Source organism: Triticum aestivum, chromosome 6A (genome assembly GCF_018294505.1).
Source record: "Triticum aestivum cultivar Chinese Spring chromosome 6A, IWGSC CS RefSeq v2.1, whole genome shotgun sequence".
NCBI lineage: Eukaryota > Viridiplantae > Streptophyta > Magnoliopsida > Poales > Poaceae > Triticum > Triticum aestivum.
In genome coordinates, this window is record NC_057809.1 from 557,750,628 (window position 1) to 557,821,160 (window position 70,533).

The 70,533-nt window shown below is 49.5% G+C and overlaps 4 protein-coding genes, 1 long non-coding RNA gene and 1 pseudogene across 6 annotated transcripts; 3 read left to right on the forward strand and 3 right to left on the reverse strand.

The window, feature by feature from the left end:
• Positions 1–3,726: 3,726 nt before the first annotated feature.
• On the reverse strand, positions 3,727–15,767 carry LOC123131021 (galactoside 2-alpha-L-fucosyltransferase-like; annotated as a pseudogene).
• An 18,699-nt stretch (positions 15,768–34,466) lies between these two features.
• LOC123128483 (probable fucosyltransferase 8) lies at positions 34,467–37,932 on the reverse strand. The gene is made up of 2 exons (XM_044548495.1): positions 37,409–37,932; positions 34,467–36,164 (listed from the first exon to the last, which is right to left on the reverse strand). The coding sequence occupies exons 1-2, from the start codon at positions 37,674–37,676 to the stop codon at positions 34,687–34,689; spliced, it is 1,746 nt and encodes a 581-aa protein (XP_044404430.1). The 5' UTR covers positions 37,677–37,932; the 3' UTR covers positions 34,467–34,686.
• A 2,160-nt stretch (positions 37,933–40,092) lies between these two features.
• LOC123131022 (uncharacterized) lies at positions 40,093–43,102 on the reverse strand. Of its 2 annotated transcripts, none has more exons than XR_006464050.1 (2): positions 41,164–43,102; positions 40,093–41,094 (listed from the first exon to the last, which is right to left on the reverse strand). XR_006464050.1 is itself a non-coding variant. In XM_044550796.1 (2 exons), exon 2 carries the CDS (start codon positions 40,986–40,988, stop codon positions 40,479–40,481), a length of 510 nt encoding a protein of 169 aa, XP_044406731.1. In that variant the 5' UTR covers positions 40,989–41,094; positions 41,164–43,030; the 3' UTR covers positions 40,093–40,478. The 2 variants fall into 2 exon arrangements, 1 of the variants encoding a protein (XP_044406731.1); XM_044550796.1 differs by having other exon boundaries at positions 41,164–43,030.
• A 3,160-nt stretch (positions 43,103–46,262) lies between these two features.
• Positions 46,263–47,963, forward strand: LOC123131023 (2-oxoglutarate-dependent dioxygenase 11). Its single transcript, XM_044550797.1, has 4 exons — positions 46,263–46,575; positions 46,633–46,898; positions 47,173–47,500; positions 47,599–47,963. Exons 1-4 carry the CDS (start codon positions 46,372–46,374, stop codon positions 47,794–47,796), a joined length of 996 nt encoding a protein of 331 aa, XP_044406732.1. The 5' UTR covers positions 46,263–46,371; the 3' UTR covers positions 47,797–47,963.
• Positions 47,964–55,068: 7,105 nt separating this feature from the next.
• LOC123131024 (uncharacterized) lies at positions 55,069–59,489 on the forward strand. The gene is made up of 7 exons (XR_006464051.1): positions 55,069–55,585; positions 55,799–55,962; positions 56,101–56,223; positions 56,351–56,444; positions 57,048–57,288; positions 57,384–57,477; positions 58,521–59,489. It is a non-coding gene; the product is annotated as an uncharacterized lncRNA (long non-coding RNA).
• A 719-nt stretch (positions 59,490–60,208) lies between these two features.
• LOC123129689 (tyrosine N-monooxygenase-like) lies at positions 60,209–63,202 on the forward strand. The gene is made up of 2 exons (XM_044549755.1): positions 60,209–62,178; positions 62,567–63,202. Exons 1-2 carry the CDS (start codon positions 61,204–61,206, stop codon positions 63,200–63,202), a joined length of 1,611 nt encoding a protein of 536 aa, XP_044405690.1. The 5' UTR covers positions 60,209–61,203.
• Positions 63,203–70,533: the final 7,331 nt, after the last annotated feature.

The window sequence follows — 70,533 nt, forward strand, 5'->3', positions numbered from 1 at the left end:
ATTTCAAACAAAGTTCATGGATTGGAAAGGAACACGGATTTGAAAAAAATACACGAACTTTAAAAAGTATGCGGATTTGAAACAAGTACGCGAATTTAAAAAACAGATGGATTTGAAAAAAAATACTTGGATTCGATAAAATTACACGGAGTTGAAAAAATACACTGATTTGAGAAAATTACGCAAATTAAAAAAATTATGGATTTGAAAAAGTACACAAAATTTAAAATAGTTCACAGATTTGAAAAAGGTATGTTTATTTTTGAAAAAATTGCACGACCTTGAAAAACTATGTGGACTTGAAAAGCGTATGTGAATTTTAAAAAGTTCACGGATATGAAAAAATTACGCGAATTTTAGTCGGCACCGGTCAAAACCGGGGTCAGTCAGCACCAAAACCGGTCAAAATCGAGACCAGGGACAAACCTTGTTCGGTTTCGTTAGTTGAGGGTGCAAGTTGTCTGGTTTCGGAGTTGAGAGACTAAATCTAGACTTTACCAAAAGCTGAGAGACGAAAAGCATACTTTTCTCTTAAATTTATCGTCAGCAGGCCAGCAAGACGAGAGTATTTTATCGTTAGCAGGCGATGCGACCAACGTCCAACGTCAGATTATAGGATTTAGACCCGGCCGCCCCGAGTAAAATAAGCAACGCTAAGACAACGGGAATCTGCTTTGCAACCATGCTATCGTCTGGTATCTTGCGCCCCCCTACGATTCCCTCCGTGAACTTCCTCCATCATTTCCTGGACCTCTTTTTTCTAAAGAAAAAACATTCGTCCATTCCCTGCGTCGACTACTAGCTGAGAACCTTTGTCTCTCTGGCGAAAGCCATCGTAGCTAATAAGTGCAAGTTCTACGATGATCCATCCGAACAACATCGATCAGCTTCAGCTTCTAGAGTCGCACAGTACTTGCGTATGCGTATGCGCATATGTGTGAATGGTCGAGTATGTGTGTATGCGTATGCGTATGTGGCAGTACCTTGGTAGCCGTCGTCGTACTCTGGGAGGTCGTCGACGTCGAAGAGCATCTCTGAGGAGGACTCGGCCCGCAGGTTCCCGACGACGAGGACGCAGGCCGGGAGCGTGAGCAGGCAGACCACCAGCGCGGCGCGCACGCAGTTGCGCCGGTGCCTGCCCCGCCCCGCCTCCTGCTGATCCGCGGCGTGGGGGTGCGGCGCCCTTGCCTCCGTCTCCAGGCCGCCGCCGCCGCGCAGGGGCAGCCTCTCCTCGTGGCCGCCGTTGCTCCCCCGCCAGCTGATCGGCTGTTTCTCCATGATCGAGCTGCCTCCACGCTAGCTCTAGGCTCTACCTCTAGCTCGCTCGTTTGCTCCGCTCCGTGCTCGTATAGAGCAGGCAGGCAGGCTACAAGATGCGTCTTGTTTGCGGTTTGGTTTGGGGTATCCGCCGTGTCGGGGACGGAGCGGTCGAAGCTGGAAGGCCGCGGCCGCGTGGGCGCTGCACCTTGCGAGAGGAGGGAGCTTGGAATGTAGTGGTGGGTTTGGCAACTTATTACGAACTTTCTTTCGCTGTCATGAGTGGATTTGCGCTGTAATCCATGAGGCCGTTCATGTGAGGTCCGAAGGAATTGCAGAATATAACTGAAGAGGTACATGCCGTGTCATTTTTCATATGATCGAGCAGCTGGTTTGTAAGGTCCGTCGTCCTGATCAAGTCAGTCCATCGGCCTCGACGTACGTAACAAATCTCAATGTGCACTCCAGCTGACCGAGGTTGATCTAGTCAACGGGGACAACGGCCTATATCTCTGTCTTTTCTTTTTCTTCTTGATTGAGAGAGAGGCCTATATCTGTCATGGTAGAAGAAATTTGTTGCAGTGTTATAGAAGGAAGAAAAAAAAATACTAAATACAGTAAACTTTCTATTGGCGCAGTGCTCGAAGTCTTAGTGCTGACCTTTGCACACATATTTTTTTATCTTATTTTATACTTTCTCTTGGTGCTCTCCATCGACCTTGATTGTACACTAGCTGAAGTTTGGGCTTACTAGATTTTCTCTTTGACAAGGTGGGGTCTGATTCGATGCAAAAAAAAGAACGAGTGGGGTCTGATTTGCAACCAAAAAGACCATGGTTAAAAAATAGGTGTTCGTTTAATAAATCATTGTACAGATTACTTACTTACTGTAGAGGGTTTTGGCATGAATTGGTTAGAAACAAGTACTTCCACTCAAAACCCACTGATCCGAGCCGACTTGAATGGAGTACTTTCACCAAATGTCTTCCAATGGGAGCTTCATAGATTCATACCTGTGAAGTGTTTCCAGTTAAATATATTTGGAAACTAACAGTTAGCTATGTATGCATTCTTCTAATAGCAATTTGTTGAGCATTGTATAAGCATGATGGTTATCTTCAAATTTGGGGTACCTGGACAACATCTCTACTTCATTGGTTGCTTGTATGAAATATAATCTTGAAAGATTCGCGAGATACTTTATAGTCTCTACTTCATTTGCGTTTTTTCACACACGGTAAATTCATTACACAAAACACGGCAATTCTTGATACGAATTTGCCATGGCAAGTTTCTTGTTCATACTTGATTTCCAACTGTATGTATTTTTTGGCACACGGTAAATTCATCATACAATGAATGTGCCATGGCAAATGTTTTGTTCATACTTGATTTTCAACTTTTTGCGTTTTTTCTCACACATGGAAAATTTCTCATTCAAAACACGACAATTTCAATTAAATTTTCATTGCAATTTAATTAAAAATGCCATGGTATTTTTATCTTTTAGTGTCCTCGCAATTTTTTGTGTTTTTTTCACATGAATTTTCTACCTTTTGTGTTTTTTTCACATGGCAATATAGAAATTTTTTTGTCATGTCAGATTTGCCATGCTTCATTGTGGAATAAAATATGTGTTTATAAACCTTGCCATTCTAAAGAAAACAATATATTGGCAAGTAGTTGGGTCAAACTCGAATGTCAATTTTTCTGGTAATTTCATTTTTTCTGCCATTTAAAGCTGATGGCATTTTTAGTAGCTGAGCAAAAACTAGGCCCTGATTTGTCATAGGAAAAAAAATCTCGGCCTATTCATATAATTCGTTGTCAGTGGGCCTTTTATTCCTTTTTTTGATTTTCACGAGGAAAAGGGCCTGGAGTGATGGAGACTTTCGGGCTGTCGGTTCCTCCTACCGAACGAATTCGTTTGGCGGATCGGTCCTCTCATACCAAATGACTCGTTCGGTACGGTGCTACTCCTGCCACATGTGTGGTGAATATCAGTGTTCTTTTACTGGGCTTTTTTTTGTTTTTACAAGAATATGTGGTAGTTTTATTCATTAGAGGATAGCAACCTTTTGTCTTTAATATGTTTTTTCTAGGTTATTTTCAGGAATGCTTTGTTGGTCCTGGAGCGGTTTTTGGGCCGACAACATTTTAATTCTTGTGTTTTCTTAGTTTTTGAAGGCAATTAGTGTTTCTGGGCTGGTCCGCTTGAGGCCATTGGGCTGAAAGATTAGAGGTTGAATGGGAGCATGTTGTTAAACGTTCGGTTCGATCGATCGTTCCCACTGCACAACTTACCGCCGGTTCTTCTTTAGCCTGCACATGTGGGTAGAATTGCTTCGTGTCACACGTATGACGTCTTAATAATATAATAATTTGTGTACATTATTGATATATGAAACCCAAAGGCTTTTTCGTGAGGACAAAACTTCCAAGGTTTTTTTGGTAAAATAACAGGCCACACCTCTTCCAATGGCTGACAGCGGGACCCGCGCCACGCATGCGAGCCTAGTCAGCACCGCTTTTGGTATCCAAACGCAATTTGCATCCTTTTTACACCAGTTCAATGTATGCCGCAAGTTTTAGCATCGAAGTGACCGTTCACGCCAATTTCTAACATCACCGGTGCAATTCACTATTATGTACACAGACAAAGAAATGGGCGCGCTAGCTAAATAACTTGACGCCTCCATGCACATCCTCGCAGTGCCGGACATATGGCGCGAGAGCTCCAACGTCGCTCCCTTTGGCCGCACCGCACATCTGTCTCGGCGCGGCCTGCATGCAGGGCTCCACGGTCAACGACCGGACGCAAGCAGGCTCAGCAGGCGTCTCCGGTGACGGCGATCGCAGCAGCACCCACGGCCGTACCCCGGCCAGCCCGTGCGCCACGTACCCGAACGTCGACACGGCCGTCGTCACGATGTGGTCGCAGAAGCTCAGCAGGTATATCTCCGCCAGCGCCCTCTGGTTGTGGCCGCGCGCCTCCGTCTGCTGCACGCCGTCGTGGCTCGGCTGGTGCACCGCCACGTAATCCCCGGTCTCCGTCCGGTTGGCGTGGTACACGCCGCGGATGCGCTCGTAGTACTCCGGGGACAGCGACGTCACCAGTATCGGTGTCCGCTTCGTCTTGTAAAAACCGAGGCTGGAAGCGCATACCAGGGGCAGGGGCGCGGTGCGTGTTATATAGCCGAGAACGTCCGGCAGGATTTACAAAGAGGTTAGGTTAGGCTAGGTGTAGATTGATCTCCAAGTTATCTACAAGATCTTTATCTAAACCACCTAGCCTAACTAACTACAACACGCACACATTATCTAACTACGGTTTATATCATACCGTAGCGTACAAGGATGTTTAACACTCCCCCTCAATCACAACTATCTAAGTTGAGATTGCGTCGAAAGACCTCCAGCTGCCGCAGCGATAGTGGTTTAGTAAAGCCATCCGCTACTTGATCACCAGTAGGAATAAACTGAATGTTTAGCAGCTTATTAGCAACCCTTTCACGAACGAAGTGATAATCAATCTCAATGTGCTTTGTCCTGGCATGAAAGATAGGATTGGCTGAAAGATACGTGGCTCCAAGATTGTCGCACCAAAGTGAGGCTGCAGGCGAATGACGAATACCCAGTTCTGTCAACATATTTTGCACCCAAATGATTTCAGCAGTTGCATTTGCTAAGGCTTTGTACTCAGCTTCTGTGCTTGACCTGGACACAGTGGCTTGTTTACGTGCACTCCAAGAAACCAGATTTCCACCAAAGAACACTGCAAAGCCTCCAGTGGACCGCCGATCATCAGGACAACCTGCCCAATCTGCATCTGAAAAGGCACTAACCAGTGTAGAATCTGATTTGGCAAGTGTAAGACCATGACTCTTGGTTGCCTGAAGATACCGAAGGATGCGTTTCACTGCTGTCCAATGAGTACTGGTAGGTGCATGAAGAAATTGGCAAACTTTGTTGACTGAAAAACATATATCAGGCCGGGTTAAAGTCAAATACTGTAAAGCTCCAACCACACTTCTGTACCTAGTGGAGTCTTCTGCTCCAAGGGTCTCTCCATCATGAAGAGACAACTTCTCTGAGGTAGACAGAGGAGTTGGAGAAGGTTTGCAACCTTTCATGCCCACCCGCTCAAGGATATCTTGGACATATTTTTCTTGAGAGAGAACAATGCCACGAGCCACCTGCTTCACCTCGATCCCAAGAAAAAAATGAAGGCTGCCCAAATCCTTGAGTGCAAAGTCCATGCGCAGATCCTGAAGAAGGGCATCAATGCTCTAGAGGAGGAGCTGGTGACAATAATATCATCGACATAAATCAGCATGAAGATGGTTACTCCATGTCGATGATAAAAGAACAATGAGGTATCTCCCTTAGAAGCAGAAAAACCAAGAGACTGTAATTTGGAGTACAAACGGTAATACCAAGCTCTGGGTGCTTGTTTCAAACCATAAATTGCCTTGTCAAGCTTGCAAACATGTCGTGGTAAAGCTGAATCCTCATACCCAGGAGGCTGCCTCATAAACACTTCTTCTTCCAGAACACCATGCAAAAACGCGTTCTTCACATCTAGTTGTCGCATACACCAACTTCTAGATATTGCAACTGAAAGAATCAATCTAATAGTAGCAGCTTTTACCACAGGGCTGAAGGTATCTTCGTAGTCAATTCCATACCTTTGCTTGAAGCCTTTCGCCACAAGACGTGCCTTGTACCTGTCAATCGTGCCATCAGACTTGCGTTTTACCTTGTACACCCATTTGCAGTCAATCACATTTTGCCCTCTGACCGGAGGGACCAAGTGCCATGTCCTGTTGGCAATGAGGGCTGAAAACTCTTCATCCATGGCCTTCTTCCATTTTGGATGAGCAAGAGCATCGTGCAGACTCTTGGGTTCACCTGTGGCACAAAAAGAACCCCAACGAACACAGCCGTCTTTATATACCTTGGGCTTGGTAATCCCACTTTGTGACCGAGTGTGTGATCGGGCAGGAGGAGGTGGAGCTGGTCGATCATGCTGAAGTTGTAGACGATCTTGTGCAGACGAGACCGCGGAGCCATCCGCAGAGAATCCCAAATCTGCATCCTGCAGCGACCCAGGCGGATCCGGTGCGGCAGCCTGTGGCGAACCGCCACTTGGCAGTTCCGAAGCGGCTGCGGGCCTCGAAGAAGATTGCGCCGCGCTAGGTTCTGAGTGCCTCGCTTCGTGGGGGCCAGGTGGGCCGCGCCCGGACGCACCAGCCGTCCCACCAGGAGACCGCACACCCACCGAGGCTGGGGATGGCGCGGGAGTGCGCCTGGCTGGCCCACCAGGAGACCGCGGGATAGGGCTCCCGCCCGACCGCCCGCCAGTTGGCGCGGATCCCGGCGAGGATTCGCCTGACGCTGCTGCGGACGCGGATCCCGCTGCGGATTCGCCTGGCGTGGTGGCAGCGACCGATCCCGAGGCCGCTGGATCCTCTGTGGCTGCATGATCACCCTCAGTTTGCTGCATAAAATCATATGAATTTTCACCAAAATTTTCAGGGTATGACTGCCCTGTTTCCTGCACACTTTCAGCTGGGGTATTAGCATTAGACAAGGACATATTATCAACAGTAAAATCAGCTCCCCCTTGCGCGAAGATGGGAGATGGCAAAAGATGAGATGGTAGAAGAAGCAATTCTTTTTGAAGTTGAGCGCCGGCATTAGAATGAAGGCTTGCGAAAGGAAAGATTTGCTCATCAAAAATAACATCCCGAGACACATAGACACGACCAGAGGAGATATCAAGACACTTGTAGCCTTTATGATGGGTACTGTACCCTAGGAAGGCGCATTGTTTGGACCTGAACTCGAGCTTGTGCTTGTTAAAAGGACGCAAGTTTGGCCAAACGGCACACCCAAAGATGCGGAGAAAAGAGTAGTTGGGCTTGGTGCCAAAAAGTCGTTCTAGAGGCGTTTGGTTCTTGATAACTCTGCTAGGAATACGATTAATAAGATAGACTGCAGTGAGAAAAGCCTCGTCCCAAAATTTAAGCGGCATGAATGCATGAGCGAGTAGGGAGAGACCAACCTCCACGATGTGCCTATGTTTTCGTTCCGCGGAGCCGTTCTGTTGATGTGCATGGGGGCAAGAAACATGGTGTGTGATGCCAATGTGTTCAAAGAAAGAGCTTAACCGTTGGTACTCCCCACCCCAATCGATTTGCATAGCAATAATCTTGCGATCAAAGAGACGTTCAACATGAGCTTGGAACAGACGAAATTTCTCAAAGACATCAGATTTATTTTTGAGCAAATATATCCAGCTAAATTTGCTGAAATCATCAATAAAACTAACATAGTATTTTTGTCTTCCTACAGAGACGGGTCCAGGACCCCAAACATCTGAAAAAATCAGCTCTAAAGGAGCTGTAGATTCACTAGTTGAACGAGAATAAGGTAGCTGATGACTCTTGGCCATTTGACATGCATCACACACAAGAAGATGGTCTTGTTTATTTGAAACAGGAAGATTGAAATCACGTAGAATTTTTGTAACTACCGGAAGAGCAGGGTGCCCTAGGCGCTTGTGCCATCGAGACGTGGAGGGCTTGATGGCAGCAAGAACTTGACATGAGGGGGCACTTTGCCGTCCAGTCACGGGGAACAGACCCCATCTACTCTTGTTTTGCAGAATTGTTCTCCGGGTAGCCTGATCCTTAAGAAGAAAGAATTCAGGGTGAAGTTCAATAAAAACATCGTTATCTCGCATGAGATTATAAGCAGAGAGAAGGCTTTGGTCAGCACTAGGAGCATGGAGGATGTTGTTTAGGTGCAAGGAGCCAGAGGGAGTAGATAATACTGAATGACCAATATGTGCTATGTCCATACCTTGCCCACTTGCCGTATGGATTTGGTCCGTGCCGGTGTAGCGATCACGCACAGCTAGCTTCTCCAACTCGCCGGTAACATGATCTGTGGCGCCAGTGTCGAGATACCAGTTGGTATCCACGCCGTAGGAGTGAGCAGAGTTGGCGGAGCGCTGGTTTCCATTACCGCCGCCGCCGCCGCGCCCACCACTGCCGCGTCCACCACCGCCACCGCCTGCAGGATTGCGTACGTTGTTGTTGAAGCCCTTGTCGTACCGCTTTCTGCAGCGCCACGCACCATGGCCCTCCTCCTTGCAGATTTGGCACCACTCACGGTCACCACGGTCGCCGCGGTCACCATTGTTCTGGCGCGATGTACCGCCGCCACCGCCGTTGTTTGAGTTGTCGTGGTAGTTACCGCCGCCGTAGCCGCCGCGTCCACCACCCTGACCACCGCGTCCGCCGCCGTAGCCACCGCGCCCACCTTTTGCAGCAAGGTTGGCGGAGTGGTGAGCGGTGTAGGCGGCCTGCTGGGCGGTGATCCGGGCCTCAGCAGAGAGCAGCCGCGAGAAAAGTTCATTGAGACCGATCGGCCGATCGGTGGCAGCACGCGTGGAGATGGAGGTAACGAACCCGTTGTAGTCGGGCTCATGCATAAGACCCTCGAGGATGTGCGAGACGATATCATCCTCCTCGAGGGGCTTCCCTGCAGCAGCAAGCTCGTCTGCAAGTCCCTTCATCTTCGTGAAGTAAGCAGAAGCGGAGAGATCGCCCTTGCGGGCGTTGCCGATCGCCGAACGGAGTTGGATCTGTCGTGCTCTGGACTGCGCGGAGAAACTCTCGACCAGAGCCTGCCAGACGCCCGCGGCCGTGGTGTGATTGGACACCTGCATCAAGACTTCACGAGACAGGGACGCAAGCAAAAACGTGAGCACCTGTTGATCTTGGGTGACCCAGATCGCATGCTCCGGATTGGGCGTCTCGACGATCTCCTTCTTGCCGTTGGTCTCCTTCTCGGTGACGATGACAGCAGCAGGCTCCTTGATCGTGCCATCAAGGTAGCCTGTCATCGCCGCGGCCCTGACGTGCGGAAGGACTTGAACCTTCCATATCAGGAAGTTGTCACGGGTAAGCTTCTCCGTGATGGTGTGGCCGAGGGAGGCAAGCGAGGGCATGGCCATGGCGTGAGGAGAGGAGGAAGATGACATGATCTAGATGTGTGGAAGTAGTAGGCTCTGTATACCATGTAAAAACCGAGGCTGGAAGCGCATACCAGGGGCAGGGGCACGGTGCGTGTTATATAGCCGAGAACGTCCGGCAGGATTTACAAAGAGGTTAGGTTAGGCTAGGTGTAGATTGATCTCCAAGTTATCTACAAGATCTTTATCTAAACCACCTAGCCTAACTAACTACAACACGCACACATTATCTAACTACGGTTTATATCATACCGTAGCGTACAAGGATGTTTAACACGTCTTCCTGCCGTCCGGCGGCGGCACGTCGGAGGTGTTTCTCGGCGCGGCGGCATTCCGCTGTGCGGCCTTGGGCAGCAAACCCTCCTGCTCCGAGCAGCGCATGATCTGTGTTTGTGTGAGGATTAGGGGGAAAACACACCACACCTTGATTAGCCTCACGGGCAGGGAATATATACAGTTTACAGCCCCGCCTAGAGATCATGGGGGAGTTCCACGACCTGGGATCGTGCGCCACTACGACAGAGGGCAAGCAGCACGATCCAACCTCAACTACCTAGCGTATGTGCTACGTACAGGAGTGGATATGAGCACATGCGATAATGGGTGCAAGTATAGTCTAACACCCCCCCGCAGTCGTGACGTCGTCACCGGCGACGCAAAGGCTGGACCTGAACTCAGAGAAAACGTCCGAGCGCAAGCCTTTGGTCATGATGTCGGCGAGCTGCTGCCGAGTGGGGATGTGAAGGACGCGGAATTGGCCCAATGCCACGCGTTCGCGAACGAAGTGGATGTCAAGCTCCACGTGCTTCGTCCGGCGGTGGTGCACTGGGTTGGCGGAGAGGTAGACCGCGGACACGTTGTCGCAGAACACCAGCGTGGCCTTATGCACTGGAGCCAGGAGCTCGCCGAGTAGTTGACGGAGCCAGACGCACTCGGCGACGGCGTTGGCGACGCCGCGGTATTCGGCCTCCGCACTGGAGCGGGACACCGTCGCCTGGCGCTTGGAGGACCAGGAGACGAGCGCGTCGCCGAGGTAGACGACGAAGCCGGACGTGGAACGGCGTGTGTCGGGGCAGCCCGCCCAGTCAGCATCGGTGAAGGCACGTACATCGAGTGTGGCCGAGGCGCGGAGATGGAGACCGAGGGATGTCGTGCCGCGCACGTACCGCAGCACCCGCTTGACCAACGCGAGATGGCACTCGCGTGGGTCATGCATGTGTAGGCAGGCCTGTTGGACGGCGTAGGCGAGCTCGGGGCGGGTGATGGTGAGGTACTGCAGGCCTCCAGCAATGCTTCGGTAGGCGGACGGGTCGTCCACACGAGGGCCATCAGCCGCGGGCAGCTTGGCCTTGGTGTCAATGGGCGTTGGGGAAGGGCGGCAGGCTTCCATGCCGGCGCGATCGACAAGCTCTTCCGCGTACTGTTTTTTGCACAGGAAAAAGCCGGCTGCCGTGCGTGTCACGCGAATGCCGAGGAAGAAGTGGAGATCGCCGAGGTCCTTCATCGCAAATTCACCAGTGAGCTGGGCGACGATGCGCGCGAGAACAGCCGCAGACGAGGCGGTGAGCACGATGTCATCCACGTAGAGGAGGAGGAACGCCGTGTCCACGCCGCGATGGTAGACGAACAGCGACGAGTCGGAGCGGGTGGCCACGAAGCCCACAGTGGCGAGGAAGCCGGCAAAGCGGAGGAACCAGGCACGCGGGGCCTGTTTCAGCCCGTACAGCGACTTGGAGAGTCTGCAGACATGGTGAGGGCGCTCGGGGTTGACGAAGCCGGCAGGTTGAAGGCAGTAGACCTCCTCGGCGAGTGTGCCATGGAGGAAGGCGTTGGAGACGTCAAGTTGGTGCACCGGCCAACCGCGAGATGCAGCGAGGGTGAGCACCGTGCGAATCGTTGCTGGCTTGACGACCGGAGAGAACGTCTCGCCGTAGTCGATGCCGGCGCGCTGGCGAAAGCCGCGCACGACCCACCTGGCCTTGTACCGCTCCAGCGTGCCGTCGGCGTTCATCTTGTGCTTGAAGAGCCACTTGCCGGTGATGAGGTTGGCACCAGGAGGCCGAGGCACCAGCGTCCATGTTCGGTTGCGAACAAGTGCATCGTGCTCAGCCCGCATGGCGGCGAGCCAGTTGGGGTCACGCACCGCCACACGAACCGAGCTGGGCACCGGCGAGATCTCCGTGGTGGTGGCAGCAGCGGCGTCGTAGTACTTCGGGTTAGGCCGAAATATCCCACGCTGGGCGCGGGTGACCGCGCGCGTCGGTGGTGGCGGTGGGGGCGCGACGGCCGGCGGACAGGAGGCGTCCGTGCTCGAAGAAGATGTGCCTGACGAAGAGGTTCCCGTGGTGGAGTCGTCGTTGGCCGACCCAGGGCCCGTATGGGAAGCTGAGGACGGCGCGCTGGGCGGGGAGCCACTGGAGTGGATCGCCGAGCCCCCGGCAGGCGAGCCTGAATGCTGCACGGGCATGTCAGCCGTGTCCGAAGCAACGGGCAGCGCACGAACGTAGGGGGGAGTGGGCACCTGCACAACAGTGGGTGAAATACGAGCCGCAGGAGAAGGTGTTGACGCGGCGTCCGGCGGCGAGGCGAAAGGGAACACGTCCTCGTGGAAAACCACATGCCGGGAAGTGAAAACGCGGCGAGAGACGGGATCGAAACACCGGTAGCCGCGGTGGTCTGGGGGGTACCCAAGGAAGATGCACGCGGTGGATCGGCGATCAAGTTTGTGGTGCGATTGCGAGGTGAGGTTGGGGAAGCAAAGGCAACCAAAGACACGAAGGAGGGAGTAGTCGGGTGGCACGCCTAAAAGCATCTCGTGTGGTGACCGCGGCGCAGTGGAGTGACATGGCCGGCGGTTGAGCAGGTATGTGGATGTGCTGAGAGCTTCGGCCCAGAAGCGCGGCGGCATGGAAGCGTGAAAGAGGAGTGCGCGGACGCCGTCGTTGAGAGTTCGGAGGGTACGCTCAGCCTTGCCATTTTGCTGGCTAGTGTAGGGGCACGAGAGGCGGAAGTGGGTGCCGTGACGAGCAAGTAGAGCACGGACGGTGTGGTTATCGAACTCGCGCCCATTGTCTGTTTGGAGCGCAAGGATGGGGAGCTGAAACTGGGTTTGAACGTACGCGAAGAACTCTGTCAGGATGGAGGAAATTTCAGATTTGTGTTTCAGAGGAAAAGTCCATGCATAGTGTGTATAGTCATCGAGCACAACTAAGTAAAACTGATATCCGGAAATGCTTACAACTGGCGACGTCCATACATCAAGGTGCAAAGTTTGAAAGGGAAACAAACTGAAACTAGAAGATGACTGAAATGGTAGACGTGTGTGTTTGCCTAAACGACAGGCGGAGCACACATGCGGGTGTGACTTGCTGAATTCAGGTGACGGGTGCAGTGGGATCTGACGTAGCGAAGACGCGCCGGCGTGACCAAGTCTCTGGTGCCACAGGTCGGTGGCGGCGACACCGGCGAACGGAGACGACGGGAGTGGTGACGGGCGGCCCACGGGGTACAGATCACCGCCGGAATCACATCGGAGGATCGCCACCCTGGTTCGAAGGTCCTTGACAGAGAAACCGCGCGCGTCAAATTCAACAGTTACTGGGTTATCTCGACAGAGTTGACGAACAGAAAGGAGATTCTTAATGATGGAAGGACAGACGATGACATTGCGGAGCTGGATCGGCGAGGTGCCGCCGATCAGGGAGCCGGTGCCCATGTGTGTAATGGGTAGGCATTCACCGCTACCAACAACGACGTGAGAAGCGGATCGAGAGGGGTGGACAGAGAGGAGGTTACCAGGGGACGAAGACATGTGCGCGGCTGCCCCGGAGTCGAGATACCACTCCTGGGAGGTGCCAGAAGAGGATGGCCCGGCGGTGGCGCTGTGGAGAGCAGCCTGAAGGGACGCCATATCCCACGCTGGTGACGGAGAGGACGACGGCCCGGCCCCTGGGGTGTTGTAGTGTGACGGGGGCGCGTAGCCAGGTGGGTAGGCACCAGGCAAGCCGTAGACGGGTGGTGGGAGCGCCGTTGGCGCCGGCGCGGCGTAGCCTGTTGGGGCGGAGTACCAGGCCGTGGGCCGAGAACGCCGGCACCAGGCGCGCGCCAGACCATGGGCCACGCCTGGACGAGGCCTGTCCAGGAATTGGCGCCTGGTGCAGGGGCGGGAACGGCCGGAGGGCGAGGTAAGGGCGACGGCGAGGGAGCGATGTGGGCGCCCTGACCGCCATTGCCACGGCCGCGGCGGCGCCCGCGCCCGCGCCCTTGCTGGTTGGTGTTGCTGGGCGCAGGAGTGGGAGGTGTTGATGGAGAACCGCGGCCAGCGACCAGGGCATGAGTGGACTGCAGCCGAGCAGACTGTTCGGCGCGGTGTTCCTCCAGAAGGAGGAAGGAGCGCACCTGAAGGAAGGAGGGGAGGGGCACCTGCGAGGTCACATGGGGAATGATGGAGTGGTACTGACGGTTGAGGCCGCGTAGGAGGTGGAAAACCTGGCGCGTATCAGTGACCGGCTGGCCCAGGTCCCGGAGTTGGTCGGTGAAGTTCTTGAGTTTGGTGCAGTACTGCATGACCGACATGTCTCCCTGGACGGCGGCGTGGTACTCGGCGTCGACGTAGACGGCGCGGGCGAGGTGGTTGTCGCGGAACAGGCCGTCGATGGCGGTCCACACGGCGATCGCCGTGTCCTCGGGGTGCATGACGGCATCGAGGAGCTCCGGCGCGATGGTGGTGTAGAGCCAGTGCACGACGACATGGTCGGCCATGAGCCACTCGGGGTGGTCGAGGCGGGGGAGCACCTCGGGATCGACATGGTCCCGGAGCCCAAACATCCCGATGACGGTGTCGAAGTGGCGGCGCCATTGGGTGTAGTTTCCGGCGAGGAGGTCCAGCGTGACTGGAACATGGCGGCGGATGTCGACGGTTTGCAGCACCGACGAGGGGATGGAGGGAGGTGGGGGCGCCACGGCCACCATGGCCGACGCAGGCAGAGTAGCAGGCGGGACTGCAGGTGGAGCAGGTGGCGCAGGAGCAGGAGGGACTGCAGGTGGAGCGGCGCCGTCGTCGTGCTCCATGGGAGCGGAAGCGGGATCGGAAATATCTGATACCATGTTTGTGTGAGGATTAGGGGGAAAACACACCACACCTTGATTAGCCTCACGGGCAGAGAATATATACAGTTTACAGCCCCGCCTGGAGATCATGGGGGAGTTCCACGACCTGGGATCGTGCGCCACTACGACAGAGGGCAAGCAGCACGATCCAACCTCAACTACCTAGCGTATGTGCTACGTACAGGAGTGGATATGAGCACATGCGATAATGGGTGCAAGTATAGTCTAACAATCTGGCCGTACATGGTCTCGAACGGCACCGGCAGCTCCGGGAACACGCGCACCTGCAGGCCGATGCGCTCGTCTGCCCCGGCGAGGTAGGCCTCGTGGAATTCACGGACGATGCCCCACACGTCGTTGGACGGGTGGAAGAGGTACCGCGCGAGGTGGTGGAACGCGGCCTCCTTCTCCGGGAACAGCCGCGCGAGCTCGCGTCGGTACATCGGCATGAGGAAGAACGCGGTGGCGAAGTAGACGTCCGACTTGACCACAGTCCAGTTGAACTTGGCGAGCACGCGCTGGTCGGCCTCGCAGAATGCGGCGCCGGTGTAGGACTGGATGAGGTCGAGGAATACGTAGGACGGCAGAGACTCGGCAGTGACGTTGAGATGGTCACCGCCGTTTATCGTGCGGGCCTTCTTCATGTTCTTGTAGCTCGTGGGCGACAACATGGTGAAGGTGCCGTCGAAGTCGGCGATCGGAAAGCCGGCGGGCAGCGTCCAGGAGCTGCCGGGGAAGGGCTCGCAGAAGAGGCCGTCGAACTCGTGCGACGCGTGCACGAGCAGGACGCGGTCGGTGAGCAGCGCGTACAGGAACGTGGAGGCGAGCGCGAGCATGCGGTTGCCGAGGCCGTTGAAGGGCGTCCACACCGCGTACTGGCACTCGGAGCGCGCGGCGTTGCGGCCGGAGCGCAGGCGCTCGACGGCTTGCTCGTAGAGCGGGGAGCCTGGGCCGCACCGCCTGTGTTGGGCCTCGTACCGCCTGAGCCGCGCCACGAGGTAGGACGACGGGCGGAACGGTGACGGACGGCGGTAGAGACTAGAGAGACGGCAACGCGTACCGGGAACGGCACGATTGGTCGTCGAAGGCCGGGGAGAGCAGCCCGCCGAGGAGGCGCACGTCTTGGTCGCCGGCTTGCCACGGTCGGGTGCCGCATGCACGGGTGATGGCGCCGCGTCGACTGCACGGTACAAGGCTTCAAGATTACGACCGCACCGCATTTGCACCGAGTAAGTGCAAGCTCAACCATCGTCTCGTAAGTGAATGAATACGACCGTTGCTGCTTACCTGGTTTCTGCACGAACCGCACCCCTTGCAACGCGGACGGCAGCAGGCCGCCGCCGGCGCCGAAAGCCATCACGAGCAACGCCACGGTAGCAAACAGCCCGAGCACGACCACCTCGGCCGCGGGCGCACGCCATCCCCGCCGCACCGTCTTCCCGCTGCCGCCACCCCACGTCCCGACGCAGGCGAACTCCCGGCCGATCGCCGCGGCCTTGTGCGCGCTCTCTCCGCCTCCATCCGTTGGCCCGACGTTCCGCTGGGACAACAGCCAGTTACATCGCGCGCCACGTACGGCACAACAGAATGATCTGGATTCGCAAGCAGTCCACGGTGCCGACGGCCAACGCCTTGCTAGGGGATCGCCCGGTTAATTTGCCTCTGCGACTGCGCTTTGTGTCCCCTAGCTTAGCTTACTTGAGGCCATTCCCGCTGGGACGACGCGTGTGGGCAACGTCCACGGCACGGAGGTGTCAACGTAACGCTAGCGAGATTTGTTTATGTTCATCGTACGCTAATTAATTAATGGCGGTGTTGCCATCTTACACAGCCCAGGTAAATGCAGATGGCTAGGTCGGTGTATAATCAGGGCGTATATTAACCCTTCTCCTTTCAAGTCGTTTCTAAGAGGAGTTGTGTGTGCTCTTTTTGTCTAGGAAGCTTAATTAACACGCAAAACGTTAAGTGTTTGTTCTTGCTGCTTTTTTCTTTTTTGCGGGAAGTATATATCTCTGATCGCCATATTAAATGTCAAATGAATCAAGATAGTAATTTAGCACCGTTGTCATATGGCTTTCGGTCGTCATACTTTGTGGAGGTTGCTCCATATCGAGGTTGCGGGCCTCCATATATGGAGGTTGTGGGCGTTGGTATAGAGTGTGTGCCATCCGTCAATCGTTTGTGTTGTGTGGGTGGAAAGTTTCATCTCTCTCTTCAACCGCCTGCACGGTCCATCTTCTTTCTCTATCAATGGGCAGACGGACAGACGCCCATGGCACCAAGAAACATACCAATTAACAATGGTCGCCACATGCCAACTATCCGTAGTTCGCCATATTTTCCCTTCGCCGCCCACGGCTATAAAATGGTCGTCGCCATGTCCCAATAGTTCACCTCCCTCGCCTTGCCACATTTTGCCACCATACACCTCACATCCACCCTTCCACCTTACTCCACGCCCCCAAGTCGCTTCCTCATGTGAACAGACTGGGTGCCGCTCTCAAGGAAGGAGGAGCAGATGGTGGGCATGGAGCAGGATCATCATTATGCGTTGGAGACCGTGGAGGAGGATCTTGCCCTCAATGAGTGGCTGGATTGAAGATTTTTTTTCAAAACTATGATATATTATATAGCATTTTCGAGAACTATAGCACGTAATGCAAAAAAAACCAAAACTAGTAGCCCGTCGGCCAGGTGTTGGCCGAAGTGGCACTTTTCGGTCGCAGCTTGGCCGAAATGGGCTTTTCGGCCCGCGGTTGACCGAAGACACGCCTAGCTGGGCCGTCGGTGGAAGTATGGCCGAAAATAGTAGCTTCGGCCTGGGGCCGACCGAAGTGGGCCTTTTCGGCCAGGCAACAGTCGAAGTACTTTCGGCCACGCATCGGCCGAAAAGTGCCGGATAAGGCACCACGCGGCGTCTCCTTCCTCTCGCCTGTGCGCCTCTGTTCTTCTTTCTCTCTCTCGTTTCTTCTCTGTACCTCACCACCCCTAGCTGATCTCCTCCGTTTGCCACCCATTTTCACATCTAAGCCACTGAATCGGTAGATTGTAGCAATCTCAAACGGCCTACGGTGTTTTTTTTGCTATGGGATAGTTTTCTGTGCGTTTGGGGAGGAGTAGCCATGGTGGGGAGGAGGAGCCATGGTGGGGAGGAGGAGATGCGGTTGGGCAGGAGGTGTTGATGAGGAGGAGCAGGAGTTGTGGGGGAGCAGCAGCTGTGGAGGAGGAGGTGCGGCTTGGCGGTGAGTGGAGTTGAACCTCCGGTCGTCAAGGGGCGGCGGTGGTGCTGTCGTTGTTCGGTGGTGCAAGCACCTCCGCTAAGGTATAATCATCTCCTCACAAATTTTCTCTGAGTTGCATAGTTTAGTTAGCGTAGATAAATTATATTGCGAATTGTAGTGTTAATTTGTATGTGGTGGCATTTTAGCGGAGTAATAATTGTGTTAGTGTAGCAGAATAATAATGATTGTGTTAGTTTAGGGGATAATAAAAATTGTGTTAGTGTTAATTTGTATGTGGTGGCATTTTAGCGGATTTTAGTTAGTGTAGCGGATAATATTAGTGTTCGTTGTGATTAATGAGAAGATGGCAATGTCTGACAGGTGAAAATGTCCGAATCAGTAAATCTGAATGTTTACTACGGCGCTGGTAATGTTCGATATAATGAGTTGAGGGTTGATCTTAGCGAGTTTAAAAATGGCGTCATGACACTAGCAGACCCGGACAAACTGGACATTAGACAATTGAAGTACTGGTTGACAACTAGTTTCGGGCTGGATCCTGAAGTATGTTCCGTCAGTATTCATGCATTGTGGACCAAATCTTGTAAAAATGTCAAGTGGGAGTTGATGCCGGTAGATAGGAGCCAACATTGGTTGTCCTTGTTAAGACGGTGCCGAGACCGAAGAATCCACCCATATGCACTTGTGCAACCTGTGCCGAAGGAGGAGAATATCGTACAACTCCACAGGGGGTACGAACCCGGCCAAGGCAGTGAAGTGGCTAACGAGATTGTTTTATCCGGGTCACAGCCACAAGATGTGGATGCTAGCCAACCCGAGAAAGAGTCAGACTACGTGCCACACAATGTTTGTGGTCCTGATACTGGGCAGAGTAGCCAGTCGATAATATTAGCTGGTTCTGGTATTGCTGATGGGGATGAGGAAGGGGATGAAATGCAGAGGGTGATGGAGGAAGAGGACGAGGATGGATTGGTGGAGGAACTGGATTCTGAAAATTCTGAGGATGAAGTGGAGGTACTGATTCCTTCTGCATGGGAGCACGACATATCCACCGGCCTTACGGTCAACGATGGTCATGAGACTCCATGGCAGTATAATCTGAACCAAGTACAGATAGGGGCTATGTTTGATACAAAGAAAAAGATGAAGTATGCGGTGATAAAGTGGGCTATGTCTACGCAGAGGGTTTTCCGGACACACATATCAAGTCCAATAAACTATACCGTGAAATGTGTTGTAACAGGTTGTCCTGGGAACGTGCACGGGCACATGCCAAAGTATGACATCCACTGGGTTGTCACCATTGTCGTCCCACATAATTGTGTGAGGAAGAACCTGCTGGTCAAGCATCCGAACCTGACTTCAAGTCTCATTGCGCAACTCATGTATACTGAGATAGTAGAGAAGAAAGATATGGAAGCAAAACACATCCAGACAGCAGTGAAGGTCAGATGGAATTATGTCATTCCTTATGGGAAGGCTTGGAGGGCTAAGCAGAAGGCTATGAGGAAAGGTTTGGGACGTTCTTCAACTCATATGATAATGTTGTCCGTCTCCTGGGCATACTAAAGGAGAGGAATCCCGGCACTTATGTGAACATACAACACATGAGGTTGCTGAGTATACCAGATTTCAAGGTGTTGAAACGAGTGTTCTTCTCTTTTGCTATGTGCATCGAAGCTTTCCGGCATTGTCCTCCTGTTATGTTTGTGGATGGTACATTCCTGACCGGTCAGTATAAAGGGCAAATCCTGACTGCTATTGGTGTGGACGGGAACAATCAAACCATCCCACTTGCCATGGCATTTGTGGAGGGTGAGAACTTTCTCAGCTGGGTATGGTTCTTCCGCCAAGTGAAAATTGCCATCATGAATGACCGACCAAACGTGTGTGTCATTCATGACAGACATGCTGGTATATTGAAGGCCGTGAAGACACTTCGTAATCCAACAGATGACGAACCAACACCTTGGAGGGACTTGCAGAGCCAGTGGTGCATGCGCCATCTTGGGGCTAATTTTTTCTCACAGTTCAAGAACAAGCGGTTGATGAACTTGTTCAAAAAATTATGCAAGCAGAGCCAGCAGCGCAAATACGAATTTATTTGGTCAAAACTAGATGAGTTTACTAAGAAGCAGGTCCGTGCGAGGAAGAAAATGGAAGAAGATCAGGTTAAATTAGCAGCACTCATCGCGGAGCTAGAGGAGCCAGTAGGTCTTTGTGACTTGCCAGCAATTGACCCTCCTAATACTAAGAGAAAGAAGGGAAGGGCAATAAAGAATTTTTCTGAGTGGATAGAGAAAGAGCCTCCAATGAATTGGTCTTTGCTGCATGACACACATGGAGCTAGGTATGGCCACATGACAACCAATCTTGCAGAGGTGTATAACTTTGTGCTGAGAGGGAATAGAGCATTGCCACTCACAGCTATTGTGGAGGCTGTATTCCATGGCACTTTGAGATATTTCAGAGAAAGGCACGAGTTAGCAAAGAAGCATATTGAAGATAATCAGAACACACCTTATTGTAGCCCTGTCATGGAATACATGGCAAAGAAGATAGAGAAAGCAAAGAAGCACACTGTCAGACTCATAGGGAATCAAGAAAGGAAGTATGAGGTTCAGCTTCCTACCGATGGTTTTGGTTCTGAAAATAAGGTGAAGACACACGAGGTAAAAATTGGAACGGAATTTTATCCAACGTGTGAGTGTACATGCAACAAACTGAAGTTGTTGCACCTACCTTGCTCTCATGTGTTGGCTGCCTGTGGCTAGATTGAGTTGGATGCTATATCCTTCATGTCCCCATACTATTTAAAAGAGGCAGTGCTCAACACCTGGACATGCGAGATGACAGGGTTTAGAGTCGTCGGCAATTTCAACAAGGTAAACGATGGTGAGAGAGTATACATCCCGCATCCAGACCTTCGGCGAACAAGTAGGGGCAGACGAAAGGCCCGTTGCATCCGGAATGATATGGACCAGTCTGAAGCTGGTGGAGCAACCAGACAATGTTTGTTATGCGCGGCTTATGGGCATAGGATGAAATATTGTCCCGACCTGAACAAAGATGGTGCTTCCGCATCGACGAGTGCTTCCACATCGATGGCTGCGACAACAGGAGCAAAAGGCGGACGTGGTCGTGGCAGTCGAGGCCGAAGGGGCGGACAAGGAAGAAATAACTCACAAGCTATATAATGTGTCGTAGTGGGTTTTAATATGTAATATGTCAGGACTACGTTTTAATATGTAATATGGCAGGACTATGTTTTAATTTGTAATATGTCAGGACTATGTTTTAATTTGTAATATGTCAGGACTATGTTTTAATATGTAATATGTCAGGACTATGTTTTAATTCGTAATATGTCAGGACTATGTTATAATTTGTAATATGCCATACTATGTTTTATTTGCACCTGATATTTGTTGTTTGAATTGCAGATATGTCTTCGTATCCGTTGCTTAATGGTAACATCGATAGAAAGCACTGGGACGCCCTTACGGAAGCGGGCAACAACTTAGACGTGTTGGTCACTCGTATCCCAAAGACTAACTGGCTGATACACGATTAATGGATTGATAGGTATGTGTGCATATAATGGAGTCCATATAATGACTTACTATGTTTGACATACTTTTCATAACCGCTAACAATCTCTTTATTTTGTAGGTTAAGTTGGGTTGGACTTCTACCCTTGGCACGGCTGGTTGAGGGTACATTGGATGAGTGGATTGATGGTCCGGACTTAGATGAGGCAGGTGAACCATTGCAGTTACACAAGAGGCAAGTGAAACATTTCTCTTACGACAAGTCACTCCTTACCTGCTTAGTAGATAGATGGAGACCAGAGACACATACGTTTCACTTTCCCTGGGGAGAGATGGCGCCTACTTTACAGGATGTGTCTTACTTGTTGGGATTACCTCTGGCCGGTGCTGCCATAGGTCCCTTAGAGGCAGAATCTGGGTGGCAAGCAGCGATGCAGACCCATTTTTTGGCTGCGGTCCCGACTGCTAGGGCCATAGACAACGATCCTCATGGACCTCTTTTTAGATGGTTGAGCCAGTTTCAGGTAACCATCACGGCCACTTAAACAAATGTTGTTTTTTAGTTGTCCGATGTTCATACAATTATTACATTTCTATGTAGATTGTCTCGTTAGGACATCCCGGCGTTCAGTAGTCGGAGGCACAGATTGACCGGTCCCTAGAGGCATATATTCTTTGGCTGTTCGGCAAGACAATGTTTACGGAGAACCACGTGACCACTGTCGATGCACGACTCATCGGTATTGCACGAGATATAGTTGACGCACGTTGCCTTGCGGATATTCTACAGAGGAGTTTTGGTTCTGCTGTGTTAGCGGCTACATACAGAGGCCTGTGCAAAGCTTGCTTGTTGAAGTCTAGAAAATCTAGTCTTGTTGGATGTCCATTATTGTTGCAGCTCTGGTCATACGAGAGATTCCCTATTGGACGACCCTATGTCTATGTTGACAAACCTTTTGGTTTGGAGGACTTAGCTGGGACTTATGTGCCTGCTATCGGCGGCTTACCTAATATGGGATCTGTTTGGACACGGGGAGAGGTACTTTTATATTAAGTAACAATTAATTCAATTATTTCTTGCCATTCAATAGTATTACTAATGCTTATTTGTTCTCATGCACAGAGACAGTTTGCGCATACTCAGGTTAGGGGATGCTACCCGTCCTTCATGGCGCAGTTTGATAGTTTGCACGAGGATCAAGTTATTTGGGAGCCATACTCGCCTCAGGCTATATCATCGAGGTAACCAGTTGGGATTTCTGGATTGTGCACTAGAGATCGGCACTTTTGGATGAACAAGGCCAAGTTGGTGTTCGACGTGACGATTGAGGAGATGTCTCTTCATAGGGTGATGAGACAGTTCGGTCTATATCAAGAGCCTGAGATTCCAGATATTCCACACTTGCCAGAACACGTGCACAAGTAAGTACTAATACTATTTGAGTTGTCAGCTCTGCATTCATAATATACCTAATCATGTATCGCGCATGTCAATCTCAGGGACAGTCTCCTAGGAGGAAACAAGTCCATGGCTTATTGGCTTCAGAGCATTACCCCTTACGTTGACGAATGGACTACCGCTGCGAAAAATATCTAGGGTGAGGTTTGGCCCTTTAACTGGGAAATATTCGGGTTGTATCTGCAGCATTACCGGCATACAACGAGGATCTACTTGGTTCCATCAGCTGCTCCTGATCAGACCGAAGCCCCTCTCACCAGCGATATGTACCCAACTGCCTCTGTTGTGGGAACCAGACACCACGCGGTAAATGCCTTGGTTCTCATATGTTAAGTCTTTTGTTAATCTGGACATATTCGCTTGGTTGTCTATTCGTGGTGTATATCATACAACGAGGATATAATTGGTTAACTCTTTGTGTACAGGGTGACTTGACAGTACAGGCGCGAGAGGAGGTTTCCGCTTTAATGCGGCGCTTTCAGAGGGGAGAAACTATCCCACCGCGAGAGGGCGTCTCATGGTTGAGGCGTCTTGATGATAAGCTACGCGGGATTTACGCAGCTGTTACGTGTAGACGGACTTCGGATGTTGCACTTTGTCGGTGTCAAAACCGGCGGATCTCGGGTAGGGGTCCCGAACTATGCGTCTAGGCGGATGGTAACAGGAGACAAGGGACACAATGTTTTACCCAGGTTCGGGCCCTCTTGATGGAGGTAAAACCCTACGTCCTGCTTGATTAATATTGATGATATGGGTAGTACAAGAGTAGATCTACCACGAGATCAAGGAGGCTAAACCCTAGAAGCTATCCTATGGTATGATTGTTGTATCATCGAGTCGTCCTACGGACTAAAACCCTCCGGTTTATATAGACACCGGAGAGGGTTAGGGTTACACAAAGTCGGTTACAATGGTAGGAGATCTTGAATATGCGCATCGCCAAGCTTGCCTTCCACGCCAAGGAAAGTCCCATCCGGACACGGGACGAAGTCTTCAATCTTGTATCTTCATAGTCCTGGAGTCCGGCTGAAGGTATAGTTCGGCTACCCGGACACCCCCTAATCCAGGACTCCCTCAGTAGCCCCTGAACCAGGCTTCAATGACGACGAGTCCGGCACGCAGATTGTCTTCGGCATTGCAAGGCGGGTTCCTCCTCCAAATTCTTCGTAAAAGTTTGTAAACACCAAGAGTAGTGTCCGGCTCTGCAAAATAAGTTTCCACGTATTGCCATAGAGAGAATAATATTAACACAAATCTAATCTGCTGACGTATTCCGCAGCGTCCATCACACTACGACCAAGCCTTTATTCGAATCGTTTTCACCTCTCCACCTCAGCGTGTTTTGCGAGGCGGTTTCCTTGGCACGTCTTGCCAAAGCAGAGATCGTGTCCCCCTTATTTATGGGATTCTCATTAATACGGACGTGGGTAACCCAATCATGCCCGTTAGCATGTCTTCTCGATTAAAGGCGAGTCCCAAACGGTTACGGGGAAGGCTCCTGGTATTCAACCTCTAATAAAGAGACCAAGGCCTTACTCCTTTTCTCCAATCTCAAACAAGTTCGCCCGTCGCCTCGAGTTCCAACACCCTAGGCTCCAGATTCCAGGCGCTTTGGACCTTCGACAATGTCCGGTTCCGACCTTCAAGGTCGATGGATGCCCTCCTCCGTCACGGAGGAGGACGTGCTAAAGTTGAGAGAGGCCAAGTTCTTGACCGGCGAAATTTCGCATAGGTTGCCTGCTCAAAGGCAGGCTATTCCCAGTCCCCAGCCCGGTGAGAGCGTGGTGTTCATGTCTCACTTCCTTCGGGGGTTAGGCTTCCCGATGGATCCCTTCGTGAGGGGGCTGATGTACTATTATGGGCTGGAATTTCATGACTTAGCTCCGGAGTCCATCCTCCACATTTCCTCATTCATCGTTGTGTGCGAAGCGTTCCTCCGTGTTACTCCTCACTTCGGATTATGGCTCAAGACTTTTGGAGTGGAGCCGAAGATGATCGAGGGACGACACGCAGAGTGCGGAGGCGCTGTCATAAGTAAGAATGCTGATGCTCCATGGCCCGAGGGCTCCTTTCAAGAGGAGCTCGGCTTGTGGCAACGAGAGTGGTTCTACATCACCGCTCCCAGGAGCACCAAGTGGGTGGCGCCTCCCGCCTTTCGCTCGGGTCCCCCACCACGGCTAGCGTCATGGGTCAACAAAGGATTAGATTGGGGGTTATCCAAAGACGTGCCCTTGTTGCAGGGCCGCATTAGGGATCTCTTAGAAAGAGACCTCAACCTGGTCAAGGTGACGCAGGTCATGCTGATTCGCCGAACACTGCCCGACAAACCTCGCTCCCTTCGTCTATGGGAGTTTAATCCGGAGGGACCACGATCTCTCCAGCATTTTATGGGCGCAACGCCCGTGGAGATGTATAAAATGTTCTTCGGATCACAAGCAATGTGCCCGGATTTGACCGAGGACGCAGGTTTAAGCTGCAATCGCCCGGATACTCAAGTAAGTAACCTTGTGCCCGGACTCGCTATCCGTAAAATTTTCATAAACTCGCCCCTAAAAGAGTTGTCCTTTTAAACAGGAGTGGATAGCAAAGGCAAAGCTGATCAGGTGTCCGGCTCCCCTTCCTAAGACCAGGGCGGATCCCGTGCTAGTCAGGATGTTGAAGATCGTGCCTTTGGAGGGAAGTGAGGGGGAGGACAAGGAAACTATGGCCTCCTCGAAGGAGGCTGCTCCGAAGGGAGGAACCGACAATTCCTCTCCTAAGGGGAAGAAGAGGGTCGCCTCTGACGACCCGGAGACCATGGCCTCAAAGCGGGGGGAAAATTCCTCATCAGAGGGTCCGACGCCGGGGAGATCCTCGGCCGAACTACGCCCTCAAAGGGATCAGCCCTCCAGCGAGCCGTAAGTAGAGAAAGATTTTCCTTTAGAGGAATGACAGAAATCCTTGCTTTTTATCTGAGAAGATTAACCGAAATTTTACTTTGTAGCTCGGACCTCAGCCCTTCTCAGCAGAGCTCGTCTTCGGGGGATCTTCTTCTGGAGATGATGGAGAGTGGAACGCCTCCCCCTACCGTACCGCCTGGCAAGGCGGGCGACCCTGAGGTGTCGCCGCGGAGGGTTTCTCCGAATCCGGCAGGGGTGGAAGGTAGCCATATGGCCCCCCAAGGTTCTCCGCGTCCGGCCTTCGATGGAGGTCATAGGACGAGTCCGGCACCGTCCGATGCACGGTCGGAGGAGCTGATGATTCTGCTGGGGCGAGCTTCTATCTCAGAGGACCACCATGCATTGATGGGTACGGTGATTGGAAGGATTTCGTCCGCGGAAAGCGGATTGCATGAGGCCGTCAGAAGTTTGCTGACGGGTTTTGAGGTATGTTTGACAATGTACTTCTTTGTCAGTTGCGCATAGACAAGATGCGCCCTGTGTAGATAGTAGCCCCTGAGACTCTCTGCGTTGTCAAAATTGACGGCGCGCAGAGGATCATAATCCCAGGTCTAAAATGTCGCCTTTGTATACAGGGGGCAAAGTGTCCAGAATCGAGCCGAACTGAAGATTTTGCCGAACTAAAGCGGCAACTTGACGTGGCAGATGCCGACATCGCGCTCGTCAACGAGCAGCTTGATGAGGCTCAAGGTATGCAATTCCTCGGGCGGCATCTGGTAAGAGGAGCTTTATGCCAGTATCTTACAATGTGTGTGCTTGACGCAGATGGTGCGGCCGCCGTGGAGAGTCTTCGGGCGGAACTTGCCCGAGCTAAGGAACAAGCCAGGAAAAGTGATGCGGCTGCTGAGAAGGCCCTTGAAGAGCTGAGAGCCGAATAGGCTGCTCATTGTCGAAGCAAGAAGGAGATGGCTGAGATGGCCATGAAGTTAAAAAGCGATGTTGACCATTGTAAGCTTCTTGAGAAAGAAGACCGGGCGAGACAGACGGACTTAGAGAAGGCCGTTGCTGATGCCAAGGACGCTCGCTCTGCGATGAGAGCTGCGAAGGAGGAGCTGCGTCAGGCCGGACAGATTGCGGCTGGAAAGCCCTTTATGCTGCGGAGGAAGTTTTGCGATCCAAAGTTTGCTCCGTTGGACCAGATGTGGAGTGTGGAGGACACCTATCTGGATTTGGCAGTGAGTGCTGCTGATGCAAGCGAACACTTTCGAGATCAAGAAGGTCGCGAAGTGGAAAGGCTTTTTTGGTCGCAGTTCTACAATCCAGAGCGTCCACTGGCAGTGGACGATCGTCTGGCTCAATGGGCCGAACTGAATAGATTGTCGGGACTCGCCATGAAGTACGTCATGGGTCATCTGTGGCCGCGGAGATCGGAGCCGGAGAGTTATTTCAGCTTGGTGCAGCAATTCCTTGGCGCGATGCCACATATCAATGCGATGAAGAGATCAGCATGCATAGAGGGTGCACGGATGGCTCTTGCCCGTGTCAAGACATACTGGGCAGAGATGGAGACCATCGTTGTTGCTTCCCGAGATTCGGACAAAAACCGAGTATCCTCCGAGCACTATTTTCAGGAAGTCCTTGAAGGCGCTCGTGTAATAGAGACGCAGTGCTCGAAGGATGCTATGTTCTGATAGCATATGTAATTATAAAGCAATATTTTGATGAATTGTAGTAGCCTTTTATACTTGTGCCTTCAAGTTTTTGGAACACCTCCTGTGCGGCCGTTTTAAGATATACATACAAAATCTGAAAGATGGCAGTCGTTGGCTTCAGCCCCCACGCACATAGTGCGGGGGTGCTCGCAGAAGGCGCATTTTCACACTTAATCCAACGTCTTGGTCCTACAAAGGAGGTGATAGCGCAGCGAGTTAGGCAACCAGACTATAATGCTTTAACACTTTCACTTAGCCATAGGAGCTTGACAATGGGACTATTTAGGTAGCTCCTGGTGGCGACTGCGCTCGCCCGAATTCGGGGCGCGTATGTGCCTGGCCGGGAAACGGCCCTTCGTTAATGCGGAGGAATCCTACAGATTCTGGAGAGTCATCGAGTGGTTGACCAGTCTCACGTCATATCATGAAAGTCGGTTTTTGGCTTTCTCTACTAAGGTGCTCGCCTGGCCAAACCAGGGCACAATCGCAGTAGTTCTCCTGGTGCCGCCTTAGCTGATAGAGCGGAACGTAAGGCGGCCGAACACAGGAGCCGGGCAACCCAACATTTGACCAAAATCATGACTCAGAGCTGATGCGTATAGGGCCAAACTCGCGACGCCGAACACTCCCTAAGGTATTCGGTCTTTATGAGAGCGGGCGAGGTAACACTCTGAGGTATAAGCCCCTAGTGTCCAGGTACGCGCAAGAATTCTGACGTGGCCACATGCCAAGACGCCAACCTCCTCCTTGGTCATAGAACCAGGGGATGTGTATCAACAAGAGACAGTAAAAAAGGTTTACGCAGGGTCTAAATCTGAAAAGAATCCTTGGAACGGGTCTCTACTGCACGTCTGCGCCTGTGTCTCCGTTGTGCCGTATCCTGGACGGGCGCAACACGACGTTCATCTGTAAAAAGAGCAACTAAGTTGAAAAAGGGGCGTGCCGAACAAAAGTTATATGAAATAAACAAAGTGTAAAGTAAAATATGGAAAATTGAGCTTTATTGTCTCTTATTTTATACGTGTGAAGCCCCTAGTGCAGGGGTATATGGCCACTAAGCCTTTATCAACGATACTTTTGTGCCGGACTCGTCTATCCGTGTTCGTGGTCTTAATGACCTGTTCCGATGTTCTGGCTGGTGAAGCCATTTGTATTGTGGGGCTGTTAAAGCGGCCACACAATCCTCCGCTTGGGGGAGGCGCCCTCACTACTTCCCCTTTAAGGAGATGATGCCGCGTGGACCGGGCGTTTTAAGCATAAGAGATGCATAATGCGGTATTGCATTAAAGCGGGCGAAAGCTTCGCGTCCCAGTAGTGCTCGACTTGAGAATGGGACGATGTGGAAAGTCAGCTTTTTGTGACGGAAGTTATCGGCAGAGCCGAAAATAACCTCGAGCCAGAGAAAACCCATGCAATGGGTGTCCGGACCTGGTGTTACTCCTTGAAAGGAGGTTTTGCTGTGGCGAATTCTTTTTGGGTCGATCCCCATGTGGTGGATTGAGTCCTGATATATCAGGTTGAGTCCGCTGCCACCGTCCATAAGGACATTTGAAAACTGGAGTCCGCAAATTATTGGATCGAGTACTAGGACAGTCCAGCCTGGGTTCCTGATACTTCTAGAATAATCCAGATGATCGAAGATGATTGGTTTTGATAACCAGTGGCGGGTTTCCTTTGGGATAGGCCGTGGGGCGCGTACCTTCATGGGCGCCGCACGTTTTTTTATGTGGAGTGAGTTTACTGTTTTTACTTCTTGTGGGAAATTCTTTTGTTTCCTGGTACTCTGCTTTTGGGGTTCGTCCTCGTCTTCGCTTCGTGTGTCGAGCCCCTTGTGTTCAGAGTTGAGTCTGCCGGATTGTTTGAAAACCCAACAATCTCTGTGGATATGGTTAGCAGGCTTTCCGGGAGTACTGTGTATTTCACATATCCTATCCAAGATTTTGTTTAGGTTGGATAGGTCGTCCCTGTTATCTTGTAGGGGCGGCTTTTTCTGATTCTGTTGTGAGCTTTTGAATCCGGCGTTGACTGCCGTGCTCTTCGGACTTTTTTCCTTAGTCCAGCGACGGTTCTTATTGCGTCGCGGTTTGCCGTTTCCATCCCTAGTTTCGGATGTACTTGGGTCGCTGGTGCTACATCTTGCCAACCAGCTGTCTTCTCCTGCGCAAAAGTGGGTCATGAGGCTTGTTAGTGCGGCCATTGTTCTTGGCTTTTCTTGGCCGAGGTGTCTGGCGAGCCATTCGTCTCGGACATTATGCCTGAAAGCTGCTAAGGCTTCAGCGTCCGGACAGTCGACTATCTGATTCTTTTTAGTAAGAAATCTATTCCAGAATTGCCGAGCTGACTCTCCGGGCTGTTGAGTTATGTGACTAAGATCGTCTGCATCCGGAGGGCGGACATAGGTCCCTTGAAAATTTGTTCGGAAAGCGTCCTCGAGCTCTTCCCAACTTCCGATTGTGTTTTCAGGAAGTCTTTTAAGCCAATGCCGGGCTGGCCCTTTAAGCTTGAGGGGTAAGTATTTTATGGCGTGGAGGTCATCTCCTCTAGCCATATGTATGTGGAGGATATAATCCTCGATCCAGACTTCAGGGTCTGTTGTTCCATCATATGCCTCTATGTTTACGGGTTTGAATCCCGCTGGAAATTCATAATCCAGGACCTCATCGGTGAAACATAGGGGGTGTGCGGCACCCCTGTATTTGGGTGTGCCGGATTCTGATAATGGCTTTATTGCATTGCTTACGAGAGCTTGCTTTCTTGGCCCGTAAATGGACCTGGCTGGGCCATGATGCGAATCCTTAAGTGGGTTGCATGCCGGCTTAAGTGCGGCGCTGCTTGCCGCTTTATGCTGGCCATGGGGTCGTTTATCCGACCGTGTGGCTTTCTTACTTTTTGAATGCGAGGGCTCTAAGGCCTCCTCGTCGAATTTAGGCAGTAGCTTTCTCTTCGTATAGCTTTTAGTGCGGCAACTGTTGCCGTATTTGTCTACGGTATTGATTACTTTACTCCATCTGATCCTGAGTGCATCTTCCGCAGTTTTTAGCTTCCGCTTCTGCTTTTTCAGGCTGCGTGCGGTTGCAACGAGCTGTCTGTGGAGGTTCTTCTGCTTCGTGGGCTTGTCCGGCGTAGGGTCGTCCGGAATGCCATTTTCGCCGGGGGAGGGATGTTCGGTTTCTCTATCCGGGTTGTCCTGTTGGGACGGTTGCTCTAAGGCATGCTCATCGTCTATCGGCTCATCCTGCTTTATGGCTGGGTCTTTATCGAGGCAGGGCTTGGGTCGGCGTTTACGCCGACGCTTTGATTGTTTTTTGAGAGATCGATCCCTCTTTCTATCCCCGTTTTCCTCGTTGTTGCTTCCTTTAGGGGTATCCACCATGTACACATCATGAGATGAGGTGGCTGTCCAATGCCCTATAGGCGTTGGTTCTTGGTTGTCTCCTGCATCTCCGTTCATACCGTCGATGTCTTCGGAGTCGAAGTCGAGCATGTCGATTAAGTCGTCGACAGTGGCTATGAAGTGGGTGGTGGCTGGGTTTTGAATTTCTTCATCGTCCGTATCCCAACCTTGCTGACCGTAGTCCGGCCAGGGCTCTCCTGATAAAGAGAGAGACTTTAGAGAATTCAGGATGTCGCTGAAGGGCGAGTGCTGAAAGATGTCCGCGGCGGTGAACTCCATTATCGGCGCCCAATCGGATTCGACCGGCAGGGGCGCGGGGGGCTCGGAGTTTGGAGAGGAATCCGGCTCCTCGGAGTCACGGGCCATGCGGAGTGCGGGGCTGGAGTTCGGCTTGATCGCCTCTGAGATCGCAGCCCCTGAGGCAGCGTCCAACCGCTGATCCTCGATCGGCGTAGTAGGCTCCGAATCAATGGTCGGAACCGGTGCGTGTGCGGCCTCCAAAGCGTTGTTCGGCGGCAGAGCTATATCATGCCCATCGAGACAGTGCGGCGCGCTTGGCTGTGGCTCGAATCCGTCGAAGATCAAGTCCCCGCGGATGTCAGCCGTGTAGTTTAAGCTTCCAAACCTGACCTGATGGCCAGGGGCGTAGCTTTCGATCTGCTCAAGGTGGCCAAGCGGATTGGCCCGCAGTGCAAAGCCGCCGAAGACGAAGATCTGTCCGGGGAGAAAAATCTCACCCTGGACTACATCGTTGTTGATGATCGAAGGAGCCATCGGGCCTAAAAGCAACGACACAGAGGAACTCTCAATGAAAGCACCAATGTCGGTGTCAAAACCGGCGGATCTCGGGTAGGGGGTCCCGAACTATGCGTCTAGGCGGATGGTAACAGGAGACAAGGGACACAATGTTTTACCCAGGTTCGGGCCCTCTTGATGGAGGTAAAACCCTACGTCCTGCTTGATTAATATTGATGACATGGGTAGTACAAGAGTAGATCTACCACGAGATCAAGGAGGCTAAACCCTAGAAGCTAGCCTATGGTATGATTGTTGTATCATCGAGTCGTCCTACGGACTAAAACCCTCCGGTTTATATAGACACCGGAGAGGGTTAGGGTTACACAAAGTTGGTTACAATGGTAGGAGATCTTGAATATCCGCATCGCCAAGCTTGCCTTCCACGCCAAGGAAAGTCCCATCCGGACACGGGACGAAGTCTTCAATCTTGTATCTTCATAGTCCTGGAGTCCGGCTGAAGGTATAGTTCGGCTACCCGGACACCCCCTAATCCAGGACTCCCTCACACTTCCTCCTCCAGCACATTGTCCGCCACGTCCCTCTGTACAGCATTCAGAACCACGACCCTCTGTGCACCGTTCAGAACCACGACCCTCTGTGCACCGTGCAAAACCTCATCCTTCACAGCCAGGGAGCTCTTCCTGGCATGAGCCACCTCCTTCACAGCCAGGGAGCTCTTCCTGGCATGAGCCACCTCCTTCACAGCTAGGGAACTCTTACTGGCATCAGCAGATGAATCTAGGTAACACTACTCACTACATTCTTTTGAACAGTGTAGTAATCGTTCTTGCATTATCAGCAGTCACTGATGCTTACTGGTGGTGCTTCGTTCATGCATTTGTATCAATTTTACATGTTTTACTTTACCGCAGGCGGCAACCAGTCGCAACCGTTCATGCATTCAGAGCAGTCACCGATCCTTAGTGGTGGTGCTTCGTACTTTGAGGGCGACCGCGAGGATGATGACCAAGCTACAAACATTTATGGCTTCTCGCAGACAGTGTTTCACACTCCACCACCACCACCGACGCAGGAGACACAGACCGTGACAGACGAGGTTAACTATGGTCATGGTTATCGCGAGCCTCGTCCACCGCCTCAGCGCTTATCGCCTTCCCCCGCAATGATATGCTTATCTATCTATGTATGACTCATTATCTATGTTAGTTTCAGACTATTCGCAGCTGTGTGTCAGTATTTATGTATGAGACATGCTTCATGTATGTGTTACTATCGCACTTGCTTCTATGTGATCAGGAGACATATATTGTTTTATGTATGCGAGAGACATATTACTATTAATTCGCATTCTTATTCTAGTTACATTTCCAAATAGACTACAACCGATAATTAAGATACAAGTACATCTAAATTAAACGGTGCGGCTGAACTTGTGCAATACATCTTACATACTACAAAATGAAATTCAGATAGAACATAATGCCCTACAATAATACAATACAAACTAATAATGCAAATACATCTGAATGAAACGGTACAACTGGAATACATCTTACATACTACATGAAGTCATCATCGTCATCCTCAGTTGATGCAGCCCTCTTGCCCTTCGACGATGCGGTCCTCTTGCCCTTCGTCGATGCAGAACTCTTGCCCTTGGTCGATGCAGAACTCTTGCCCTTCGAGGATGCAGAACTCTTTCCTTTGGACGATGCAGAACTCTTGCCCTTCGACGATGCAAAACCCGGAAGCGGCGGCATGAAGATATCATCGTCGTCCTCGCTCTCCTCAGTCCATAAAAATGAATGCTTTTCTGCAGTCCTTCTGAAAGTTTCACTCTTCGGCTCCACCACCTTCTTCCACCTTTCATGCAACCTAAGAAGTTCTTTACGTACCTCCTCATAGGTCCTTTCAGGCCACCCAGACCTTCGTAATTCGTGAGCCAACTCATTCATTATGGTGTCACTACCGGTGAGTTCGTCCCATGGAACTATCCTATTGTCCATCCTGAAATCGGTAGCTAGACTCAGCAGAGTGCTACTCATCTCAGGGTGAAAACTACGATCGAATGGATAATGGGATATCTCGACTACACTACACTGGAATGCTTATCCACCTTCGTCTGAAGGGGGTTTTATAGATACAGAGGAGAAAATGGCGGGAAAGAATAACTGCGGTATGGCGGAAAAGGGTTGGCGGGAAAATAAGGCGGGAAGGAATTGGCGAGAAAATAAGACGGGAAAGGATTGGCGGGAAGGGGTTGGCGGGAAACGGGTGGCGGGAACATATGGCGGGAAGGGGTTGGCAGGAAACAGGTGGCGAGAAAATACATTTCAGTGTGTTATATGAGCCATGCAACTTCGGCCTACATGAGACCAAAAAGTACTTTTCGGCCTAGACTTGACCAAAAAGTCTATTTCGGCCAAGACTTGATCAAAAAGTCCTACTTCGGCCTATATGTGGCCGAAAAGTCCTACTTCGGCCAAGAGATGGCCGAAAACTCTACTTCGGCCTAGCTGTGGCCGAAAAGTCCTACTTCGGCCCAGAGATAGCCGACGGGCTACTACTTTTGATTTTTAAGAAAATCATGCTATAGTTTTCGAAAATGCTATAAAATATATCATAGTTTTGAAAAAAAAATCTGGATTGAAATCCCAAAACATAATCCATTGAGTGGGATATCCAACACGGCTACATGTTGATCCCGTGTGAGCTGGAATGAGGAGAGAGCTCGCCCACGCAGTTTATATCAGCCACCGGGTGAGAATAAAAGGATACCAAGGTACATCTAATGTTCCCTCTAGAGGGTAGAACGAGCGAACGACCGTTGCCCCAGCCAAGACAAAACAAATGTTTTCGTTTGGTAAAGAAAAAACACTCCCAACAAACGCTTAAGAATTGCCTTCCGAAAGCAAATAAATTTGTCATGTTGTTGTATAAGAATTCATCATTTTTTGAAGTAAAAATTGCCATGATGCATATAAAGATTATCAGAAATTTGCCATGCATTTTTCATGGATTTTTAAAATATGTCGGCAAAGAAAATGATATGGGTAGGTGTATAGCCGGAGGTCAAATAGTGATCAGTGTAATGTGTATACGCGTGTACGTACTTACGCGACATGTTGTACAAAGAACGAATTTAAATACAGTACGAAACGAATGCAAGAGGGCACCTAATTAATCCACAGGGAGGAGAAGAAGAATTGAAAAACCTTCACTTATGCTGTTGTCCGAACGTAGAAACTGAACAGAACACGCTCCTAGCTCCATGTCATGTTTAGCTATCGAAGAGCTTGAGGCCGAAGCCGACGTCCTCGCAGTGCCGGACGTAGGGCTTGACGCGGGCCACGTCCACCTCCTTCTTGGCCCGGCACCCGAGGATCGGCGGCGAGTGCAGGCACGGCTCGACGGACGTGGAGCGGACGCACGCGACGTCGGACACCTCCTTGTTCCAGTCGGGGCGGAGCAGGATCCACGGCTTGACGCCGGCGAAGCCGTAGGCGACGTAGCCGAAGGTGGACCAGGCGCTCATGGCGATCTTGTCGCAGTAGCTGAGGAGGTAGATCTCGGCCAGCGCCTTCTGGTTGTGCTCGTTGGACGCGTACTCCTGCTTCTCCTCGTGGCTCGGCTGGTACACCGCCACGATCTCCCCCGTCTTGGTGGGGCTCTCGTAGTAGAGGCCCCGGATCTTGTCGTAGTAGCCCGAGTAGAGCGACGCGATCAGCACGGCCTTCACCTTCCCGTCGTCGCCGGTCGCGTTCGCCGGGGACGCCGGGTCGCCGAGCTCCGGCAGCAGGCGCTGCTCCCTGATGCACCTGGTGAGCTGGTCGTACATGTTCTCAAACTTGACCGGCTTCTCCGGGAAGATCCTGATCTGGAAGCCGATCTTCTCGTCCACGCGGGCGAGGTAGGCCTCGTAGTAGCGCCGCACGATCCCCCACACCCGGTCGGTCGGGTGGAAGAGGTAGCGGCCGAGGTGGTGGAACACGGCCTCCCTCTGCGGGAACATCCGCGCCAGCTCCTTCTCGTACATGGGCGTGAGGAAGAGCGCCGGCGCGAAGTAGCTGTCGGACTTGAGGATCATCCAGGTGAACTTGCGGAGCAGCCGCTGGTCGTCGTCGCAGAAGATGTTGTCCGACAGCCGCAACCGGGTCTGCTCGACGTGGAGGTACACGTGCGCCGGCAGCGACGCCGCCGGCGTGTCGTGCCGGATGACGCCGTTGTTGAGCATGTTGACGTAGCTCTCGGGCGCGCCGACGTTGAGCTTCATGGGGTTGCCCTCGGGGAAGCCGCCGGGGAGCACCCAGGAGGTGGCCGGGAAGGGGTCGCAGAAGAGGCCCTCCTGCTCCGGCGGCACGTTGAGGAGCATGACCCGGCCGGAGAGCAGCGCGTAGAGGAAGGTGGAGGCGATGGTGAGCATGCGGTTGCCGAGGCCGTTGCAGGGGAACCACACCACGTACCTGCACTCGGCGCTGTCGGCGTTGCGCCCGGCCTGGAGCTGCTCGACGGCCGTCCGGTACCGCTGCGTGCCCGGGCCGCACTTCTTGTGGTACGCCTCGTACTTGCGCAGCTTCTTCACCAGGTACGGGGAGAGCGGGAACGGCGACGGCTTACGGTACAGGGACGACTTGTATCGGCTCTGGCAGGTGGACTCGTCGAACGCCGCCGAGAGTAGCCCTCCCAGGAGCTTGTCCTGCGACGGCGACGGAGTTGTGGCTGCTGGCGCGGTTACGTTCTTCGGAGGGATTACGTTCTCTGCAAGAAAATTTTAACTGAATGGTTAGAATCACATATCTTGGAGGCATTTGCAGACGAAAAAGTTAACTGAATGGTTAGTAAAATGCTAGTAACTCGCTTTCTACTCGCCCGTCCCCTTAAACTCTCAGGCTCGGAACTCTGTATTTCCGTTGTTATTCGGTTGATGAAAAAGGGGGTAGTGCCCCGTTCAAAAATTTGCAGACGAAGAATGGCTTTGATTTGTCAGTAACATCAAGCAATTACTCCCTCCGTGTCGAAATATAAGAACATTTTTTACACTAGCATAGTGTCAAAAACGTTCTTCTGTTTTGGGAGAGAGGGAGTAATATCTACTGTGCTACAATTGAGAGCTGATTTCAGGAACGGCGTAACATTTTAATTTTGAGTGTTTTCCTGACATTGTGCAAGCGAAGATTGAGAGACTACTCAGGTTGGAGTCAGGCTCACCACTTTTGGCCCTCAGTAGTTTAACAAATTATTACTTTTACGGAGCCTCACCCAGCCAGATGGACACATGGAGTAGTACTTGAAGAATAACAGTACTACTACTTGTCTCACAAAGTGAGGGACCACTCATCATCAAGTAAAAAGGTGTGGACATTTTGGAGCACCCTTTGCAGGGGCAATCCACCGACATTACGGCACAAGCCACATCCCTTCGGGAAAAGATTGATGAGGCAGGACAAGATCCGCAAAAGGATGCTCCAGCGTCAGAGGCAGCACTGTCGCCACAGCGCCAGAACCAGAGGGAGGGCTGACTATTCAGGAGCAGGACAGTCGCCCTGCTCCTGCTAGCTACTCCCTTCGTTCCGAATTATTTGTCGCACGTATGGATGTATCTAGATGTATTTTAGTTCTAGATACATTCATTTCAACGACGAGTAATTTGAAACGGAGGCTAGCTAGCGAGCGCGATCTGATGGTCTGATCCACGAGATCGCCAGCGATCCGGGCACAAATCCGGCCAGATCTGTGGTAATGATAATGCCGGTGTTTTAATTAACGAGTAGGAGTACTCACTAATTGCTGAAGATGGCATCCTCGTACCTCCTGCAAAAAGCCAATTTCCGCACTGCTAGCACTACTCTGCTGGATGGTGTGAATAAAGACGCGGATTTTGCTTACCGAACCAACCCCGACCAGGAATTCCTCCGCGTACTGGCGGTCAACGATCGGGCTTTTCGGCCATACGTGGGACGTGATCTCCGCAACGAAATTCACACGGGGAAAAGGAAGCTTACTTTTGGGCGTTGCGCTTTTGCCGCCGGCGCCGGCGACGACGTGGCGGCCGCCGGCCTTGGGGACGGAGGACGGCGAGGAGGGGGCGGAGGGGAGGGCGACCGGGCGGCCGCCGAAGGTGAAGGCGAGGAGGGCCAGGGTGACGAGGAACCCGACCAGCACCATCTTGGGCCGGACGGCGCCGCCCCACTTGGCGCTGGCAGCCCGCCTCTTGTCGTCGTCGCCGCCGTCGGCCGGAGCCCGGGGGCTCCGCGCCCGCTTCATGTCCATCGCCCTCGCCCCTTCGCCGCTCGCTCTGCCTGTTGACCCCCTCCGCTGGCCGCCTGTCTATGATCCAGTTTGTGTATGGCGGCTTCGCTTGTGCCGGCCTCTCTCCTCTCTTGTGCAGTTCTGCTTGGTGGCTGCTTGGAGGTGGTCAAACTGCGGGAAGCTACGCGGGCAAGAGATGGGAGGAGGGGGCGAGTGATGCCGACGTGTGCCCGCTGGGGCATGGACTTCTCTCCCTTGTGATCTGAAGAAAGGAAGAAAATAGACGGACCTGCGTCCGTGTTTTTATTTTTTGTGAATGCATCGTCGGTTGTTGCAATGGAGACTATTTGTACGTGCACCCACATTCCCCAGCAATTTTAAATATTTCGTTGGTTGTCTCACGGCACTTGTTGGCTTTCGTGGTGTCTGATTAGCTCATTGGTCGTGGCGTGTGGAATCGGTTGAGGACTTGGAGCATGATTGGTTTGTTGCCAATATTCAGCTAGCCAAATGTTGGCAGTATCAAGACTTGTTAAATATTGACAACATTATATGAGATAGGCAACAAAACTCGGCAACCAATGAATAGCTAATATTTGGCATGATGCTAAACATTGACATGCCAATTTGTGGCACTAAATCAATTATGCCCTTGTCCAGCGCATTTCGCAGAAAGGGTCTTCCTGTGTAATTTGACTCACTTGCCACGCCAAGAGTGGAACCGCAACTCTTTCCATCTTCAAAAGAGAAGTGCATCACCGTCGTAGGTGATCAGCAAAGTGAAGGGGTGATGCTAACGACGAGTTCCGCGGGAGCGCCTATGCCCACCATTTGCCGTGGGAAGCAACCGAGCATCACAATACGGACGATGCAAGAAGCAGCAATGCCCCCCCCCCCCTCCTCGCGTACAAATCGATGAGGTTGTCTGCGGGTGAGCCAATGCAGCGTATTGCTAGCGATCCGAAGCCCGCGCGACCACCCATGTTAGGAAGGGGCACCACACTGTTGGATTTCCCGAACGAGCTGCTTGAACCAGTTTAGCGATTCCCCAAATATTGCATCCGGACTCATTGCGTATGCAACAAAATGTCAAGGTTGTCTGCGGGTGAGCCAATGCAGCGTATTGCTGGCGATCCGAAGCCCGCACGACCACCCATGTTGGGAAGGGGCACCACACCGTTGGATTTCCCAAACGAGCTGCCTGAACCAGCTTACCGATTCCCCCAAACATTGCATCTGGTCTCATTGTGCGTATGCAACCGTCGCCATCCTCAGTTAGTGAGAACCTCGACGATTACCGTGTAATACAAGATGCACTTTGTTTGGCGGCATCATTCGGCGGCACTAAGGGGACAAAGAAGAAGGTAGGAGGTGGCGATGGCGAGGGCTAGGGTTGCCCTGGTCACCGCAGAGGAGAAAAAAATACAGACGTGCTCACCGCAGAGGTGGCGATGGCGAGAGAGGACTATTTCCGGACGACCTTTATGTGCATTGTAAAATTTGGGACACCGCAAATTCTTCAAGGGCGCCTACAAAACAAGAAGTGCTCATGTGCCCACACATTTCCCACTAGTGTGCCGGTGTACGTTTTGTGCCACTCCAGTTGTACTGCTCTCCCCTTTTTTAGCAGGGAGTCAAAATAGCACACGACACGGCTAGCGGCTAGCCCGGGGGCTCCGTCTCTTTCCCGATGCGTTGGCCTTGGGCAGCCCCACATGGAGCTGTCAGTTTGCGACATGGACCTGTGCAGTTGCGTTGGAGCCGTGTAGATGTAGCTGCAGTTTCTCTCCCTCCTCTCCTTTTTCAGATGAAGACGACCTCCCGGAGGTAGGTCATGTGGGTTGATCCTTCCACCGTGGTTGCGGCTTCGTTTTCATGGGGCGACGTGACGGACGCCACCCTCCTCCCCCTCCGGGATCGCCACTGCTCGGGCTTAAATTAGACGCCGGTAGGTGGCGGTGGCGGTGGCGGTGGCGGTGGTGGAGCCTGGAATCTTTCAGCGCCCAACGAGCCGGGCAAAACGGCCTGATCAATCGGCCGTGGACGCGAGTTGATACGCTCCTCTCCCGATTCACATTTTTTTTCTCTCTGTCCACTGGCTCTGACACAAAACTATCACATCGCCTTACCGCAAAACGCGCGCACACCGTCGCACGGCCCATAGCCGTGTAGGCCTGGACGCGGTAATTTTATACTGTGTAAGTAATTTTTTTTATGTGCCACGAGCATGACAATCTCTTTAAAAAGCACGATGATTCTTACTGTGGCGCGTGCGCTGTTAGGTTTAGCTGTGGATTTTCGCTTGGGTGCGGCAGGTGGTACCAGGTGGCGAGTGATCATGGTCTCTTGACGCAGCCATTCCGCAAGTGCAACGGAGACCCTTTCTGCACAAGCAACCTTGGGTGGCTCCGTGTACTAGGTGGGAGCCACTGTGAGTATTTGACACCGTCAAGTGCCGCTGCGCATTGCCCTTGTTTCAGTGAAGCAGCCCGTGGTCGGTACCAAGCATGTCTAGCAATGTTTACCCGAATGAACCAGTATTCCTGTCGTTTATCTGCAGCAGAAGCATACTCTGCCTAGCAGAAGTGCAGAACAAACACAGCGGGCGTATTTGGTTAGTTTCTCCAACGGGCATGGCTAGGAGAGCAACAAACGAGCCAGATGACCGAGCAGGGCCTGGTTAAGGAAAAAACAGGGCCAAAAACGTAGATGGCCAGTTGATTGGTTGCCTGCATTAGGGGTCTTGTCATCGAGATGCAATTTTCAGGTGTTTGGTTGCGTACGTGCATATGATTAAGAGTTAACAACAAAGCTTAACACCCATCAGGTTTGGCATCTCGTGTCGTTGAACACTTTGAGCGCGCCGGAGCTTCCACTGCCCATCGTGCCCACCACCAGCTCCCGGTGACCGTGGCCGTGGCCGCGCCCGGCTCGCCTGAGGGACTCTGAGCACCGGTCTGTCTTCAGCAGCAGTGTGTCGAGCACGGCCTCCGCGTCTGCGGCTGGCGGAGCCTCCTCGCCGTCGAACATTCCCGAGGCGGCCACCTCGACCATCTCGTCCACCTCCCTGTCCCTCCAGCCACCTTTCTTGAGCACTGATCCGAGCTTGTCCAGGTAGTTGTCGACCCAGCGCGGCATCGACCTCTGAGGTGGCGAGCAGTAGCCTGACGAGGATGTGTTGCGGTGGAGGCTTCGGAGGACGATGAGTCGCGGCGGCGCCTGTCGGAGGCGGTGTCGCTCCAGAACTGGATCCAGCGCGGGGCCTGGCCGGCGCGAGCACGGCGTGCCCGTGCCGGAAGAGGTCATCGCGGCGAACGGGTATGAGATGTCCATCGGCTGGAAGGAGGACTCCCGGGTGAAGAAGTAGACGACGCCGACGCCGCAGCGGAGGACGCGGTCGTCGGTGACGAAGAAGACCGGGTTCCCACAGAGTTGTCAGCTGCAAAATCATTCTTCAGAACCAGCTACAGAGTTACTATTCCATATTCGACATGTGCAATTGTCTAACCCGAGGTGGCAATGACACAAGCAAGGCTGCCCACAGAGTTGCCAGCAAGCATGGTGGGCGTCTTGACGACCTCGTCCAAGAACTCTAGGATCAACTGCTTGGCACAAAACCGATCGAAGAGGGGCACCAGCGGAGCGGGCGAGCCGCCTCGCGCGGTCCGGGTCGGCCGGCCTCTTGCCCCAGCAGCGCGGCCACAAAGAGGTCACTCGGTGGGCGCGGAGGTAAAGCCGCAGCGGCGGCGGCTGGCCGAGCGGCTCGCGACTGGCTCGGGTCGGCGGCTGAAGCGGCGTGGCCGGCCTGAGGCGGCGTAGCCGGCGAGTTGAGGGCACGACAGAGGCAAGCCTGCGGCGGTGAGGCGCAGCTTGTGGTACAAACGGCGCGAGGTAGAGGCCGATTCAGCGGAGGCCACTTCGTCGGTCGTGGAGACGGCTTGGCGGCGAGGGGCGGGGCCGGCTCGACCGCTCCAGCGAGGGCGCGACAGCGTCAAGGAGCTGCAGAGTCGGATTGAGGATTAGGGAGAGAGGGAGGGATTAACTCGAGACACACGTCTCCAGAGAGCCACCCACGTGCGCCTCGAAGCGTCTCTCGGGCCTGGCTTTCGGGAAACTGCCGATTCGACCGTTCACAACGGGCCAGGTTCAGAGTTGCTTTAAGAACCATGTTATGCGGGCTCAAAAATATATGCGAGGAACCAAACAATCGAGGTCCGAAAAAAATGCTGCACCGCGCGGCCTTGATTGGCCTTGATGCAAGCAACCAAACTCGCCCAGCGTCTCGCTCTAGAGAGCGGATGGGTCAAGAAAGAACTCCCACATGCCGGTAGTATAAGCACGGTCCTGTTTCCTAACTTGCAACTCGGAAACTTTTAGACGCGCGTGAAGCAGAGTCGGCGGCGCCGGTGTTGGCGTCAAGGCATCTGTCCTTTGTTTTTTGCTGTATCCCCACACCAGTTAGCTTTTTCTGTTCGAAGCTGAACTCGTGCAGAGGCGGGAGCGTGCAGCCTCCAAGCTTGAGGCTTCGCAAGGACGAAGCGCGAGGCTCCTGGCAGAGGCCGTAGCTGGGGAAGGTGTGGACGGATTGCCGGAAGTAGATCGGTCTGGCAACAGCTTCGAGGTCCCTGACCCCCCAATGGTCGATGCACTTGGCGATTAGCCTGTTCATGCAGCCGGTGTTGTGAGTGATGAAGAACTCGAGCCTCAGCCTGCTCAAGCTCGGGCCAGCTCCTCGAGCGCCATCCTCATCCAAGAAGCTCTCGACGGAGCTGGTCAATGCGCGCATGGCGCGGCGCTCATACCTCATAATGTTTGGCATAAAGGCGAACTTTTTAAATAGACGATGAGATCCATTCCTGTTCTTGTCGTGGTGAAGAAACACCAGGCCATGGTAGCGCGGTGGGAGCATGTTGCTGACCCGGAAATCGAGGGCCGGGAGCTCGCGCTGGAGGCGGCCCCAGCGCCTGGACAGCAGGCCGGTGCCGAGCGCCGTGCGGGTGTCGAGACGGCGCAGGACGAGGAGCAGGAGGTCGTCGGGGAGGGCGCTCACCCGGTCGTCGCCGCGGGCCGGCCGCGGCCGCCGGCGCAGGGGTCGATCCGTCCTGATCCGGGCCATCAGCAAGGTGCCTCCACCGGCGCCTGCGCGACGAATCGAAAAGCGAGTAGATGTCGCTCCCGCGGCCGCGATTAAATAGAGCCATCGGCATCGACAGCGATATCTCTTCGGATCCGGAATCAATGGTGGCAACGGAGGAACTCTACCCGATTCCGAATGAGAGACGTGAACCGCCGGCGAGTAGGAGGTTGGGATATTGGGGGGGAGGAGCGCCGCCGGCGAGTAGGATTTTTTTTCCCCATGCATTGGTTGCCCGAAAGGCCGGCATTGCATTCTGAATTTGTGACTCTTTCTCGCCACAATTTTTGACACTATCGGCTAAGAAGGCCGACAGCAACAACAATGAGCGTCCACAATGTGGCAGAAAAACGAGCAATTTGACACGAGTTCGTCTGAAGAAACAAGCAACACTGCCCCTTTTGAAACAAATACTATACTCTAGCTGTTACAATGTATATCAGTTGTTTTGTTATACAGTGTATGATCTACAAATGAAAGAAACATACCCCTGTTTTGCCCAAGACCCTGAGGACTGCTTCCAGCTGAGCACATGCTCCTCACAACTCGTGTTGTTCTCGTCGAAGATAAGGTAGATAATCTAAGTCTCAGGGATATAACTGGACTGAATACAAGCGCTTTACTGTATACTCCCTCTGTTCCTAAATATTTGTCTTTCTAGACATTTCAAATGACTACTACATACGGATGTATGTAGACATATTTTAAAGTGTAGATTCACTCATTTTGCTCCGTATGTAGTCACTTGTTGAAATGCCTAGAAAGACAAGTATTTAGGAATGGAGGGAATACGTTGTTTTTCAAGAGTTTTATATACCACAGCTACATCCTCTAGAGTCAATTAGTACACTATAATATTCAGTACTGCAGTATTATTTCAGCAAGCAGCAGAGGAGTTTTTTTAAAAGTGTTGTTGCATATTGCGTAACTCCCGAAGACATGTTATGTACTCCCTCCGTTTTTATTTAGTTCGCGTATTAACTTTGATTAAAGTCAAACTTTGTAAACTTTGACTAAATTTATAGACAAAAATATTGGCATATATAGTAACAAATCAATACTACTAGATTTATTGTTGAATGTACTTCCACATCATATAGATTTTGTTATGATAAATATTTATATTCTTTCCTCTAAACTTGGTCAAACATTAGAAAGTTTGACTTCGGTCAACTCTAATATGCAGAGTAAATAAAAACGGAGGGAGTATGAATCTCTGCCATAGGCAAGCGCAGGTGATTCATATAATTCAGTAAGCAGCATAGCATATTGGTGGATGTGTGATTTTTTTTTTTTTGAAAAGGGGGATTCCCCGGCCTCTGCATCAGAAAGATGCGTACGACCATCTTATTAACCAAATAAAGTAGTGCCAACATGGTTTCAAAGGTCTCCAAAAAAATAAAAAAGCATAGAAAGCTCACACAGAGCCAATAAGGGCTATAAACACCAACTAGCCAAGAAAAGACGCCACAACCGGCTGGCTAAAACTAGATAGGGAAACTAATTGCCTATCCTATTACATGACCGCCATCCAAACCGGTTGAAGATATTCCGAGCTACCATCTCCCAGCGAAAAGACCCAGTAACCAAATGCTCCCTGGCCTCCGTCTGGGTGAGTAGCGACCACGAACGGATCAGAGCCGTAGTTCGGAATATGACCTGCAAAAAATGTATACATGATATTCTGTTAAAAACCAAATCATTTCTGCAAGTCCAGATAGTCCACAGCAAAGCACAGACTCCAACCCGAATATGTCTCGCTAAGTCAGGCTCAATCCCATTAAGCCATGTCCCAAATAACGCATTAACAGAATTCGGTGGATTGATATTAAAAGCAATGTGGACCGTCTGCCAAAGTACCTTGACCAACGGGCAATCAAAAAAAAGGTGTTTGATAGTCTCATCCCGATCGCAGAAACTACACCTAGCAGGTCCTGTCCAATTACGCTTTATCAAGTTGTTCGTAGTTAAAATAACTTGTTTATGGACAAACCACATTAACACTTTTATTTTCAAAGGAACTTTGACATCCCAAACATGCTTGGACGTAGGAATGGAGTTCGAATTAATAACATCAATATACATTGATTTAACCGTGAATACTCCAGACTTAGTCAATTTCCAGCGTAATTCATCGGGTTGTTGTGAAAACTGGACCTCCATCAGTCTCCTAACTAGACGGAGCCATTCTTCCCAACGATTGCCCGCTAGCGTTCGTCGGAACTGAATATTAAGGGGGGTAGATTGAAAGACCGATGCGACGAACACCTCACGTCGTTGAACAATGCGGTATAAAGACGGATATTGGATGACCAAGGGTGTCTCGCCGAGCCAAGTATCCTCCCAGAAACGTGTACTCATGCCGTTTCCAATAACAAACTTCGTCCTATTAAACAAGGACTGTTTGACTTTCATCAGGCCTTTCCAGAAAGGTGAATCGGTCGGCCTGACTGTAACCTGGGACAAAGTTTTTGTCTGAAGGTACTTGCTGCGAAGGATTTGAGCCCACATAGCATCATTCTCCGATGAGAGCTTCCACAGCCACTTGCTAAGAAGGCATTTATTCTTAACTTCTAGATTCTCAATACCTAGACCCCCTTGGTCTTTCGGTCTACAGATGATACCCCTTTTGTGTGATTGACTCTCCCCGCTGCCCTGCTGCTCAAGGCACTACGATTTTGGCTCTGGAATTCCAGCACCACCACAAAACAAAAAATATGCAAGACATGTATGCGGTCGATTCAGTCAATGAACTCTGGACATACTTGAAGAGAATCCAATTAATGAATTCTTTCATACAGTAACAGTGGCTACTTGAAGATTATTGAGTGGTAAACATTGACAGAATTCCAGACCATCTTAGGTCAGGCATTGCATTCTGAACTTGTGAATTTCAGCTAAAAAGGGCAACAACAATCGGCATCCGCGCCATTGAAAAAGCTCTGCCTGAAGAACAAGCAACCTGTTCATCTGAAAAACAAGGAGCATCCTCGACAAAGCTCCTTCAATATAACCGGGCTCTGGCCTACTTTCTAAAACAAAGCGTCACAGCACCTCAAGAATCTCCTAGATACTGCCACTGGGATTCCTTGAGGTGCCTGGAGGCTGTGGATGGCACAATGAAACTGAATGGGCAAATCTTAGCTCTGTCGCAATCCTACTGGACTGGAACTCTGGAAGATGATATAAGTTGTGACTGACAAATCAAAGAAGAGTGGCATGGAGTGGGTGAGTGCGTCACGCATGATCTCACGAAATGTAGGGAAGGCACCTTCCTTTTTACCTTTTTTTTGCGACAATTTTTACCTTCAACTTCATCAGTAAGCAAGCAGTAGTACTAACAGGACACGTAGTACCCAAGAAGAGACACAACTGCACTAGTACTTTATATTATCCAAAAAAAGTAAGCACTAGTAACCCAACACGTTGGCACCCAAGATTGGAATGATACACTGCCGTCTCCCCTCGTCTCTCCTTCTTCCTCTCCAAGTTTAGCTCCTCTTACATATAGACCTCCATCCGTCGGGATACCACGGCAAGGTTGTCACAGTGACCAAGAACAGAGGCTACAGAGCTCCCTCGATGGTGCGGACGACGGTGCAGGAGCTGGCGGCGGCCGTCGAGGAGCCGCCGCGGCAGTACGTGGTGCACGAGCGAGACCAAGACCACCTGCTGGCCGCCGACGAGATGCCGGACCCCATCCCTCTCATCGACCTTGGCCGGCTCACGGCCGCCGACGAGGCCCACAAGCTCCGGGAGGCCCTACAGACCTGGGGCCTCTTCCTGGTGAGCACCTCAGTTTCTAGCTAAAATCATTATACTTTTGCTGAGATTTTTATCCAGGTCACCAACCATGGAATTGAGGAGTCTCTTATGGACGCCATGATGAGCGCGTCGAGGGACTTCTTCCGGCAGCCGTCTGAAGAAAAGCACAAATGTAGCAACCTGAAAGATGGCGGCAGGCACTTGGAGGTGGAAGGCTATGGAAATGACAAAGTGGTAACCCCCCAGGATCAGGGCCTCAGCTGGAACGACCGGTTGCATTTGAGAGTGGAGCCGGAAGATGAGAGGAATTTTGCCAAGTGGCCCACCCACCCGGAATCTTTCAGGTTAATCACCTACCCCCTTACCTTCATTCTCTGTTGCTTCTCTTGATGATGTAATATTTTTTTTGCTTGCGATGCACTTTTCCCAACGACAAGTATTTCGGTACAGAGGGATTAGTTTTGTGAAATTTATTGATTAATTGCTTTCTTTAAAAGATATTCAGATCTTTTCAAAGAAGAAAAAAGGAATTCAGAGCGAATTCATAGAAACTGAAGAAAGAAATCAAAATCTTTGATTGACTATAAACTATTAATTCCAGAGTCTTTCTGTGTACAGGGATGTGCTACTTGAGTACGCAACAAGAACCAAGAGAATAAGAGATCTTATCTTGCGATCAATAGCCAAGATCCTGGACCTTGATGAGGATTACTTCGTCAACCAAATATCAAACAAGGCTCGTGGGTTTGCTAGGTTCAACTACTACCCCCCATGTCCGAGACCTGACCTAGTTTTGGGCATGAGGCCTCACTCTGATGTTGGTCTCCTTACCATCCTTTCTGTCGACCACGACGTCGGTGGCTTGCAAGTTCAGAGAGATGGGAAATGGTATAATGTTCCAGCCAAGCCTTATACTTTGGTGATTAACTTAGCTGACTGCATGGAGGTATGAAGCCAAGCACTTGCTCTCTTGAATAATCTGCAATCATCAGTGTACATATATCCTATTTCCTGCATCCTAATACAAGTATTTGATGCAAGCAGATAATGTGCAACGGAATCTTCATGAGCCCAGTTCATAGGGTGGTGACGAATGCCAAGAAGGAGAGACTTTCACTGGGTGTGTTTTATGTTGTGGATGGCGAGATGGTGCTGGAGCCTGCGCCTGGTTTGCTGGATGACGAGCGACCACCAAGATATGGGAAATTCAAGGCCAATGATTTCGGTTTTTCTTTCGACTGAATGTTTTCGTCAAGGGAAGAGATTCATCGAGACCCTGAAAATACAAGTTCAACATATTAACTAGTTGGCTTGTAGTAGTGATTACCTATATATGGACAATAATTAAAGAGATGGTTTCTTTTCTGTGAGTGGGTTTTCTACCTATAATATAATGGCCTTTCTTAGTAGTGATCAGTTGAAGATTGAGTGATATACATTATATATTTCCAAACAAATAAATATACACCAGTTGTTATAACAATCTTCTATATCTAAATAGCTGGCCCCCACTAACTATTTCTCTCAACATGCAAGTATGCTACATCATCACACCACATGCATGAGAAAAGGCCCACCTTCACTATCATTTGTCTCTCAACATGCAAGCATGCTACATCATCACACCACATGCATGAGAAAAGGCCACCTTCACTATCATTTGTCTCTCAACATGCAAGCATGTCACTTTATCATGAAACATGCATGAAAAAAGACTCATCTCAACATGCAAACGTACATGAGAATTTTTGTTGTATTAAGTTACTTATATTTAATAAATATTTTACAACTATATAGTAATCAAACATAATGAATTATAGTATGTATTTTCAGTTTTAGCTTTTTGTATTATTACTTCAAATATTCATGTTTCATAATCACATAAAAATATGTTACAAAATATTCTCACAACAACGTGCAGGGTATCATCAAGTATGATGTACCATGTACCCCTCCGCTATACCACGACTGCTATACATGGGAGCATCTTCGCCTCCTGTCCATCGAAAGATGACCATGTTTTGCCCAAGGCTCTGAAGACTGCTCCAGGTTACATCTTGCTAGTTTTTTTCCGAGAAGGCTCTGAAGAATTGCCCTATCTTAGTTCGTACGTTTCTCTTCTTTTCCGTTCTTCATATTTCTGCCGCCGCCTAGCTGCCCGGGGGCTGTCGCCTAAGTCGCACAAGGGCGTCCGCTCCTTCTCCCGCCCTGCGGTCGCCGTTGCCTGAGTCGCACAGGGGCGGCTGCTCCTTCTCTCCCCCCTTGGACGCTCATACTAACTCATATTGACGCTTATGGGTCCGGAGCAGCCATAATGGCACTTGTGGGTTCGAACATCTCATACAGACATTTATGGGTCCGGAAGAGCTGTACTTGCACTTATGGGTCCGAAGCAGCCGTACTGGCACACGTGGGTCCGGATGACTCATACTGACACTTGTGGGTGCGGACCAACCGTGCTGAAACTTGTGGGTCTGGATGTCTCATACTGACTCGTACTGACGCATGTGGGACTCATACTGACTCGTAATGGCACTTGTGGGTCCGCTCGACTTGTACTAACACTTGTGGGTGCGGAGCAGCTGTACTAGCACATGTGGGTCCGGACGAAACTCGTACGGACTCTTGTGGGTGCGGAAGCAGCCGTATTGGCATGCGTGGGTCCGGTCGACTCGTACTGCACTTGTGGGTGCGGAGTAGCCGTACCCACACATGTGGGTCCGAACAACTCGTACTGACTCTTATGGATATAGAGCAGCCGTACTGGCACATGTGGGTCCGGACGACGCTAACACTTATGGGTGCGGATCAGCTGACTGACGCATGTGGGTCCGAAAGGCACGTACTGACACTTTGTGGGTCCGGAGCAGCCGTATCGGCACTTGTGGGTCCGGATGACTAGTACTAGCTCGTACTTACGCATGTGAGTCCAGGCATCCCTTAAATGGGCCCAATTAATGCCACCATGGCAATTTGTAACCGAAGGAGCGTCCGACATGAAATAAAGGCACTGAAAAAGGAGTTGGACAAGCTCAGGGGCGACCCTCTCAGAACAGCGCCAACACATGCAGAACTGAAAATCAATGAGAGGTTAATCGAGCTTTATCACCGCGAGGAGATTATGTGGAGACAGCGTGCACGGATTGAGTGGCTTTCATCCGAAGATAAAAATACGAAGTTCTTCCATCTTCGTGCGAGTTTAAGAAGGAAGAAGAACATGATTCGGGCGTTACAGAACTCATTGGGAGTGCATGTGGATGATCCGACAGAACTCAGGGTTTTGGCCAACAACTTCTATCAACAATTGTACACATCCAAGGGAGTGCAGGGGCTTCAGAATGTGCTCGATCATGTGCCTTAGAGAGTGACAGCGGAAATGAACTCTGCTCTGTGTGCGCCATATATAACCGAAGAGGTAAAATGTGCTCTGTTCCAAATGTTTCCAACGAAAGCACCGGGTCCAGACGGATTTCCTGCCCAGTTTTATCAGAAGCATTGGGAGGTGTGTGGGGAAGATGTCACCAACATTGTGTTGAGGATAGTCAGGGGGGAGGAAAGCCCCGAGTGCATCAATGACACCATCCTTGTGTTAATTCCAAAGGTGACAAACCCTACGCTTCTTGCTCAATTCAGGCCAATCAGTTTATGCATTGTGTTATACAAGATAGCTTCGAAGGTTGTGGCGAACAGATTGAAGCTTATCCTTCCAGACATTATCTCTCGGGAACAGTCGGCCTTTGTACCTGGAAGACTTATGACTGACAATATCATTTGTGCTTATGAGTGTCTACACTTCATGAAACGGTCCAGGTCAAAGAATAACAGTTTCTGTGCTCTAAAGTTGGACATGATAAAAGCCTACGACAGGCTAGAGTGGCCGTACTTGAAGGCTATAATGGCAAAACTTGGTTTCACACAGGCGTGGATTGATACAGTCATGACCATGGTATCATGGGTGTCTTTTTTTAGTTTTGTTTAACGGGGAAAAGCTTGAGTCTTTTAAACCATCTAGAGGGATTCGGCAGGGAGATCCAATCTCCCCTTACCTTTTCATGATAGCGGCAGAGGGCCTTTCGTGCCTCCTGAAATTTGGTTCTCAGTCATCACTTCTTGCAGGTATTAAGGTGGCGCCGACGGCTCCGGCTGTTAACCATCTTTTATTTGCAGATGATAGCCTGTTGCTTTTCAAGTCAAGTGTGGAGGAGGCTAATGAAGTATCAAACCCGCTGGACATTTATTGCAAGGCATCAGGCCAAAGGATAAATAATGAGAAATCTTCAATTTTTGTCAGTAAAGGATGTCCTCAAACAATAAGAGATGGAGTCAAGAACAGTCTCCAGGTACATAATGAATCTCTCAGTGAGCGTTACTTGGGCATGCCGACAGATGTGGGGCATTCCAAGAATGACACATTCAAATACCTGCGAGACAGAGTATGGGAAAAGGTGCGAGGTTGGATGGAAAAACTCCTGTCTGCGGCTAGGAAGGAGGTACTTATAAAGTCTATTGCACAAGCGATCCCGGTTTACTCTATGTCATGCTTCAGACTACCGAGAGGAGTATGTGACAGCGTAACATCCATCATCCGTCAATTTTGGTGGGGGAGCAAGAGAGGTAGGCGGAAGCCAGCATGGGTTGCTTGGGATGTGATGATCAGACCTAAGTACATGGGGGGTCTCGGGTTCAGAAACTTGGAGATGTTTAATTTGGCTCTCCTGGCTCGACAAGCATGGAGAATTATGAACGATGAGGACTCTCTGAGTGCTAGAATATTGAAGGCAGTCTATTATCCAGAGTGTTCCTTGCTGGAGGCAACCCTTGGGTCTAACCCATCACAGATTTGGAGGGCAGTAATAGATGGAAGGGATGTCATGGCCCAAGGAATTATACGCAGAATTGGAGACGGCGAGTCTACGCATATTTGGCGCCACAACTGGATACCCAGGTCAAGCTTCAAACGTCCCATCGCCTCCCTTGTTCAAGATCCACCGCAGCGGGTCTCTGAGCTCATAGAGACTACTACGGCATCTTGGAGGGTAGATCTTGTGCGTTCGGTTTTTACACCTTTTGATGCAGAAGAAATTTTGAAGATCCCTATCTGCACTAGAAGGGTGGGCGACTTCTAGGCTTGGAGTGAGGAGCAGCGTGGACACTTTTCTGTTGGCTCGCCCTATAGGATGTTGGTGCGCACTAAATTCAACAGAGAAAACTGGCTTGAGAGAGTGGAAGGGCCATCCGATATCAACACCGAAAGCAATGAGTGGACCTCCATCTGTAAGGTGAAAGTTCCATCAAAGATCAATGTTTTCTTGTGGCGTCTTGCAAGGCACTCGATCCCTGCTGGTGAGGTTCTTCACCGTCGCAATATGTCGACGACGGCATCCTGCCCATTATGCGGAGCCCATGACACCTGGAAGCATGCATTACTAGACTGCCCGATGTCCCGTAGCACATGGGTTCTGTCTTCAGATGACGTGATTGATCAGTTAAGCGGGGTTCAATATGAAGGGGCGAGGCACTGGATTTTTGCTATGAAAGAAAAACTGAAACAGGATGAGTTTGTGAGGCTGGCTGTAACTTTGTGGGCAATATGGGGAGCCCGTAGGAAAGCAATCCACGAGGGTATTTTTCAGAGCCCATTCACGATCCATAGCCTTATCAGCTCTTACTTGCGTGAGATTGAAATGTTAAATCAACCGAGTTTGAACCCGGAAAGAGCAGCTGTGACGAGACCACAGCGCTGGCTACCTCCCCAAGAGAGTCTCTTTAAGATAAATGTGGATGCAGCTGTAGGTCTTCGAGGCGAGCATGGATCAATGGGCACAGTATGCAGGGATCAAACGGAATGTTTTGTGGGAGCATCAGCTTTTGGTTTCACAAATATAGGGGATCCACCCACCCTGGAAGCGCTCGCGATCAGAGAGGCGCTTGACCTAGCCGATGAGCTTAACCTACATCACATTCAAGTAGCCACGGATTGCAAGGAAGTTGTGGAAGAAATCAAGAAGGGAGGGGCAACTAGATATGGTGCGATCGTCCAAGAGATAAAACTACATGCAGTTTCTTTTATTTCTTGTAGGATAGGTCATGAGTTTAGGAGCTTAAATTATGAAGCTCACAATTTTGCGAAGTTCGCTTTAACTTTGGGGCCGGGTCGGCATGTCTGGCTTGGGCAACCCGATGGGATTCCTTTCGTCCCTGTAAACATTGTGACGGTTGAATAAAAAGCTTCGCGAGATTGCCTCAAAAAAAAAAACCGAGGGAGCGCATTATATGAGAACGTGATTCTTTGTACACAATGTCTGGAGCGAACGCATTATTTCAGGACGTGATTGTTGGTAAACGAAAGAAATGATATTTTAGCGCAACGAACATTATTTTAACGAACCAGGCGTACCCAATCATATATTTTCGGAAGGAAGATTTTTGTGGATTCTAGAAACTTACGGCCAATCCCATCGGCAAGAAAGAAAACACCCGGTTATCTCATCGGCAAGAAATAAATTACGTGATTGGAAACTACGCGCTTCCGTTCCCAGCTACTTATTGACCTAAACATCACCGCAACCAGGGGCGGAGCCAGTAGGGGGGCGAGCGGGGGCCAGACCCCCCCTATGGATCGGCCACCCCCATGAATTTTTAGCGGGGGCTAATACTAATCTTCTGTGTAATTGTTACTTAGTACCTCACCCATTAGCAAAGTATAGGCCTTTTCTCTATGCGTCTCAACATTGTTGGTTGGCCCAAGCCCAAAACAAATGGTTCCCGTGAGTGAATTAGACGCATCAATCCAATCACGTGATTCACGCGATCGATAGAAGACCATATGTAATACATGCATCTACACGTACAGCCGTTTGTTTCCATTCTGTGTCGTTTGACCTAACCACGCTCCAACTGATCTCTTGTCGCCGCCGCCGCCGCCCATGACAGGCTAGGGCTTAATCAAGCGTTGACGTCGGCCATCATCGCCATGCTAGGGAATAGGCGCACACTATCTTTCAGAAGCGTGAATCCTTTCATGCTTCGTCGAGCAACGTTGACCATCGATGGTTACCACATGCCTGTGGTCTACGGAAACAACGATCATCCGTTATGACGAGCAGATGGGACGAGCTGGGCCTTAATTCCATACTCTAGCTAGGTATGCATTCTTGCAACTTGGTCACTTTTTTTTTTCAAATACAACGCATATTGGTTCTAGATGCTTAAGTATGTCGGTTGTCGATTGATTTTCCATGTAAAACTATATGAATGCAAGCTAAATCCTGCTATTTAGTTAGACAATGATCGGTCATGTTTGTAAACATACATATGATGATAATGTTCCGTACCAACGTACTTTATGCTGTATTTCAGAATAATATGATTACCAACTTCATCTACATGGCGTGCATGTGGAGTTGTTCAATACTATAAGCTATAGCTAGACCTGCACCGACAGCAAGTAATATCGGGATTAAAACTCTTATGTAGTTTGTGAGACAAAATATTTTTCGCCTTCATTGTTGTCTCGCCCCCCCTATGCCTAAATCCTGGCTCCGCCCCTGACCGCAACCCAGCCTTCCTCCTTGAATCGAGCATAACCAGCGAACCTCACCAGCGCCATCACCATCGCCATGTCTTCCTATCATCCTGCTCCGTCCGTAAGGCTAGCACAGTCGTCCACAAAAAATTCCCAATCAGGTGCACCAAAGGCTGCAACTTCGTCGACAAAGAGGTATACAAATCTCTTCATCGACAAAGAGGTATACAAATCTCTATGCTAGCGTAACATCTATTCAACTTGTATAGATCATGAAGACGCATCATACAAATCTCTGTGCTACTTCTTAGCTTAACATTAATTCAACTCGTATGTCAACTCATATAGATCAGCATGACGCGTCTGATGTAGATCTGTCCCGATTTCCTGCAGTTTACATTAGATATACAGCACAAAAGTTTAGTAGATTACAACAAAATACATAGAGGTTACACTCCATGTACAAAATTTTGACACCAAAATAAAATTTTGTATTATTATTACTGAAGGGTAGGATGTTTTTTTAATGGAACACTCGTGTTCCATTTATAGCACGGCGGAATCGCTGGTTACAGCACGGGTTGCATCAGCAGGGTAGCTATGAAACCATTCACAGCGATCATCATGAGCTAAACCTGAACCTAAAGCTGCCAGCACATGAGCCGGCTTGTTACAATTGCGAGAGACGTGAAGCACTATGGCCTGAATAAATTGCGTGGCTAGTTTGTAGTGAAGTTCTCTGAAATGATGACCCAAAGGCGCCTGGTCATAAGCACTAGAAGACATCGCTTCAACAAGCGTTTCGTTATCTGTCTCAAACTGCACCCTGCCCACTCCCAGTTGCTCTGCCATATAAATCGCATGTAGGAGAGCTATTAAAACCATTCAGCTGTGCATCAAGGGAGAGCCCTCGCGATGTCCACGTCGGCAACGGTACAAGACTCCCGCTCCAACCAACGCACGTCACCTCCTTTTTCCCTTCTCTCTTTCTCCTCACTGAGGCAGGCAGAAAGGATGCTCTCTCTTTCCGTCGCCGTCGGGTCCGCGCCCCTGCCGCCAACGTGTGCGCGCGGATGCTGGTGACGAGGATAAATGGGAGGACGCCGCCGCCACCGATGTCAGAGGAGGAGGAAGGGGAGGCGCTTCTCTGGCTAGATCCGTGACCCCCACGTCGCCATCTATGTCCACCCTCCTTGACAGATCGATGGAGCGGACGTGGCCGAGCTCCACGCCTTCTCGTCTCCCTCTCGGCAGAGGGTGTCCGCCGGAGATGGGTTCTTGCGGGTCAAGGGCGTCGGGCTGCCCAAGAAGCTGCGCCTCGCCTCGTCGCCGCCGTCCAAGGACAAGAATGTTGTCGATGGCTTTCTGGTTGGTGTCGACCTCAAGATCGAGTTGTTCGTCCCAAGTGGCGGCGGGCGTCCTCGTCGAGGTCGTTCTTGTCGTTAACTTCATCTCCAACCCCATCCACATGTGTACCAGCTCCTGAAGTGCCCAATTTGCTTCCTGGTCAGCCCCCTTTCCCAGATTTTCTTCACTATTTTCTTTCTCTTAGATGCGCGGTCCGCCCCTCCTTGTCATATGCATATCCTATATGCATTAGTACACAATCATTCATTATACACCTACACCATCAGACATTAGCTCAGCGCTGATATTGTTGCAACTGACTTCGTTTACTTCATCTTGTTTTACATTGTTGGTCTTGTGTTGTACGAGCAGGAATTGATTTTCGCTAGGAACATAACCTTCAACGGTTTGTAGCTGAAGGAGAGCAGAGTAAGGATGCAACAAAAGCTTATATGGCATTCCAAGTGCGTCTCTGCATTCCTTAAGAAATTGTTGATGATGTTCATACTGACATCTGCGGCCAATTGTTTGAAAAGGTGATGCATTTTATACTTTTATTGTGCCTTTCATTAACACACTACATAATGTTAGGTTCAATTCCAGATATGCTTAGTTCAGCAAAGTTGTTGCCTGTTGTGTGTCAGTATTCTTCTTACCATTTTAGGATGTCGCAGGTTGTCAAGGAAGCAATTTTGTCAGTTGATGGCACAACGTTGATAAACGAGAGGCAGTTAGGAAAGCATCACAGGGTCTAAACTTGAATAAGGAGGCTGCTATGACCATCTTTAGTAAAGAAAGTATGCCTCTTCTCCAAAAAATATGTTACATAGATTGGCGTATATTCCTCTGTAAAAACCACTATATCTTTTGGTATATTAAACTGCAAATCCAATTTATTTTTTGTATTGCCAAATTCAATGACAGGTACGAAAATTATTCCTGAACTGCATTCAGAAAGCAAAAGCAGCTGGGAACTGCATTGAACAGGCAAAAGAATTGAAGAAGTTAATTTCCTCCTGTAAGTGAGCTTCTACCTGACATTAAAGGAGAGCTTTACCTTTTTCCTGCATATTCAGTTACAGGTGTCCAGGGGACATCACTAGAAGTAAACCATCAAGCAAATGATATGCACCTCTGTTTATGTAGCATTGGCGCATCTTGTAGAGTGTGCAGCATGATCATACGTTTACTTTCACGTCATGTTTGTAGTTCTACCATGTTTTATTTTAGATCTCTCTGTAGTATGCATCATAAATAGACTGCAGATTGTTCTTGCATGTTCATGTGGAACACGTTTCCATCTTGGCACTCATTGAATGGACGTTTGTCTGCAAGATTGCATTTCCAGACAAACGTGGGCGAGTATTGGCATGCCTTGAGCTCACTGTGCCATGTCAAAATATTTGCTGAAGGTGTGTTGATGAGGGTTTTTGGATTTTTTAAAGATTACACGGAATCTGAAGGATTTCTATCCAACTAAATTCCAAATCCCCCTCTCCTACTGGAACACGCCCTTACCGTATAATAAAATGTCTATCATCTTCTATATTTTACTGGTTATAGTTTTGAAACATTGATGCTATATATAAAACACAAAATGAGATGTTCTTCCACACTGCAGTGCAGAGACCCAGGGAGCAAATAGCGGATGCAGAGGCTCTACTGGACATTACAACCACCTTGGTAAAATCTGTGAGGTCCCAGTCAAGTGAAGGAATCACACCTTCTGATTTCGTAACAGCATTGCTGAAGAAATTTGGGCAGCAAGCAACCCTTGATTCTGAGCCTGGCTCATTGCGCTAGGTTGATATTGGGCTTTCTTATTCACATGCCTTCAGGGCTGCACCTGGATGCTGCACCATGTAATTAAGCTCCTTTCTCCTTATTAGTTCTCAACATTTTTTGCAGTGCCTACTTGGTATATGACTTAAACCATGCACCCTCTTAAACCTTGCAGGCTTGGACCCATGGATATGGAAGTAAAACAGCGTAAGCTTTCAGTTTTTAATTGAAAAAGAAGTAGGCCAACTGAAAAAACTTGTCCTGAAGAGGTATTCACATGCTTTCGTCTATGATAATTAATAAGAGAGAAGTGCATATTTCAACCTTGAACTCTTGCCCTAATCTAATTTACAACCCTGAACTTTAATACCGTCTAAATTACAACCCCCAAGTCTCAAAACCGGTCAGGATTCAACCCTCACCTCCCTGTTGACCGGTTTTGACCTGGGGTGACCAGCTTTGACTAGTCAACGGGTCCAATCAGCATGCCATGTCAAAATTTTTTTCAAAATTTCAAGAAAAAGTAAATAAAAATCTATAAGATCGGGGGAAAATATAAAAAGGCAAAATTCTGAAAAAAAATTGTTCGCGAAAAAAGCTAGGGAAAATAAAAAATGATTTTTTTTCTGGAATTTGAGTTTTTGGGTTTTTCTGGATTTTTTTGGAAATTCGTTTTTTTATTTTCCGTGTTTTTCGGAAATTGGATTTCTTATTTCTTTTCCTGGATTTTCTTCGTTTTTACAGGTTGTTTCCTTGGAAATTTTGCATTTTTTAGTGATGTGGCATGCTGACTGGACCTGTTGACTGGTCAAAACCGGTCAACCAGGTAAAAACCGGTTAACAGAGAGGGAAGGGTTGAATCCTGGCCGGTTTTGAGAGTTGCGGGTTGTAATTTAGATGGTATTGGAGTTCGGGGTTGTAAATTAGACTAGGGCAAGAGTTGAGGGTTGAAATATGCACTTCTCTCAATTAATAAAGCACTAGAGATTGATATCATCCATTTGTACATTTCTCCCATGATTTGTTTTCCCATCTGTTTGCCTTCTGTTGTTGACGGGCGACGTAATGTGTACAATCTTTGGTTACTATTGCTTAAATATTAGTTAATTATATGCTCAAAGTTATCGAGCACCTTTTGTTTTTTCGAAAGACACATCTTAGGCAGTATCATTCATATGCTTGCTATACTCTATAGCCGCTATTAAGTTTCTGGGTTGCTAGCTAGACTTCTTTCCCTACCATACATTGTTATTTTCTAAAAAATGTATGATCACTTCCAACAGTGGATTCATATAATCTCCTTAATGTGCAGCTTGCTGATTCTTCGGAGGGAGCAAAGCCAGACACTAGCCGAAATGTGACTGTTGTTTTTTTTTTTGAAAGATCCAGCAAAATGTTGGCTTGATTCGATTTAGCAGGAAGCAACGGGAGAACAACAATATGAAGATCCGAAGATCAAAGAAAAAGAAAAACAACAGCCCTATTAGCTGCCGAGCTACCCACCACAGTCAACACCACTACAAAGCAAAAAGGGCATGTCCTAGGCTAAGCGTGACCGCCGCGTCACTTGACCAACGCCGGTATCCTCCGGCGACAACAGCAGCTCCAACTAAGACTTTCTTTGTCAACGCACCATCCACCCTTGAAGCAGAGTGCAGGCAGATGGCGGAACTCGGTCGGTCCCAGAAAAAGCTTCGTCTTGGACTTATCAGTGATGGCGTACATTGCGTCTGGAGCTTCACCAAAATCAGCGGCGAGCACCGGAGGAGCGCCATATAGAACCTCCAAGTAGTGTCTCAAAAACATGATGCTCCCAACAGAGGAACGACGTCGGAGATGCCGTCATCACGCCGATCCAACCGGACCTAGGCTTTCGCCCGGAGACACTACCAACCAAGCCCGAGGAAGATGCCGACACACCTCGGTGGCGCCTCCAAGGAGGAAAATGACACCCTCAGGCGCCATCAGCACCGGCTCTTGTTGTGCAGGACTTTCGTCCGTATCGTCGCACACCTCCGCTCAAGCCCTACAGAGTTCGTCCATGTCATCTTTACATCCAACACAAGACAATGATTTAGACAGCTTCGGGCCCCGGGAAACATCATCCGGAATAGCCCTACATGTTGTTTGCGGCTAGATCTCGTTATGCTCATGAGAATGTCGCCGCATAAGCCAGCTCCTCCTTTGTGTCTAGCCCTAGATATTGTTTCTTGTCGCTTGTCCCTCTTTGGGGAGCCCTGCCCTTAAAGGGGCGGGTTACATGGATTAGGATTAACCTATTACAAGTGGAGTCCTAGTCCTTTGTAGGAGAATATTTATTATGCCTTTCCTCTTAAACCGTCCCACCATAACTTGAGCCGGCCTTCTAGGCCTTGGTCCTATCATCTATCTGACCCGCCGTTAGGGCCATCCGTGAGTTGCCAGGCTCGTGAGTCGCCACTCCGGCGGGTTACCAATGAAAACGCCAAGCCCGGCCGGGTCATACCGCGGGGTATATCCCCAACACATTTGTTTGTGCAAACTTTTATTTGTCATGAACTTGGTTGGGTGATTTTGAACTATGCCGTGCAAGTGAACAATGCTATATATGTCTTTGTTTTGCACATTTATTTAATGTTTGAAACATCATCATATTGTCAAATGGACATGTGAAAATCATATTTGCAAGCGCCGGCTGCTCGCGCGCGCTGTAATTTAGCGCGCCTTCTGAATTACAAATTTGTTCATCAAATTCAAATTTTATTCATAATTTTTTCAAAAAATGTTCTTGAATTACAAATTTTGTTCATCAAATTAAAAAAAAGTTCATAGAATGCCAATTTTTTTATTGATGTTCAAAATATGTTCATCAAATTCAAAAAATATTCATTCCTTTGAAATCACGAACATTTGTTGAATTCAAGAAACATTTTGGAATTTGGTGAACATTTTTTAATTCCGTCAGCATTTATCATTTCGTGAACATTTTTTTCAAATCATGAACAATTTTCGAATTTACAAACATTTCACTAGTTGTAACTTTATTGAAATCCCGAATTAATCTTACAATGGAAAACAATTTTAAAAAAGGAAAAAAAGATGCTTCTGCTTTCCCTCCACAGACATGGTCCAGCCCATGAGGCAGCACGGGGAGCAGGGAGTACGCACCCCGTCGTGCGCTGGCGCGTACAGCGCTAAATAGGAGGTCTCGATAGCATCTCATTGAATCCCGAATGCATGGTCCAACCATCTCTTCAAACCGGAAGCTGCCCATATGGTCCATCATCCTGGCGTCTGAAATACTTTTGGAAAGACAATTATGATTAGATCCTGGCGTCTGAAATACTTTTGGAAAGACAATTATGATTAGATTTGGATAAGTACTCTCGAAAATCTACAAATAGGAGATGTTTTGTTCTATTTTGATTATGTTTGGATAGGCAATCATTATTATTAATATCATCCTTCATATCTAGATAAACTAAGACAAACTATAAATAGAATATATTTTTCTTCTGTTTTGATTACGTTTGGATAGACAATTATTATTATTAGTATCAGCCTTCGTATCTAGATAAATATAAGGCAATCTATAAGTAGAAGCTTTTTCTGTTTGGACTATGTTTGGATAGACAATTTATTATTATTAGTATCAGCCTTCGTATCTAAATAAATCTAAGACAGTCTACAAATAGAAGATTTTTCATTCTGTATATAGTTATTATTATTAGTATCAGCGTAAATACATTTGAAATGCCATGTGATAAATGATCCACACATAAGGAATGAATATTTTTCATGGAATATATCTAGACATGTTTTAGTGTTAGATATGTAGATACCTTCGTATCTAATAAATCTGACCCAATTTTTTGGGACCGAGGTAACATATAAAGAGGGGTCTCGCCCCTCATGGGCAGAGCAGCACGGAGAGCAAAGTTGGCTTCCCTACACACCGATAACAAGGAAAGCTACCTCGCAAGCCTGTGTACACTTAGCAAGCAGCAGTCTCCACAATGCTGGCTTGGTGCTGCTTTGTTGTGTCCCAGCTGCTCATCATAATAACGCTCATATACCTTGTCATGACCAAGAGCAAGGTCCACGGTGGCACGTGCTCATCAGAGATGGTGCCGCTTCCACTTCCGCCGGGGCCATGGCCATGTCCACTGGTGGGTAGCCTGCCCGAGATGGTGCTCAACAAGCCGGCGTTCCGTTGGATCCATCGCGTGATGAAGGATATGGGCACTGACATCGCCTGCTTCCGCCTCGGCAGCGTCCACGTCATCCCAATCACATGTCCCAAGATCGCAAGGGAGGTGCTCAAGAAGCAAGACAAAAACTTCTCGTCTCGTCCACTCACCTTCGCCTCCGGCACCATCAGCAGCGGGTACAAGGACGCCGTGCTCTCGCCGTTCGGCGACCAGTGGATGAAGATGCGCAAGGTGCTCACCTCTGAGATCATCTGCCCCTCCCGTCACAAGTGGCTCCACGACAAGCGCGCCGACGAAGCTGACAACTTGACGCGCTACATCTACAACCTCACCGTCGGGGGGTCGTCATCTTCAACATCGGGACTAGCCAACGTCAATGTCAGGCACGTCGCGCGACATTACTGCGGCAACGTTATCCGTCAGCTTGTCTTCGGCCAACGATACTTCGGGGAGCCTCAGCCGGACGGCGGGCCGGGGCCGATGGAGGTGGAGCACATGGACGCTTCCTTTGCCCTCCTAGGGTTCACCTTCGCGTTCTGCGTCAGTGACTACCTCCCGTGTCTACTTGGCCTAGATCTCGACGGCCACGAGAAAATTATTAAGGAGGCCAACACAAAAGTGGATAGACTGCATGATGTGGTCATCGAAGAGCGTTGGAGGCAGTGGAACAGCGGCGAGAGGCAGGACGGGGTCCAGGACTTCCTTGACGTTCTCATCACGCTTGCCGACGGTGACGGCAAGCCGTTGCTCAACATCGATGAGGTTAAAGCACAGTCCAAGGTAAGCAAAATATTAATTAATGAGAAATTTTAAGATGGTTCAAGGGCCTAGATTGAATTTTGTGACCAATTGCCTCATAGTCCTAAATGGTACTAATACGTCATCCATGAGAAAAGGTAATAGCTCACACTATTAAATACTAGATATTATAGCTCACACTATTAAATACTAGATCTTATACCGCATTTCGCAGGTGTTAGAAAAGGGAAACAATAGAATAAGAAATTATGAATTAATAGTTTAAATATATCATTATTGTAATTTTCTACCATTTTGATGTGATTTCAACTTAAACTGTATTTAAAATTCCAATTATTCAATTTAATCTCTCTTAATGCAAAGGTATAAATTGTAACAACTTACATTTATCTCCATGGAATGCATGCAGGGCATAATATTAGCGGCCATAGATAACCCGTCAAACGCAGTGGAGTGGGCACTGGCGGAGATGGTGAACAACCCAGAATTGCTGGCCAAGGCAGTGGAGGAGATGGACTGGGTGGTTGGTCGCGAGCGACTGGTCCAAGAGTCGGACATCATGCAGCTCAACTATCTCAAGGCGTGCATACGTGAGGCATTTCACCTCCACCCAATCGCTCCCTTCAACCTACCGCACGTCGCGATTGTCGACACCATTGTTGCGGGCTACCGCGTGCCCAAGGGTAGCAACGTCATCCTCAGCCGGCTGGCCCTGGGCCGGAACCCCACCGTCTGGGATGAACCGCTCCACTTCAAGCCAGAGCGCCATATGGGAGACAACATCAATGTGGTGCTTACCGAGAGCGAATTGCGGTTCATCTCCTTCAGCACCGGACGGCGAGGATGCATCGCGGCATCACTAGGAACAACCATGAGTGTCATGCTCTTTGGCAGGCTCCTGCATGGCTTCACCTGGACCAAACCGGTTGGGGTGTCGGCCATCAATCTCAGCGAGTCCAAGCACAACCTCTTCATAGAGAATCCGCTAGTGCTACATGCTGAGCCACGTCTTCCAGTGCACCTCTACCCTCTCATGCATGTTTGAGAAAATAACGAGCTATGAATCACCGATATGGCAAGTATGCTAGCTATTTTTTTGATGAATCTATACTTACTAATAAAGGAAGGAGATATTCTTTTTTTCGTCCCACTTTGTTTCGTTCCACTTTGATTGATTTTCACGTATGCTAGTGTTGGGGAACGTAGCAGAAATTCAAAATTTTCTACGCATCATCAAGATCAATCTATAGAGAAGTCTACCAACGAGGGAAGGAGAGTGCATCTACATACCCTTGTAGATCGCTACGCGGAAGCGTTCAAGTGAACGGGGTTGATGGAGTCGTACTCGTCGTGATCCAAATCATCGATGATCCTAGTGCCAAACGGACGGCACCTCCGTGTTCAACACACGTACAGCCCGGTGACGTCTCCTACGCCTTGATCCAGCAAGGGGAGAAGGAGAGGTTAGGGAAGACTCCATCCAGCAGCAGCACGACGGCGTGGTGGTGGTGGAGGAGCGTGGTACTCCAGCAGGGCTTCGTCAAGCACCGCAAGAGACGAGGAGGGAGAGGGGTAGGGCTGCGCCAAGAAGGAGAGGAACTCATCTGTTGGCAGCCCCAAGTCCTCAAATATATATAGGGGAGAGGGAGGGGTGCGCCCCACCTAGGGTTCCACCCTAGGGGCGGCGGCCAGCCCCAATCCCATCTAGGGTGGCGGCCAAGTGGAGGGGGAGAGGGAGGCGCACCAAGCATGGGCCTTAAGGCCCATCTGCCCTTAGGGTTTGCCCCCTCTTCCCCTTAGGCGCATGGGCCTTGGTGGGGAGGCGCCCCAGCCCACTTAGGGGCTGGTCCCTTCCCACTATTGGCCCATGTAGGCCTCCGGGGCTGGTGGCCCCACCTGGTGGACTCCCGGACCCCTCCGGTGGTCCCGGTACACTATCGGTGATGCCCGGAACACTTCCGGTGGCCAAAACCATACTTCCTATATATTAATCTTTACCTCCGGACCATTCTGGAACTCCTCGTGACGTCCGGGATCTCATACGGGACTCCGAACAACATTCGGTAACCACGTATATCTATTCCCTATAACCCTAGCGTCATCGAACCTTAAGTGTGTAGACCCTACGGGTTCGGGAGTCATGCAGACATGGCCGAGATAACTCTCCGGCCAATAACCAACAGCGGGATCTGAATACCCATGTTGGCTCCCACATGTTCCACGATGATCTCATCGGATGAACCACGGTGTCGAGGATTCAATCAATCCCGTATACAATTCCCTTTGTCTAGTGGTACGATACTTGCCCGAGATTCGATCGTCGGTATCCCGATACCTTGTTCAATCTCGTTACCGGCAAGTCTCTTTACTCGTTCCGTAACACATCATCCCGTGATCAACTCCTTGGTCACATTGTGCACATTATGATGATGTCCTACCGAGTGGGCCCAGAGATACCTCTCCGTTTACACGGAGTGACAAATCCCAGTCTTGATTCGTGCCAACCCAACATACACTTTCGGAGATACCTGTAGTGTACCTTTATAGCCACCCAGTTACGTTGTGACGTTTGGCACACCCAAAGTATTCCTACGGTATCCGGGAGTTGCACAATCTCATGGTCTAAGGAAATGATACTTGACATTAGATAAGCTTTAGCATACGAACTACATGATCTTTGTGCTAGGCTTAGGATTGGGTCTTGTCCATCACATCATTCTCCTAATGATGTGATCCCGTTATCAACGACATCCAATGTCCATGGTCAGGAAACCGTAACCATCTATTGATCAATGAGCCAGTCAACTAGAGGCTTACTAGGGACATGGTGTTGTCTATGTATCCACACATGTATCTGAGTTTCCTATCAATACAATTCTAGCATGGATAATAAACGATTATCATGAACAAGGAAATATAATAATAACCAATTTATTATTGCCTCTAGGGCATATTTCCAACAGCTAGCTATTTTGGTTTTGTCCGTTTCACGTACGAGTGACCCGGTTTCTTTCATGCGCCACTGAATCGTCCTATGCTTGTCCAAAGCATTGGAACAACACGTGCTAGCCAAACAACCGCACATCTAGTATTAATTTTGGACAAATAGAGATGAAATGTATACAAGATGATGCTCTTTTTATCACCAACGAAGGATGAAATTAGGTCGGCGCATATAGGGCAACTCCATTTGAGTTGTTTCTTCCAGCCCAAGACCCAGGCGGTGCAGCATAGCAGCCTATAATAGTCTTTCTATTTTGGTTCATCAATTAAATAGTACCACATAGTTTTCTTACTTTTAATTCTACAAGTTTATATACGATAGCAAATTGCCATGGGAATCAATAAGCAGCCTAAAAACATTAAAAAAAACTCAGAGAGTGAGGTATGCAATGAGGACGCATATTTTGAGGGTGATCAGATCTGAGTATGGGCCAATGAGAGCAATACAGACACGATTAAAGATCTGTGATTATGGGCCAATGGAACTAGTGAAAACACAACTAAATATCTGAGATTATAGGCCAATGAAAGAAATGAAGACCCGATTAAAGATTCAAGACTATTATGGGCCAATGGAAGAAATAAAGACGTGATTAAACTTGCAAGCTCATGCCGATGTGTATGGTGCATAATTAAAGGAGTCATGGGCTAAATAATTATAATTTACACCAAATGCGAGAAGCAGATGGGTAGGGTAGACTGAGGAGGCATTGAAGGACGAGGAGGAACTCGCAATTTCCACACTTGACGCATACAACCAGCTCGTCACCACACTCACAAAACATGAGATCATTGGTGATGACACGCCGAGGTGTCCACCAAAGCCCGTGCCACCAAGGAGCTACCTCTCTCGCTAGGAATTTTTTTACTTGCAATTAATTTTGATGATAAACGACTAATGTTTGTCTCCCATTGCAACACACGGACATATGTGCTGATAAATCCAAAGGAAAAAAGAAAACTGAAAGAAAAATCAAAAATAAAAACCTCAAGGCAAAAAACCCAACAGAAAGCCCAAGAAATATCAGAATGGAATCAAACCTTGGAAGAAAAAACCAGAAAATCAGCACAACAGAAGTCAGACCAAACACAACGAAAGCAACAGAATAAAAAGGGAGCAACTAGTTGACGAGGGCTCCTTCGGAAGCCTCACAATGATCAGCGCCACTCGACGCGCTCTCAGCCGCCCCGCCCCGTGTCGCACTCTAGGCGCTTCCTTCGTAATTTATTTTTTTTCGCACGCGTTTTTGGCTTTTTAAATGGTTTTTTCTGGGTTTTTTCTACTTTTTTGTTTTCCATAGCTTTTAGGCCAAAAAAATTGCGCGAAAAAGCATGTTTTTTTCTTCCGCGGGAGGCATAGTTTTGCTTCTGCGAGAGGCACGGTTGTGCTTTCGCGAGAGGCATGGTTGTGCCTCTCGAAAACGGAAAAAAGGTATTTTCTGTTTCTTTTCCTTCCGCGAGAGCACGATTTTGCTTCCGCAAGAGACACGGTTGTGATTTTGCGAGAGGCACGACCGTGCCTCTTTCGAAAAGGAAAAAAACGCGTTTTTCTTGTTTTTTTCCTTCTGTGAGAGACACGGTTTTGCTTTAGCAAGAGGCACTATTGTGATTCCGCGAGAGGCACGACCATGCCTCTTTCGGAAAGGGAGAAACCCATGCTCCCGGTTCGGTTTTTTCGTCCAGCTTTTTTGTGAGAAAAGTTCGTTAAAACCTGTAAACGTGTATCTAGTTTTGAACATCTCGACGCGAGGAATCCAACAGTGAAAACGGTTCGAGATTTGGACGCACGCTTTAAGAGATAAAATATTTTGAATAAACGGATCTACGAAAAAAAGAGAAAACTCACATGTTGTGACAAAATGGCGCGTGCCATTTGTCACAACCTGAGAAGGTGAGGTGATCTTTGCGACGAGTACTCCTCAATTAGTGATATCAAAATAAAAAGTCCGGTTGAAAATAGACAGATGAAAAGTTTTACCTCTTAGTTTTACTTTCTTATGTGTTTTCTCTTCGATGTACTCCCTCTGTTCCTAAATATAAGTTTTTATAGAGATTTCACTATGGACTACATAGTGAGCAAAATGAATGAATCTACACTTTAAAATATGTCTATATACATCAGTATGTAGTTTGTAGTGGAATCTCTAAAAAGACTTATATTTGGGAACGGAGGAAGTACATAGCTTTCCAGGTTGGGTTTTAACTCTGTATTCTCCTGGCTCTGTCAGCTTTATCTTAATGAATGCAAAGTATCCCGGAAAAAACCCTGCCTAGAAGTTTGACTCATGAAAAAAAAGTTCCTGCAGTTTCCCCTACAAAATGCAGAATTCTGGGCAGGGCTTTTACTTTACTTGCTCTGTCTTTTAATTGTAGCTTTTATCTTATCTCTATTACTACATCTATTCCAAAATAATTTCAGTTGTGGATTTGTCCTAAGTCAAACTTCTTTAAGTTTGACCATAACTACAAAAAAAAAAATTAACATCGGGGAACCACTTGGGATCAGACTTCTGATCCCTAGCTTTTCATCAGACTGGTGGATAGCCATTGGATGAAACAGTGCTGGACGTTGGATGCATCCCTTAAACAACGCCCCCTTTCCTTGACGGTTTCTAAAACCATTTCCTATATACACGTAGTTTCCATAATATGAGGTCCATATAATCACGTATGATAACTACCTTGGCAGTTTCCAAAAAAATAGTCCTTTACTCACGCTGCTTCCATATATGTAGTTTCTATAATCACGTGTGTTTCTGTAAACAAACAATGCTTCCTTCCATTTGATGCCTAATTGCATGATGTGATAAACATGCTTCCCACAGTACAAGCCAGGCTTCATAATTCTTTATGTCATATTTTTTCAAGTAGTATCATAATTCGTCTTGTGCTATGAAGCAGGTGTGGATGTACTTTGAAACATAATTTTATGGTAGTTGAAGCATCAAAATGTAGTACCAAAACATTGCTATGATAGTGTAAAGAACGAAGCATGCAAGTGTCATTCAAAACGTATTTTATTTATGTGAGAAGCATGTCACATGTAATAGTGAGAATTAATGCGTATTTTGGTGAGAGGTCAAGAAAGGCGGGGTTTTCCTTCGTGGAATTAATCGATACAAATCCTCGTTTCACGTGTCAATTAATGCGTATATTTTCTCCAAAGCCCAAAGAGCTAACCATCTCACTCCTCATTGCTTGATTAATGCAGCGCCATGCAAAACAACCTTCTCACTTCCGCATGCATGCAGGGGATATTAATGTCCTTGTTTGCTAGTACGAGGTAAACCCCATCAATTTTGCCTCGATTAGTGTTAGTGGCCTTTTACAAATTGTAATTTTGATATACTGGCCTTGTGTACAAAAAAATGGAGGTAGTAACTATATTTGACTTCCTTCCCCATTGCGGTGACGTCGACGATATCTCGAACGTTGTGGTTTCGCGAAGTGCGTTCGATGGAGAACACCATTGAGGGATACCACGGTAAGTCGTTCGCAAGTGCCGCCTGCAAGCCGAGACAACCGCCTTATTTGCACCCAGGAAGTCCGTTTAACCAAAGGACGCATAAATGTACTAGTACTACTAGTACATAATAGCGTCGTCCGTCTAGCTTAGTGCGGTGAGATGGTTTCTCGAAGAAGACGATGGAGAAGCGGAGTCAGTGAAGAGTGAAATGATGGTTGCTTCGTCCGTGCTTTGTGATTTGATGTCTCACTGCTTTGTGATTTGTGATAGAAGGGACAGGGGAGTAGACTCTGTCCTCTATACTGTGCATGCATCCAAGCACGGGAGAAAGAGGAGAGACGTTGCATTTTTCTATTCCTTCAATCAATCAATCAGGGAGCTTCGGTACCATCCTTTTGGCTTTGGCAACACCGTCCACAATGGTTCCCACGATGTCAAAAGTTATTTTCACATTTGGCTACACATTGTGGATGCCCTTAACCATACCACTTTGGTTTTGCTCCTGTGTGCTATCTATACAAATCTCAATTATATTGATCTAAAAAATTATAGAATCAAGATTAGTAAAAAGGAGGTGATTTTGCCGCGCGGATGGCGGGGGCGGTTTCTTATTTTTAGAGGACGTTGTCCTGGAGGTTTGCTAACATGCGGTCCCATGTGTCAGTGCTTTACCAAGCCGATCCGCTTCCCACATGAGGCAGAACAACGGCAGAAGCAACACGTGGTTAACTTGAAGAAGATGAGGGAGAAGCAGATTCAGCAACGAGTGAAATGATGGTTGCTTCGTCCCTCCAACTTCTTTTTCTTAGCATTATTACTTAGTCCCTCCAACTTAACTACGGGAAAGGTGCAACTTTGTGATTTGATGCCTCATTGCTCATTACTACGCGGCGCCATGACTGGGTGCTTCACCCCGGCTGCTCTGCACTATATTCCGGTATGGCACGTGGACCCGGTAGCTTGATGCCCCACATGTCGGCGAAAGGGACTAGAAGATTTATGAAAGCGAGCGCTCCACTCTTATGACAGAGGAGTACATGACACGACGGCCCAGTGAACTGTCACTTGTACTGTATATAGTACTATAGTTTTGCTGTTTCGCACGATCCATCGATACAAACCCGATTAAACAGGAAAGGGCGGGATTTTTCCCGCGCGGTATATGATACTAGCCATACATTTTAAAGGCAATTTTAATGTATGCAAACTGAATAATTAAGTAACAATATGATATCTAGTAAAACTAAAAACACATACTATGATTTATTGTGTTAGAGTGTAGTAGTAGTGCTGTATTGCATAGTTGTTAGATGTAACATGCGAGAACGTGTAGAGATGTAGTTTTGGAGGGCCTACAGAGAGAAAAGCGTAATACATTCACCGAACTTCAGAATAAGCTGATTACGGTCACTATATACGTTTTGCGATGATTATACGGTCACTTGCTCATAGTTCAGCATCGGATTGCACTCTGTTGACCGGCCAAATAGTCTGCGTGGCACCATGTTGGCTAGTTAAATTGACCATGTTCCTTGTGGGTCCCCCCTGTCATTTCGCATAGGGAAAAGGTCAGATAAACACAAATTTACGCAGGCGCGATAAGACTCCACCCCGTGCGCGGGAATCACCTGGTTGTGTATGTGTCTGTCAGGTCCTGATGTGTGCGCAAGCACGTGTAGGTTAAGCACTTGAGCATGAGAGTGTGTGTTGGTCGTGTGGTGTACTAGTGTGTGCATGCATGCGTGCGTGCGTATGTGTGTGAGTGTTGCGCGCGTGCGTGGCTGCGTGTGTACGTGTGAGTGTTGCGTGCGTGTGTGGGTGCATGTGTTCGTGTGAGTGTTGCGTGCATGCAATTCGTGTGCATGCGTGTGTGTGTATAATCACCACACTAGCTCCTATGTGTTAAA

Bases quoted from the DNA above. Each gene is read 5' to 3' on its own strand.
- LOC123128483 (XM_044548495.1), bottom strand. From the start codon at position 37,676: ATGGACATGAAGCGGGCGCGGAGCCCCCGGGCTCCGGCCGACGGCGGC. The intron at 36,165-37,408 runs GTAAGCTTCCTT...ATTTTCTTGCAG, and splicing joins CAAAAGCGCAACGCCCAAAA to AGAACGTAATCCCTCCGAAG.
- LOC123129689 (XM_044549755.1), top strand. From the start codon at position 61,204: ATGCTGGCTTGGTGCTGCTTTGTTGTGTCCCAGCTGCTCATCATAATA. The intron at 62,179-62,566 runs GTAAGCAAAATA...GAATGCATGCAG, and splicing joins AGGTTAAAGCACAGTCCAAG to GGCATAATATTAGCGGCCAT.
- LOC123131022 (XM_044550796.1), bottom strand. From the start codon at position 40,988: ATGGACATCTCATACCCGTTCGCCGCGATGACCTCTTCCGGCACGGGC.
- LOC123131023 (XM_044550797.1), top strand. From the start codon at position 46,372: ATGGTGCGGACGACGGTGCAGGAGCTGGCGGCGGCCGTCGAGGAGCCG. The intron at 46,576-46,632 runs GTGAGCACCTCA...ATTTTTATCCAG, and splicing joins AGACCTGGGGCCTCTTCCTG to GTCACCAACCATGGAATTGA. The intron at 47,501-47,598 runs GTATGAAGCCAA...TGATGCAAGCAG, and splicing joins ACTTAGCTGACTGCATGGAG to ATAATGTGCAACGGAATCTT.